Raw genomic sequence first — 69,162 nt, 5'->3', positions numbered from 1 at the left:
GTTTGCCTGCAGATTCAGCGCCGAGTTGATGGAGATGCTCCGCCTAGCAGCATGTATCTCTCCACGCAAGCAGTTCACCTCGTTCAATGTCGACCAAGCTCGTGGAGTTGGCCCACAAGTTTTACATGATTGACTTTCCTGACATCGACCTAATGCTTCTCGATCAGCAGCTGGTCCACTTCGACAGGGAGATAGAGAAGGACGAGCTATTGAAGACTGTCGGCGCGCTCCCTGAACTATCGGTCATGCTGGTGCAGACTGGCCGGGCGATGGCCGGCTACCACCTTGTATACCGATTGCTGCGGCTGATACTGAGTTTGTCGGTGGCGACAGCCACGGCTGAGCGTTTCTTTAGCGTCCTGAAAATCATCAAGACGCGTTTGTGCACCGCAATGGGCTCCCACTACCTCAATGACGCCATGCTGCTGTATGTCAAGAAGGAGACTGCCACGACGGTGACGAATGATCAAATCATGTCACATTTCTAGGCCATGCGCCGTTGCCGCACACGCGTCGAAAAAAAGCACACGGTTAACACACGGTTAACGCATAGCCTGATTGATTACGTTCTTCCAAAGATTGCTAAATTAGAAGTTAAGTGTGACACAGAAGCTCCTACGGTGCAGTCCCAGCTTCAACATCCTTAGCACTAGGCAGTCTATTGCAGAACACTATCAATAGCTGTTGATTATTAGGGAGAGACTCTGAGAGCCAGACCTTCAAAGCAATATTTTTTTCAACACTGAATGAGCTGGCGAACATGCAATAGTACTACGCACATAAATGGCAATTCCACCTCCTTTAGATCCTCGGTCAAGCCGAAAAAGGTTGTAGTTATCAATCGTAATCTGCAAGTCATTGAGCAGGAGTGAAATGTTTCTGCAAGGCAAAAAATGTCCAAGTCCAGATTTGCCACTTCTAGTTTTAGTTAGCTAAATTTAATCACAAGCCCTCTGATGTTGATGTGTAGAACACATTTTCTACCAGAAATCTACAGAATTATACGAGTGATTTACATTAGGACCAGGGTGAAGCTCAATACCTCCCATTTAAATAAGAAAAGTAGAACGAATAATTTGCACTATTTTCTGTGAAAGGATGAAGAGTGGTGAACCTTGGACGAATAGCAGCAGCTTGCAGATGGCGACATTTTAAAGAGCTGAATGAAGTTTGGAAGGAAAGCTGGTGAAGTAATAGATAGGGTTTAAAGGATCCAATGATGGAGTGTAGAAGTGGCTATGAGCTGTTTCACTTGCAGATTTAGTGGCAAACGGAGCATCAAGTACCGACGAGAAATCACGAGCATAGTCGGTGGTAGAGTTGAGTGTGGCACTTGATATGTCCGGGAGGGACAGTAGTTGGATATACATCAGAAGGAGAACTGCCCTCGTTAAAATATCATAGGTACACACAGTGAAACGCACACGTAAAAAAGTACAGGTTAGCCGAGCACGAGAACATCTTGCCGCACTCGTTACACATGCACGGCTTCTCGCCCGTGTGCTTGAGCTTGTGGAACTTGAGCGACAGCGAGTATTTTATCTTTGTGCCGCTACATCACAGGCGTATAACAGGTCGCCCTTGTCGAAACGTGTGTGCTGTGCCAGGTACTGGGGCTGGGTGTAAAGCGCTGGGGTGCAGGTGACCCCATCTCCTGGACCCTGAAAACTCAGCCGATGACTCGAGGCTTGAGAGGGGTGACCAGGTGAGCAGGAGGATGACGAGGAGGCTGCAGCCACGCCCACAGAAGCCAGGGGGGGTGCGGTAGAGTCGACCGGCGAGTAGCTCGATTTTATACTTAGGCGTCTGGTGCTGATGATGATGGTGGTGTAGCTGCTGTGGCGGCTGGGGTTGTTGTTGCTGTACTTGTAGTGGGCCGTCATGCAACGCCAGTGTTTACGCTCCGCGTGGACAGCCTCCTCCTCCTCTTCCAGCTCCTCCTCCTCTTCCTCCTCTTCCAGCTCCTCCTCGTCCAGCTCTTCCGCGAGGCGGACCGACGACGCCTCCTCCTCCGCGAGGCGGATGAGCTCCGCAATGGGCTCTTCCATCAATCCGAGGTGCATCTGAGGCACTTCAGCTGCTGTTGTTGTTGTAGATCTCCCTCCTTGCTCTGACGATGAAGCTCGTCCAAGGTACTGAGGAATCCGTTCGCGAAGCCCTCTTGCTCGCAAGTGACCGGGCCAGCCCAGAAGGATTCCCTATCATCATCGCCACCACCACCGCCGTGTGTATACAAAAGCCGTTCGAGTTCCGCAAGACCGAAGCGGCAGCCGCCGGCCTCGCCTGAATTGCCCTCCGCTTCGCTCGCGCCAAAGCCGGCGGAGCCCGTGGGTTCGAAGGGGGGGTCAGTGTCGACGGCGTTGCGCAGTCTTCTTTGACCGAGGGAGACATCGCGGCTGTCACGCTGCCTATCCATGGATGGCTGACGGTACATTGCGTCGAGCTGGTGTTAGACCACTCGGAGATCTGGCTGTTAGGGATGTCAGCTTTTATTTGTACCCGAGCTGACACCGACCACCCCAAGCAGAGGAGTTATAGCTTGGTAGCAGGCTACCCCAAAGAAAATCAAACTAATAATCGGCACCAAAACCACCCACACATCCAATCACACCTAATGTTTCTACCGTTTTCCTGAGGCTCACACGGAAGCTTCGCAACTCTGCTTCACAGAGTGCCCCGTGTTCCTCCTCCAGGGGTTTCCACCCATCGCCTGCTAACTGTTCTTTGAACCATGGAAGAGGTCCACAGCCACCCCGGTAACCAGATGGCAACATACTCCACTCTTGGCCAGTGCCAGGCTGCATGCGGCTTGATTCCCTGCTTCTGCCGCTCCTGGCATGCCCTTGCTCCGTCCCAGGTGGGCCCTGGTTTAATCGCCAGGTCGGCCGAGTGAAGATCGCCTGGTCCTCACTCGCGTCGCTGCTTGTGGGTGGGAGCTTGGCCAATCACGTGACATCAGTCTATAAATAGTCTGAGATTCCCTACCCTTGGTTGGCGTGTTCACCTCAAAACCTGTCCCCTACACTGTTCTGACCACGCTGTGGTGGTTCCTGGCTCCACACCACGCCCAAAACCACGAGTTTCTCTCTCCAGCTCACCTGGGCATGTTTCGCGCACTACAGCACAGCGGCTTGTTGCTGTTGTGCGTTGCTGGCGATGGAGGAGTTGCGCGACACTGACTTGGGCGCGGTAGCCCCCGTGGGAGCACGGCCGTGAGTGTGTGCTTCTTGAGTGACGTTGGACTTGGCCGTGGGAAGGCACTCGTCGTTGCAGCGGCCGGAGCGGTGCACGATGGCGGCAAAGGACAGGTGGTAGTGGATGTCGGTGTCCCCCGGGCACTTCAAAGCAACGCTCACGAGCATCTCGCGGGGCACGCATGTGCTCCAATCCATCACCCGCTCAAGCGGGACCACCGCTCCTGCTGAACAGCGAGATGCGAGGCCCTTGACCTGTAACACCGTGACGCAATGAAGAGAACGCGCACGAGCCACGCCGTCCGCATGTTCCCATCCTGGCGATGGAGGAGTTGCGCGACACTGACTTGGGCGTGGTGCCCCCTTGGATGCACGGCCATGGCGTGCTTCTTGAGCGACGTTGGACTTGGCCGTGGGAAGGCACAGTCAGTATATACTGCTGCAGAGTCGGTAGTAACGACTATAGTCAGTAGATACTACTGTAGAGCCAGATATTACTATAGAGTCACTAGATGCTACTCAGACTATTGTATGTAGGGTGTGTAGGTATATATGCGTACGGGGGGGGGGGGTAAACATATTTTGAGGGGGGGGGTTGGGGGAAGGTCGACAAATTTCTGAAACCTTTTTAGATCAACTATTTACTCGCCACTTTCTATTACTTTTTGGACTTCTGCAAGCCTCTTATAATTTTGTTGACAGACAAATGGCATGCCGGGCTTTCACAATAGCTTAGTATTTGTGTGTAAGTAAGTGTTATGTTTTGAAGATAAGTTTTGAAATCTATTTTCCCCCGGGCAACGCTAGTCTTACCTATAAGTCTGTCTGTGTGTGGACGCAACTTGCGACGGTTTTAATTCACAAACTATGGGGTTGACGTTTTGAAAAAGTACCCAGATACCACGCGATAAGCCCCGGGGTGAGCCAACGCTATTCCTATTTCACATCCGTCAACTTTAAAGTTGTTTAAATTAACAAATTATTCCTTTTATAAGGACAGGGTGGTGCCAGAGCACGCATCTGCACATGTGTGAAACACTGAGCCGTGGTTCCCATAACAACACACACATGCGTTCAGTGGGGTGCGATGTCCTCTTCTCCCCCCCCCCCCAAATGTGTGCACTTAGAGGTATAGGGTTGGGAGATACTACTTTACTGTGGAGCAGGCGGGGGTATGGGGTGGGTGGGTGGGTAGCAGCCCAGCCCCATCCTGCAAAGGTGCCAACTCGGCCGGCTGGGCAATCTAGGCAAGGCCGGGGGCTCTCCACGGGACTAGGCCTCACAACGGCACTTAGTATACTTACTAGGTACTGTGGTGCCACGACCGCGGAGCAACTCCGCAAGCGCCGCGATTTCCTCCCGGCCCCCGCACGAAACACACCCGCAAGCAGCGCACCCACGTAGTGTTCTGGCGGGGGGGGGGGGGGGGATTGCCTGGCACGTCACGTTTTAATCCATTGGGCCCCTAGAGGGAGAGTCCCACGGTTTCACGGTGCCAGGAGATTGGCCGACCCTCACAGGACCGGTTACATTGCGGTGCCCCTAAATTGGCTTAAAATTGTATGGGCGCAGAAATAAAAGGTTCCCTGGACCAAACGCGATGAGGTACAACTCGGAGGAGAGAACGGAGGACGGAATGCTGAGCAAGAAGGGCACGAGCCATTCCGGACAAAGGGACAATGGGTGGTCGCCGCCGGCCGCAGCCACCGTCGCCGCACAGCACTCGAGGGGGGGGATGGAGGTTGGCATATTAAGCAGGCAAAAGCGTGGGAGCCCTTCCAGACAAAGGGGGGCAGGTAAAGCGCACGAATTGGCCGTGCGGTACAATGACACCCCGGGCCTTTTGAAGTTGAGGGAATAAAAAAGAGCATCCAGGGACGATTTCAGTTTTCTTCAACCTCCGGGCCGTCGAGACCCACTCCCTGCCATCCTGCCTCCTCGAGCCGCTCGCAGCCTCCGCGTGATGCCAGCGAGTGCTGTGGAGGGGGTGGACGTCGCGCCCCGCCCGCTCGCAGGGAGCGGGGAGGCGGACGTCGGCCCCCACAGAATTGTCAGAGGTGGTACGACCCCCCCCCCATGCCTCGAAGGGAGAGAGGCGCCCCACCCCAAGCGAAGGTAAGATACGTATTCACCAGACAAGGGATTCTGTCGTGGAAATCGTTTGTCCGGAACCTCGCGTACGCTAAAGATATTTAGCGGCTGGACGGACGCGCAAGCGTTACAACGGCTGACTATGCATTTGGATGGGCGGGCAGCCGATTTTTGTAGAAGCGCTACCCGCAAGCACAGTGGGGAGAACTAATACGCCGACTCGACCAACGCTTCGGCGCGCGCAATGAGGAGGAGGAGGCGGCATTAGATGCGCGCCGCCGCCAGCCCGGCAAGGACCGCCGCAACTACGCCGAGGACGTGAGCTCGCTAACGCAGAGCAACTCTGCTGCCAGCGCTGCTATCCCCTCGCACCCCCCCCCCCCCCCCACTCGAACGCACGCACACCCCTACTAAACACACACACGTGTGTGGAGGTGCAATACACACACACACGTGTGTGTATATGTGTGGAGGTGCAACACACGTGGAGGACAAGGAGGAGGGGGGGGAGTGGAGGCGGTGGACGTCGCACCCCGCCTGCTCGCAGGGAGGTGGACGTCGACCCCCACAATACTATTATAGAGTCAATATATGCTATTATAGAGTCTGTAAATAGGACTGTTAAGTCGGATACTGCTATAGAGTTAGTAGGTAAGACTATAGTCGGTAGATACTACTGAACATCTTGTAGTTACCACTATCGAGTAAATAGATAACGGCTGCCGACCGACCAGGGAATACATTTTTCGAGCACCCTCTTGCGTGACGTATGCAACCTTTTTGGGCACAAAGAAGGTGCGCACCTCTCCGTACCACCCACCAACCGATGGTATGGTGGAGCGTCTCCACAGGACGCTCACCTCTATGTTGTGCCACCAAGTTGACGATTCGTAGCTCGACTGGGATCTGCAAATCCCTGGGGTCCTGACAGCATACCGGATGGCACCTCACGCGGCGACCGGATTTTCGCCATTATTCTTAATGTACGGCAAGGATGCGGTCCCCGCCTGCCGATGTTCGCTTGCATGTTGACCTGCCGTCGCCAAAACTCAAACTCGCAGACCACCGGCGTTTCAACATGCGTAAATTGACTTGAGCACGAGGAGGCCGCCATTGAAAACTCTGCCTCTCGGCAACGGGCCAACTTACGACCCCAAGACGTCCACGCATGCTTGGACCACGGGGGACGAGGCCTGGCTCCATTGTCCCCAGGTGCCTTTAAATCCACGTCGCCCAAACTGCTAAAATCATGGAAGGGTCCCGTCGAAATCCTTTGAGGTTGTCCGCCCCCCAGTGCGTCAAGGTCTGGTGGGACAGGCGATGTTGGTTCGTGCATCGCTCGCGGTTGAAGCCCTTCATCCCTACGCCACCCACACACCGCGGGGGCCCCAACGTGCGACGTTGTCCGGCGAGCCGGGTGATGCCTCCGTGGTGCCTAACCCTCAGTTGCAGCCGTCTTGTCACTCCTGCAGGTGATCCGGGGGGGGGTAACGGGCCCGTGCCAGTCCACACCGGCCGTCCCTACCGCCGAGTGCTCACACGGCTCACCAGACGTGCCTTGCCGACAGACCCGTCCCACCTGTGCCGCCAAGGAAGCCCTCCCGTCCCCTATGGCGGGCCAGTGACACGCACAAGCGCTAGAACTCTATGGTTTTCATGACATCAACTTGTTCATTTCCCCTCGCACACACACACACTCACGCACCGTATTACCCACTTACCTTGCGCTGCCGGTCACTTATGTCGTAGCCTTGTCCTTACCTGTCGCCGGTCGTGCGGGGTACTCCTCCTCCGTTGAATTGACGGTTGCGTTGCGAGCGATCGTGTGTGTGTGTGGCCATACGCCACCCTATGTGTATATATGTATATAGTGTGTATTTGTACAGGGGGTTTGGGGTATTTATGTAGGGTTGTTGCGTCATTTTATGAGGCACACGCGTTCTCTTTTTTGGTGTTTATATTTTTGTTATTCGTTAGAATTGTTGCAGCCGGGACGGCTGCGTGCTACGGAGGGGGGATGGGGGTGATATAGAGGCATTAATCGGCACTTCCCATGCTATTAGCGGGTAGCTCCCCCTTCTCGTCAACAGGGGGTGGAATTGTAATCACGCCAGTGTCGAGGATCATGGCCCAAGGGGCCAACGCCAATACCTGGGAAACAGATCCTGGGACACAATCCCCAAACCCCGGGAGGGGGGACTGGGGGATGATGTCACCTTCCAGAAGGTTCTGGAAGGGAGGCGTAGCTAGCGCGGAGCAAGCCTGTATATAAGCCGGACCTCTGAAGGGTCCGGCTCGGTCATCTCCAAGCCGAAGACCGAAGACGGAGCTGAAGCTTGGACCCTGGACCCCAAGCTCCGCTGTCCTTCTAAGGGCCGGAGCTCAGCGAGGCCAGCGGTCATGACCCGGAGACCTTGGCAAGGTCGGGTCAGCGTAGCATCCCCTAGGGCCCCTAGCCGGAGGGCTAAGAATTAGAGTGGTCTCAGTGTTAGGCGGCAGTATAGCCCAGAGGCCATACCTCCTCGGGAACCGGGTGAAAAAGGCCGTTTCCCCCTTTGTGTTAGGGACCCGGTATTCAGAGCAGTTAAATAAATATCGTGTTGCCTCACAGAAGTTCTCCTTGTTATTGACCCACTACACTACTATAGAGTCGGCAGATACTACAAGAGAGTCAGTAGACACTACTACAGTCAGAAGATACCACTATGGTCAGTAAATACTGCTGCAGTAAGTAGATACTACTCTACAAGTTAGCAGATACTACTACGGTCAGTAGATGCTACAGTAGAGTTAGTAGTTACTCCTATAGTTAGTGGATACTACTATCGTCGGTAGATGCTCCTCATCCTGCTCCTCATCATCCTGCTCCTCCTCATCCTGCTCCTCCTCATCCTGCTCCTGCTCATCCTCATCCTGCTCACCCTCATCCTGCTCATCCTTATCCTGCTCATCCTGCTCCTCCTCATCCTGCTCTTCCGCAAGGCCGCCGTGGGACGCGGTCTGTGGGAAGCTGCCCCCCCCCCGGACCCCTGCGATTCAGAGCCGGGCTAAGTTTCAGTTCAGTTTTAGTTCAGTTTATTTTGACACGTAGGCTTTCGCGACCAATATTATTCATAATAAAGGTGTTTGGGTTAGATCGCGTTATTTATAAATGTGTTGTAACCCTCCACCACCTGACACGGCCAATCAGCAAAAAAGTGTCACGTTGACAAAATACATAATTCACTACTTTACAGTGTAAATGTTGTGGATTCTGTAAATGTTGTGGATTCACTCAACACACCGGTGGGCTAAAGTAGTGAATTTTTTGTCTTTTGTCAACGTGACACTTTTTTGCTGATTTGCCGTGTCGGGTGGTGGAGGGTTACGACACATTTATAAATAACGCGATCTAACCCAAAAACCTTTATTATGAACAGTTTATTTTGGTATAGCACTGTGAGCCATCCGGCTCTTGACGAAGGGCGCTCGCCATTGGGTTGCGTGGAGTTGCGACACCCACACACGCTCGTGTCAACTCCGTATCGGTGACCTACCTCATTACAAACCAACTCAGACCTTATTGGTCACCCCGTGCCCCTTATAAATCTCAACGTTCATCCTGCACACAGTCCCATCACAAGGGAGAAACACAAACAAATAGACCCAAACATGTATTTTTTTGTGTCGTATTGAAACGGCTGTACGCCGTATGGACCTTAAAAACTCAATTTCCCTGTACAAGAATACGGGGTAAACCGTGTGTGTTGACACCTCCACACACACACGTGCGTGTTACACCTCCACACATATACACACACACACACACGTGTGGGTTGACACCTCCACACATATACACACACACACACGTGTGGGTTGACACCTCCACACACACACGTGCGTGTTACACCTCCACACATATACACACACACACGTGTGTGTTGACACCTCCACACACACACGTGTGTGTTACACCTCCACACATATACACACACACGTGTGGGTTGACACCTCCACACACACGCGTGTATGTTGCACCTCCACACACACACACACGCGTGCGTGTGTGTGGAGGTGTAACACACACACGCGTGTGTGTTACACCTCCACACATACACACACGCGTGTGGGTTGACACCTCCACACACACACACACGCGTGTGTGTTACACCACACACACACACGCGTGTGTGTTACACCACACACACACACGTGTATGTTGCACCTCCACACACACACACGCGTGTGTGTTACACCTCCACACACACACACGTGTTGAGGGTTAGCAGTGACACGTGCGGTGTGCAGGGAGATCTGGAACCGCTGCTGTCGACCAGACGGACTCGAGGCCGTTCGTCAGCAATGAGTGTGGGTGTGTACACATATAGAATTAGGCGACGTTTCGGGCAATGGTCCTTCTTCAGAGCACATAAATCATTTGGTAATTTCTCGAACGTCACATTATATATTTTTAATGTTCGCCTTCTACGGCCACACACAGCGTCATTGACACGGGACGTGTTAGGTTGGTGTTCTTGATGATGTTAATTGCTCCTTGTGCACTACTGCCAACGCGACTAGAGGCAGCATCAGCGGGCGATGTTTCAGAGACGACGTGGACCCACCGCTGCCACCGCTGCCGCTGTCCCTGGGCATCCCCTGCGGACCGGGTTGCTCGTTCCTTGCGCGGGCGTTGTGACACGCCCCCGCTCTGCAGGCTGGTCCAGATGTCTCGTGACCCCCCCTCCCCCACCCCCATTTTATTCTCTCAAAAAAGTCATATATATTTTTAAAAGGTTTATTTAAAACAGAAATGAATATGCAATGGGAGAAACTAATGGTGGGGGGGGGAGGGTGGTCAATTAATTGGGGGTGGAGGAGGGGGGGGGGGTCACAACACATCTGGATCACCCTACGCAACCACGAGTGGATGACGAACCTCCTGACCCTGCGTGCTCACAATGAGACAGGGGCCGACTCACACAGTGGGTGGGGGGAGGGGGGGGCACTACGGGGCGGGCGTTGGGGCTCGTTTAAGCTTGAAATGAACTCGCCACCACGGGCACAGCGCTGAATCTGTGGTCGTGAATGCCCGCCACCTTGAAATGTTCTGACATGGCCCCCCACCCCACCGACCACTTCCCCACACCACCACCACCGAACTAACGCTCCGCCCGCCGGAACGCACCGCCCCCCACCCCCCCTCCGGTCTGCGTGCGGCCAAGGGCCACGCGCGACCTCACCCGTGCCCTCCCGCTGTGCCCAGCACCCCGCCTCGGACTGCTCAAATAATTCGCTGCTAGAAATGCCGTAAAACGTTTTAACAAAAAAAACACACAAAGCTGCAATAAAAAATTCTCGACGGCGATAAGAGAGAATATAAACCCGAGGAGGCATTCATTTGCCGCGCGATGTCACGGCTGGGTTTGCCACGCGGGGTGGTGCCCCCCTCCCCCTCTCTCTCTCTGCATGCACAGATTTACTTTTAAACCGTCTGATGATGGAGTTCTGCCGGCTGGTTGAGACATTGTCTGCGTGCTGCGCTGATGGAACCGCGCGGGAAAACCGCACGCGTCCGACCAGCCGCGTGTGTGTGGGGCCCAACTCCCTTGATAGGGCGAACGATCGACGAGGCACACACAAAGACAAATACAGGCAGTCCCCCGGTTAACGGGAGGGTTAGGTTCCCGAGAACGATCCGTAACCCGAATTTTCCGTATGTCGGAAAGTGAACAATTCTCGCCCCCCCCCCCGAAATCAAGATAAAATCCCAGTCGGAAATAATTGTACATTCCTACCTGATTAGTAGGTTCGCTTTCTCTCAGTTCTGTATCGAGCTATCGTCCGTTATCTATCACGACTTGTATCGTATCGCTGTACATATGCTCTGCACTTCCTACGATTCTTGTATTCAATCGAACATCTACCCGTAACACTAACCCATAATTAAACTAATGAGAACATATACTGTATCCAATTGTTGATGAATACGACTAAACTTTTTTGTTTTAAACATTGTTAACAGAATGTTCGTTTACCGTGCATTAGGCAAGGCCTAGACTTGTGCGAGACCATGAGCAATTGAAGTGTAATTGTGTTTTAAATAAAGTACATACAGCAAATAACTCGTGAAATAAACTTAACATGAAGAATTCGAGCGGTTCTATTGCTAGCTCCAAGCATAGAAAACTGATTTACGTAATGCTACAAAAGGAAAATAATTACTTAACGCTACAAAAAAAAATGACAATTCCCTGAATCCTCGTGAAGCTCGCTCGGTGTTGATGGAGCAAAGCACAAGGTGGGCAGCCGCCTTCGGGCCGTCCATAAATGACGTCACTCGATTTTTGGACGATTTTTGACCCCCCCCCTCAAATATGACGTCACAAAGCTCTGCTTCCCCATCCCCCCCAAAACCATATTTCCATTTTGAAAATAAAACATGCTTGAAATCGCTTTAAACTATTGTCATTGTAGTGCGTATTTAATGTGGCGCTGCACTCTGATGTTGGAGTGTTGTTATAACAATTAGTGTTGCTATAACAATTCTATATTTATTTAAAGTTGCGCATTTTGATGTGACGTCACATTTCTCAAACACCCCCCCCTCCCTCGTCACACATCGTCACAAATGTCTGAACCCCCCCCCGCCCCCTAGGTGCGTGACGTCATTTATGGACGGCCCTTTACGCCTCGCTTCGCGGCATTCATCCACAACCTCGCCGCTCTGTACTGCTTGCGCTTACGTAACTAACGCGAGGATTTCCGCATGTCGAATTTTTTTTAAAACATTATTCATGAAAGCATTTCCGTGAAGTCGGATTGCCGTAAGTCTTCCGCAACACGGGGACTTACTGCATCCCCCGCTGAGCCTTAACAGGCTGTGGGGGCAAGTGCTATGAGCGACAACCTAAGCAGGCCCGTACGGCACACGAGGGGGTGGGTGACCAGCACAATCCTCGGCCGTCTTTGTCTCCCTAGTAACGATGTTTACACATCGAACCAGGTACCCATTTGAGGCTGAGTCAACCTAGGTGAGGCCCAGAACCGATTTAAATAATCGTCACTGGTGTTGGCCGTGAGCGGGAATCGATCTCGGGTTCGCCGGATTCGAAGCGCTACACTACCGCTACCCACACACACACACGACACACACTACCTACCACTACCCACACACACACACGATACACACTACCTACCACTACCCACACACACGACACACACTACCTACCACTACCCACACACACGACACACACACTACCTACCACTACCCACACACACACTACACTACCTACCGCTACCCACACACACTACCTACCGCTACCCACACACACTACCTACCGCTACCCACACACACACACTACCTACCATTACCCACACACACTACCTACCGCTACCCACACACACACACGACACACACACTACCTACCGCTACACACACACACTACCTACCGCTACCCACACACACACACGACACACACACTACCTACCGCTACCCACACACACACACACTACCTACCGCTACCCACACACACACACGACACACACACTACCTACCGCTACCCACACACACACTACCTACCACTACCCACACACACTACCTACCACTACCCACACACACACACGACACACACTACCTACCACTACACACACACACGACACACACTACCTACCGCTACCCACACACACGACACACACACTACCTACCGCTACACACACACACGACACACACACACACGACACACACTACCTACCACTACCCACACACACACACGACACACACTACCTACCACTACCCACACACACACACACTACCTACCGCTACCCACACACACACACTACCTACCGCTACACACACACGACACACACTACCTACCACTACCCACACACACACACGACACACACTACCTACCGCTACACACACACACACACGACACACACACTACCTACCGCTACCCACACACACACTACCTACCACTACCCACACACACACGACACACACTACCTACCGCTACCCACACACACACTACCTACCGCTACCCACACACACACACAACCTACCACTACCCACACACACATGACACACACTACCTACCGCTACCCACACACACACGACACACACACTAGCTACCGCTACCCACACACGACACTCACTACGGCTAATAGAAAATCTCGTGAACAAATGACCAGGAATGGAACCTGAATAGTGCTTGGATGAATGGGCAACCATGACAAATGCAGAGTTGCTATGGGTTGCTGTTGTTGCTGTTGTTGCTGCGGCTGCAGGGTTATGTGCAGTCGGCACAACGAAAGGTAGTGCAGCAGAACCAGTTGTTGTGCTGTACTCGTACGTTCTCACATTCTACGCTCCCCGCCTTCAACACCAACCTGCCGCTCCCTCGCGGGATGGCGGACGGTCAAATAACGGCTTGGGGTGGGCCCTCATCCAGCAGTTGATCGACTCAACGCCTGTACACGCACTACTATAAAATGCACTATGGAATACAAACATCACCATCATCACCATCATCATCGTCGTCGTCGTAGTCGTCATCGGCCGATCTCTAGTGGCCTCCACTCCCGTCTCCCTACATCTCCCCGGCCGTCACGTGCAGCGGGGGCCGCCCACGGCCTCCCAGGAGGGACCCCGACTTGGGCCCCAGTCTGGGCCCCGGGTAGGGACGCCCGCGCTCCCCGTGTCCCCCAGCAGCGCCCGGCGCCGTCCGGTTCCTGGGCCCCGTGCCTCCGGGGGCCCCGTGCCTCCTGCTCATCTCCTCCTCCTCTCTCTCCTTGCGCTGGATCTGGTCGAGTCTCCTCCTGGGGCCAGAGGCCACTGGGCCAGGGACCTTCTCGGATGCCGCGACTCCGATCGCGGCCTCCGCCGCGACTCCGATCGCGGCCTCCGCCGCGACTCCGATCGCGGCCTCGGGCTGGGCCGGGCAGCTGGGAGCGGCCAGGGCGATGGGCGGGATGGGAGGCCCTGGGGAGGCCCCATAGGGGTCGTCCGTGGGGGCGACGACTCTGGCCGCGTCGGCGTCCATCAGTGACCTGGACAGCACTGAGAGGTGGGAGGAGACGGTAGGAGGAGCAAGGAGGAGGCGGGAGGGAGGAGGAAGAGGAGGTGCATGGGTTGACTCTGGGTTCCCTGTTTTTTTTTTGCCATGGGACGAAATCCCAGAGGAAGCCCATGCAGAACAGGGAGGGGACATACAAACTCCGCACACTCGCTCACTCTGTAGAGCACGCGGAGAGCACGCAAACTCCACGCAGAGAGGCGCCGTAGTCGGAGATTCGAACCCCCAGCCTCTTCCTGCCGTGAGGGGCGAGTGCGACCACCGCGCCGCCCAAACCTCGCGTGGCCGTCTTTACCTCCTTGTGGGCGGTAGGTGGCGGGCGCGGAGGTGGCAGGAGAGGAGGGGCCGCAGCTGGGGTAGAGGATGAGGGCGAACGACAGCAGGAACACCTGCGCGGGCGGCACAACGTGGGCGGCAGCGCAACGTGGGGTCATGGCGGCGAGTCGTGGCGGGGGGCCGTGGTAGGGGTCGTGGCGGGGGTCGTCGCAAGGGTCGTGGCGGGGGTCGTGGTAGGGGTCATGGCAGGGGCCGTGGCAGGGGTCATGGCAGGGGTCGTGGCGGGGGTCGTGGCAGGGATCGTGGTAGGGGTCGTGCAGCGGTCATTGTGGGGGTCATGGCGGGGGTCGTGGCAGGGGTCATGGCAGGGGTCGTGGTAGGGGTCATGGCGGTGGTCGTGATGGCAACGCTGTGGTTGGCAGAACCGTGGGGGGAGGATCTAATTTAGATTGACCATTCCCCTCATAGTGTTTATAACCACCGCAGCAGCCAAATGGGGGCTCTGGACGGGTGCGAGAGGCTGGTAACCCCTCCACCTTCAATTAATTACCACAAAACCACGTCTAAAATATCTAATTAATAAGCTTGTGCCGGAGGCCCCGGGGGGACAGGCAACTATGACGTCTCCTGGCCAAACCCCATTTAGCGGAGCCAGGAGACTTAATCTTTATCCTCGGGGCTCCTCCAGAAACAAAAAACACTAAGGGTGGCCACGTGGAACGTTCGAACGCTCACTGTGGAGGAGAGGCTGCCACTCCTCTGTCGGGAGCTGGACCGGTACCGCCAGGATCTCTGTGGTATTCAGGAGGTCCGGTGGACCGGCTCTGGCTCCTGCCACCATGCGGGTGGACAGTCCTCTACTCGGGGCAGGAGACTACCAATAAACAGAGAGTGGCTCTTCTTTTGAACAAAGGAATGAAGGCGGTGTGGGAGCGTGGCGGTGAGGTGTGGGAAGCGGTAAGCCTTACACTACTTTGGGCTCGCTTTCCCATCAACCAGAGGCGAGGAATGGTGGTCGTGGTTACTCATGCCCCCACCGAAGACGAACATCCGTGGAGGGATGCAGGCAAGGCCGATAAGTAAAATGGCTTCTATGACCTCCTATCACAGGTGCTGGCTAAAGTGGCCCCTCGGGATAGAGTCATCCTGTTGGGTGACTTCAATGCCCTAGTTGGTCATGATACTGGCACTTGATCTGAAGTGATTGGAAGGCATGGGCCAGATCAGCTCAAAAACAATGGTAGGAGACTGCTAGATTTTTGTGCAGCTCATGGGCTTGTAATTACCAACACGCTGTTCCGGCATCGGCGCATCCACGCAACATCATGGATGCATGCCGGGTCCAAGCAAGAACATCTGCTGGACTACGTAGTGACGAAAAAGCAGATGCGGGCCCATGTCCTTGACACCAGGACCTACCGTGGAGCTGATCTGACCACTAACCATCGACTTGTCATCTGTAAGATGCGCCTGCCATTTTTCCACTCCGATGGTGGGTGTACACCCAGGACCCCATTCAAACCCAACGTGACCTCGTCTCAGCTAGCTGATAAAAGTTGCAAGCGAGAATTTAATCATCGCTTGAGGCTGGGGTTGGCATCGTCCCCCACTCCTCCAGCTGTCGAGGGGAAATGGGCGAGGTTTAGGACTGTGGCTCATGCAGCTGCAATGGCTGCTTCGGGTACATGGTCCAGACCTCCCCAGAGACCCTGGCTGACAGAGGAGGAGTTCAGGCTGGCTGAGAAAAAGCGACAAGCCCACTCTCATCGTCTACAGCATCCCACGTCAGAGAATGAGGAGGCTTACCGCAGCCTTCACTCGTAGGTTTGGAGAGCCGTGAGACGCTGCAAGGATGGGTGGTGGTCGCGGGTTGCTGAGGAGATGGAGTCTGCCTCAATGGCCCGCGATCACAAATCACTATATAACTCCATCAAAAAAGTAACCTGCAGCGCCACACCTATTACCATCATTAGGGGAAAAAACGGTGATCCAATCTCGACCCCCAGGAACAGGTTTGCAGATTTGCTGAGCATTTCTGTGAAGTCCTGGGGGAGGGGAAATCCCTCGGCATGGAAAAAATCGTGGGACAACGTGGGGATGACCCTGCTGATGCTGCGGTGCCTCAAATATTGGAAGAGGAAGTCACCCCCTGTGAGTGGCTGGCTGAGGTGCCATCTGTTGAGGAAGTACTAAAGGCAATCCAGAGTCTGAGACCAGGAAAGGCACGCTGAGGGAGGGTGGCATTTGTGCACAGACTGCCCTACATGACATCATAACAACAGTCTGGACCACTGGACGGGTTCCGCAGGATTGGAAGGATGCCCTGGTGGTCCCCCTCTTAAAGAAGGGGGACCACACAGACTGTAACAACTACAGGGGCATCTCACTCCTCAGTGTGCCGGGAAAGGTCCTGGGCAAGGATTATTTAACATCGCCTTGCCAGCCACGCTGAGGAAAGCCTTGCGGAGCCCCAATGCAGTTTCAGGAAAGGGCGGTCCTGCACTGATGCCATATTTTCTGTCCGTCTGCTACAGCAGAGGTGTAGGGAATTCCAACAAGTCCAACAAATCTGCTTTATTGACCTGGTCAAGGCCTATGATACCATCAGTAGACCTGAGCTCAAGGTTATTCTTTGTGCTTTCGGAGTCCCTGACCCTCTGCTCACAATCATTAAGGACGTTTGTTTTGTTGTAGTACGGAGTTAGACTGATGGCCTTAATCTAAGTTTTTGTGGTTGTTGTTGTTGTTTGACTTGCATCCCACTGGGATTTTTTGCACAGTGTTGGTGTACAGTGCTTTTTTCAGGAATATTTTTGCTGTTTTTTTCCATGGATTTTCTGTTTGCACAGTCACATAGTCACTTTAAGATGTTTTTCTTGTTCGTGTTTTAGTTTTTTTGTTTGTTGTGGTTGCACCCGATTCAAGAGCCGAATGGCTCACAGGGCTACACCAAAATAAACTGAACTGAACTGAACCTGCATGATGGTGAGCGGGCCCGGGTAAAACTACGTGTCTGGGAGTCGGAGCCATTCCCTGTTCACCTTGGGGTGCAACAGGGATGTCCTCTGGCTCCCACATTATTTAACATCTTTTTCGACCACGTAATTCGTGAAGCCTTTGATGGATGTACCGGAGGAATTTCCATCTTGTACAGATACAATGGGAGGCTGATCGATGCCCGGGTGCGGTCCAGGGATGGCTCCCTATTGGTCAACCACATTATGTATGCCGATGATCTGGTAACTGTCGCTCACTCAGAGGAGGAGTTGCAGGCGCTGCTGCTGAACCTGGAGCGTGCCACTAAGAGGTGGGGCCTTACCATCAGCCCCACCAAAACTAAGCACCTGCCTGGGTATTTTGTGCCATCGGACACTCCACCTCCCACAACTCCCAATTCGTGATGGGGCAGTTGTGGAGAGAGTGGAGAGTTTCCCATACCTGAGCTTCAGGTCTTCTCGGCCACGGTCATTCCCACCCTTCTCTACGCTTGCGAAACGTGGACCCCCATAATGGAACATCTTCGCCGGTTATAAACATTTAGGCTGGCCTTCCTACAATCCATCCTGGGATAAACCAGGCTGGATTGTGTGAGGAGCTCACTGGACAAAGTCCCATCGGTGAGCTCCTCCGGCAGGCAAGGCTGCATTGGCTGGGTCATGTAGCCCGCATGCCCAGTCACCGCAGGCCTAAACAGCTTTTGTTCGGCTGGATGGAGGGGGCTAAATTGACGCAGCACGGTCTAGAGAAGAGATGGAGTGATGTGGTACAGGAAGACGTGGAGCTGAGTGGACTTGCCGATGACTGATACCAGCGGTGTCAAGATCGGCCTCTGTGGAGGAGGCTCGTGAAGGACGCTACTGAGCAATTGGAGGCGGTCGCCCTCCAACAACAACGGAGGGTGGAGGAGCGACGCTCACAACAACGGGAGCGCCGGGTGGCTAAAGCACAGCAGGTTGGCACAGTCAGTCATCTCAGTCAGTCGACCCGTGGCACCTGGGTCTACCCTGTGACCTCCTGCCAGTGGGCGTTCGACACTTCACGTGGCCTCAAGGTGTACATGGCCTGGCACAAGCGTCGTGGTGACGTCACCGCCACTTAGTGGCGAATGGCGGTTGTTGTTGTTGTGGCATAGTGAGTGTGTGGCATGGCGTGTGTATATAAGGAACGAAACAGGTGGACTTGTCCACAAATCTGGCTATCGCCTGATGAAGCTGGTTGTAATTACTGGCGAAACGTCGTACTCAGATTGTAAATGTTGTGGCTTGGCTCTCCAACACACCGGTTAGTGCGGTACTAGTAACGAATTGGCACGTTCTGTTTACGTGACAAAATTACTAATCAGCTGTGTCAGGTGGTGGCAGGTTTAACTACACGTTTATATATTTACGCGATCTAACCCAAAACAATTCTATTATGGAAGTGTAGCGGTTAGCGCTACGCTGCGCTAAGAACCCAGCGACCCGAGTCCAACTCCCGCTCACGACCAACATCGGTGACGATTATCTGAACCGCTTGTGGGCCTCCCCTAGGTCGACTCAGCCTCAAAACAGTACCCGGTGTGGTGTGTAAACATCGCCACTAGGGAGACAAAGGCGGCCGGGCGTGGTGCTGCCCAGCCACCCCCTCGTGTGCCAAAGTACCGGCCTTCATAGGTGCCGCTCGTTGACAGCACTTGCCCCAACAGTCTGTCAAGGCTACGCGGGGGATCTTTGTCCGTGCGTGTGAACCCACCATGACGCAGGTGCCAGTCTGCGCTGCCTTGGCCGAGCCTTGCTTCATTAGGGACTGCAGATGCCTCAGCTGCGTCAACAGGGACCTGGGAAAGACGCACACCACACGTGCTCGTGCGCGCGTGCGTGCGCGTACACGTGCGTGCGCGTACACGTGCGTGCAAGCGTGTACACGTGCGTGCATATACACTTGTGTGTGTGCGCGAGTGTACACGTGCGTGCGTATGCGCGTACACATGCAGTCACATGCGTTTAACACGTGGGGTTTAGCGATCGATGGTACGATGCGCCGGCTATGTATTTCTTTGGGTGGGATCGCGCACGTGGAATGCAGTGCGTGTCGTACGCCCTCCTCCACCCGACGCAGCACACCCATTGGCATTGTACACACGAACACCCAAGCGCGAATCGCTCTCCGTAACGGACGCTTTTCCTCTGACGAATTCTGAGCGCGTCCCTGGTGTGCAGGGGTTTGGCTTCACTCTGGCCACATCGGCTGCCCTGCTGCTGCTGCTGCTGCTGCCCTGGTGGTGCTGCTGCCCTGCTGCTGCTGCTGCACTGGAGCTTCTGCCCTGGTGCTGCCCTGGTGCTGCTGCCCTGGTGCTGCTGCCCTGCTGCTGCTGCTGCCCTGCTGCTGCTGCTGCTGCCCTGCTGCTGCTGCTGCTGCACTGGAGCTTCTGCCCTGGTGCTGCCCTGCTGCTGCTGCCCTGCTGCTGCTGCCCTGCTGCTGCTGCCCTGCTGCTGCTGCCCTGCTGCTGCTGCCCTGCTGCTGCTGCTGCCCTGCTGCTGCTGCACTGGTGCTGCACTGGTGCTGCTGCCCTCGTCCTGTCCTGGTGCTGCTGCCCTGCTGCTGCTGCTGCACTGGAGCTTCTGCCCTGGTGCTGCCCTGCTGCTGCTGCCCTGCTGCTGCCCTGCTGCTGCTACCCTGGTGCTGCCCTGGTGCTGCCCTGCTGCTGCCCTGGTGCAACTCACAGATTCTGCTTCTCCAGCTGCTGCATCTTCCGCTGGAGCTCATGGTTGTGAACGGTGCATGTAGACACCCTGCACAAGTGCACACACATACACAGCATACACACACACATACAGCATATACACAGCATACACACACAGCATAAACACACATACAGCATATACACAGCATACACACACAGCATACACACACATGCAGCATATACACAGCATACACATACACACACACATACAGCATATACACAGCATACACACATACACACACACATACAGCATATACACAGCATACACACATACACACACACATACAGCATATACACAGCATACACACATACACATACACACACACATACAGCATATACACAGCATACACACATACACACATACACATACAGCATATACACAGCATACACACACATACACACACACATACAGCATATACACAGCATACACACACATACACACATACAGCATATACACAGCATACACACACACATACAGCATATACACAGCATACACACACATACACACATACAGCATATACACAGCATACACACACATACACAGCATACACACAGCATACACACACATACACACATAGCATACACACACATACACACACATACAGCATATACACAGCATACACACACATACACACACATACAGCATACACACAGCATACACACACATACACACACATACAGCATACACACAGCTACACACACATACAGCATATACACAGCATACACACACATACACACACAGCATAGACACAGCATACACACACATACACACACAGCATACACACAGCATACACACACATACACACACAGCATACACACAGCATACACACACATACACACACAGCATACACACAGCATACACACACATACAGCATATACACAGCATACACACACGTACACACACATACAGCATACACACAGCATACACACACATACAGCATACACATACAGCATACACACACATACACACAGCATACAGCATACACATACACATAGCATACAGCATACACACACACACATACACACACACAGCATACACACACACACACATACACACACACAGCATGCACACACACATACACAGCCTACACACACACACATACAGCATATACACAGCATACACACACATACACACACATACAGCATACACACAGCATACACACATACACACACAGCATACACACAGCATACACACACATACACACACATACAGCATATACACAGCATACATACACGTACACACACAAACAGCATACACACAGCATACACACACATACAGCATACACATACAGCATACACACACACATACACACAGCATACAGCATACACACACACATACACACACAGCATGCACACACACATACAGCATACACACATACACAGCACACACACAGCATACACACACACACAGCATACACACACACACACATACAGCATACACACACACACAGCATACACACATACAGCATACACACACACAGCATACACACACACAGCATACACACACATACAGCATACACACACACGTATAGCATACACACACATACAGCATACAGCATACACACACGTACAGCATACACACACACGTACAGCATACACGCACACCATACACACACGTACAGCATACACCAGAGGTTTTTCTTGGGTTAGATCGCGTAAATGTAAATGTGTCGTTAAACCCGCCACCACCCGACACAGCCAATTAGTAGGGTTTGTCACGTACAGCATACACACGTATAAAGATGCCCACACACGTACACACACACGTACACACACACGTACAACAACAACCGCCATTCACCACTAAGTGGCGGTGACGTCACCACGACGCTTGTGCCAGGCTATGTGCACCCTGAGGCCACGTGAAGTGTCAAACGCCCGCTGGCAGGTCACGGGGCAGACCCAGGTGCCACGGGTCGACTGACTGAGATGACTGGCTGATGCACCACCTGTGCCCACTACTGTGCCAACCTGCTGTGCTTTAGCCACCCGGCGCTCCGCTCGTTGTTCTGAGCGTCGCTCCTCCGCCCTCCGTTGTTGTTGGAGGGCGACTACCTCCAACTGCCCAGTAGCGTCCTTCACGAGCCTCCTCCACAGAGGCCGTTCTTGACACCGCTGGTACCAGTCATCGGCAAGTCCACTCAGCTCCACGTCCTCCTGTACCACATCACTCCATCTCTTCTCTAGCCCGTGCCGCGCCTGCTTAGCCCCCTCAATCCAGCCGAACAAAAGCTGTTTCGGCATGCGGTGGCTGGGCATGCGGGCTACATGACCCAGCCATCGCAGCCTTCCCCGCCGGAGGAGCTCACCGATGGGACCTTGCCCAGATCTTTCAAGGATTTGTGAGCTCCTCACACAATCCAGTCTGGTTAAACCCAGGATGGATCGTAGGCAGGCCAGCCTAAATGTTTCTAACCGGCGAAGATGTTCCATTAGGGGGGTCCACGTTTCGCAAGCGTAGAGAAGGGAGGGAATGACTGTGGCCGAGAAGACCTGAAGCTTCGTGCGGAGCGACAGACCAGGTAGCTTCCACACAGCGTTACGCAACCGATGAAAAGATATTGCCGCTCGACTGATTCGGAGTGAGACCTCTGCAGTTAAACTGGAGCCAGTCATAAGCACACTGCCCAGGTATGGGAAACTCTCCACTCTCTCCACAACTGCCCCATCACTGATTGGGAGTTGTGGGGGTGGAGTGTCCGATGGTACAAAATACCCAGGCATGTGCTTAGTTTTGGTGGGGCTGATGGTAAGGCCCCATCTCTTAGTGGCACGCTCCAGTCTCAGCAGCAGCGTCTCCAACTCCTCCTCTGAATGAGCAGCTATTACCAAATCATCAGCATACATAACGTACACACACACTAACACACACGTACACACACACGTACACACACACGTACACACACACGTGCGCGCGTGTCAGCCCCCCCCCCCCCCCGTCACGGACACGCCCCTCTCGTGCTCATGACCCGAACTCTGTGGTCTCTTTCCCAAGGGCACGGCCCCCTCACCGTCCAGCCTGGGGGCTCCGTCACAAAGCCACGGCCTGTCTCCCTGGGGGCATGGCCCTCTCACTCTCTGGGGGGGGGGGGGGCATGGGCACGCTGCCCATGCCCCCCCCCATGCCCCACTCCCCGCTGCCCCCCACCCTGCTGCCCCCCGCTGCCCCCCCGTCACCTGCTCTCGAGGCCGTCCACGTACTCCTTCTTGCGCCGCCTGCTCTCCTGTGCCGACTGTTTGTTCCGGATCTTGCGCCGCACGCGCTTCAGCACCCGCTCCTCCACCTGCGGTACGCCGTGGGTGAGAGGGGGGAGGGGGGGCGCGGCAGCCGCAGGCATAGCGAGAGGGATACTTGATGTGGTGTGCCCGGCGGTCAGAACCAAGGCCCGCACTCGTTACGCGCAGAGTGCTCGCCACAAGCGAACGACAATGCCTCGCCGCCGATCCCGCCACGGAGAATAAACCCATCGCGCGTGCCACTCTGCTCGGCCTCACGGGGAGCGGCGGCTTCCGGCTGCTGGGCCATCGAACAAAGGCGGCGGTCGCCGCCTCGCGCGGCGCTTTCAGGTGCGCTTCTGCGGCCGTCTGGAACGCTCTTCCCTTCCCGGAGTCAGGAAGGCGCTGGAGCTGTACACTTTTAAATCATCGTCTAGATTGACAAACTCATTTCTTTGGAACTGCTTTTTGTTGTGTTTAGTTTGCTGTCCTTCCCCCCGCACCTCCGATTAGCGCGGTGCGAATGAAGTTCAACGTACAAGCAGTGGTCGCGAAAGTAGCTACACGTGTAGTAGCTACGGGCCCCGCGCTTTCAAGGGCCCCGCGCTAAACGCTTTCAAGCTTTCAATTCGCGGTTCAGTGATTCTGCACTTGCTCTATCACTATAGTAATATACCGCCTTCAACTTTTACGAACGACCGGGTGTTTAAGGTGAGCGATTTGTCGTATTCTCTGGCTGTTTAGCAAGTGAAAAAATGCAATTACTTTACTGTGCAAGTTACAAATTTGTGTTTAAAAATTTACGTGTTATTTTATTTATTTAAGGCCTCTTTATACAGTGAGGGAAAAAAGTATTTGATCCCCTGCTGATTTTGTACGTTTGCCCACTGACAAAGAAATGATCAGTCTATAATTTTAATGGTAGGTTTATTTGAACAGTGAGAGACAGAATAACAACAACAAAATCCAGAAAAACGCATGTCAAAAATATTATAAATGTATTTGCATTTTAATGAGGGAAATAAGTATTTGACCCCTCTGCAAAACATGACTTAGTACTTGGTGGCAAAACCCTTGTTGGCAATCACAGAGGTCAGACGTTTCTTGTAGTTGGCCACCAGGTTTGCACACATCTCAGGAGGGATTTTGTCCCACTCCTCTTTGCAGATCTTCTCCAAGTCATTAAGGTTTCGAGCCTGACGTTTGGCAACTCGAACCTTCAACTCTCTCCACAGATTTTCTATGGGATTAAGATCTGGAGACTGGCTAGGCCACTCCAGAACCTTAATGTGCTTCTTCTTGAGCCACTCCTTTGTTGCCATGGCCGTGTGTTTTGGGTCATTGTCATGCTGGAATACCCATCCACGACCCATTTTCAATGCCCTGGCAGAGGGAAGGAGGTTCTCACCCAAAATTTGACGGTACATGGCCCCGTCCATCGTCCCTTTGATGCGGTGAAGTTGTCCTGTCCCCTTAGCAGAAAAACACCCCCAAAGCATAATGTTTCCACCTCCATGTTTGACGGTGGAGATGGTGTTCTTGGAGTCATAGGCAGCATTCCTTCTCCTCCAAACACGGCGAGTTGAGTTGATGCCAAAGAGCTCTATTTTGGTCTCATCTGACCACAACACTTTCACCCAGTTGTCCTCTGAATCATTCAGATGTTCAATGGCAAACTTCAGACAGGCATGTATATGTGCTTTCTTGAGCAGGGGGACCTTGCGGGCGCTGCAGGATTTCAGTAGTGTGTTACCAATTGTTTTCTTGGTGACTATGGTCCCAGCTGCCTTGAGATCATTGACAAGATCCTCTCGTGTAGTTCTGGGCTGATTCCTCACCGTTCTCATGATCATTGCAACTCCACGAGGTGAGATCTTGCATGGAGCCCCAGGCCAAGGGAGATTGACAGTTCTTTTGTGTTTCTTCCATTTGCGAATAATCGCACCAACTGTTGTCACCTTCTCACCAAGCTGCTTGGCAATGGTCTTGTAGCCCATTCCAGCCTTGTGTAGGTCTACAATCTTGTCCCTGACATCCTTGGAGAGCTCTTTGGTCTTGGCCATGGTGGAGAGTTTGGAATCTGATTGATTGCTTCTGTGGACAGGTGTCTTTTATACACGTAACAAGCTGAGATTGGAAGCACTCCCTTTAAGAGTGTGCTCCTAATCTCAGCTTGTTACCTGTATAAAAGACACCTGGGAGCCAGAAATCTTTGTGATTGAGAGGGGGTCAAATACTTATTTCCCTCATTAAAATGCAAATGAATTTATAAAATGTTTTACATGCGTTTTTCTGGATTTTGTTGTTGTTATTCTGTCTCTCACTGTTCAAATAAACCTACCATTAAAATTATAGACTGATCATTTCTTTGTCAGTGAGCAAACGTACAAAATCAGCAGGGGATCAAATACTTTTTTCCCTCACTGTAACATCACATGCTGCAGGCCCCGCACTAGCTTAATCCCGGCACTGCGTACAAGTGCGTTACGTCTCTCGTGCCCTGTCTCACGCGGAACTGTCGGAGCAGCGATCAGCGTGCCGCGCTACGAACCCGGCAAAGGCCCGAGTCCCATGTCCGCTCACAACCACAGCGAACGCCTGAACCGGTCTTGGGACCTCCCCTAGGTCGACTCGGCCTTAACACGAGTACCTGTTGCGGTGTCTAAAACATCCACCCTGGCGTGGTGCTGGCCACCACACCCGGTCGTGTGCCGCGCCGGCCTTTAGAGGCGCTCGGTAAGAGCACTTGCCCCCAAGAGCCTGCTACAGGTGACACGGGGGGGGGGAATCTGTGTCTTTGTACTGCGAGTGCGCACGTACACGCTGCGCGAGTGTGTCAGCTCACAGTGTCCCTGGTGGATGATGGGAACCGGGGGCGAAGCTCGCGGTGGGAGGGGGCGCAAGGTCAAGGGGGCCGAGGGGGTCGTGGGGGTCGAGGGGGTCGGGGTCGAGGGGGTCGTGCTCACCTTGGTGAGAGGCAGGTGCGCGGGCATCGGCATCCCCTCCTGCATCAGCAGCTTGCGCTCCTCGTCCGTGAGCGCCACCTCCATGGGTCTGCTGCACGCACGAACACACACACACACGAACACACACGCACGAAACACACACACACGAACACACACACACGAACACACACACACACGAACACACGCACGAACACACACGCACGAACACACTCACACGAACACACGCAACGTGCAGCATGCACGAACACGAACACACACACACGAACACACACACACGAACACACACACACGAACACACGCGTAACAGAGACAAAGGTCCCCCGTGTAGCCCTAACAGGCCGTTGGGGGCGGGCGCCGTTAGCCAGTAGCACCGACGAAGTCCGGCACGTCGCACCTATGAGTGGGTCTCCCTAATGCCGATATTTACTACACACCGCGCCAGGTACTCATTTGAGGCCGAGTTGACCTAGGGGAGGCCCAAGACCGGTTCAGATAATCCTCACCGGTTTTGGTGGCCGTGAGCGGGAATCATCAAAGTCAGGCCGCCGCCAACCGCGACATTACGATTTTATTTTTTTTACGATCAGAGGAAACAAGAAGATGCTCGGTGTAGTCGGCACTTTGCTTCGGTCGTCATTATTTTAATGCTTTGCCTTATGTAACCCCCCCCCCCCCCTTTTAAATGAGAGATTTCACAACAGATTTCACGCTCTGCTCTCCTTACCCCTTCCCTCTCTCTCTACCCCCTCTCTCTCTCTACCCCCTCTCTCTCTAACCCCCTTCTCTCTCTACCCCCCTCTCTCTCTACCCCCCTCTCTCTCTACACCTCTCTCTCTCTCTCTACCCCCCTCTCTCTCTACCCCCTCTCTCTCTCTACCCCCCTCTCTCTCTACCCCCTCTCTCTCTCTACCCCCTCTGTCTCTACCCCCTCTCTCTCTACCCCCCTCTCTCTCTCTACCCCCCCCCTCTCTCTCTACCCCCTCTCTCTCTCTACCCCCTCTCTCTCTACCCCCTCTCTCTCTCCTACCCCCTCTCTCTCTCTACCCCCCCCCCCCTCTCTCTCTACCCCCTCTCTCTCTACCCCCCTCTCTCTCTACCCCCTCTCTCTCTACCCCTCTCTACCCCCTCTCTCTACCCCCCTCTCTCTACCCCCTCTCTCTCTACCCCCTCTCTCTCTCTACCCCCTCTCTCTCTCTACCCCCCCTCTCTCTCTCTACCCCCCTCTCTCTCTACCCCCTCTCTCTACCCCCTCTCTCCCTACCCCTCTCTCTCTCTCTCTACCCCCTGCACCACCCCCTCCCCCGCCCCGCTGGTGTACCACGTCGTGCTCGCTGTGGCCGGCGCCCGTGAGTCGGTGCAGCAGCTGGCGCGAGGAGCGCAGGGCGGCGGTGAGGGCCGGGAGGGCACGCACCACGCTGGGGGCCGCCACCATGCCCGGCTCGTCCCAGCCGTCTGGGGTGGGTGAGGGGTGGGTGAGGGGTAGGTGAGGGTGAGGGGTAGGTGAGGGGTGGGTGAGGGTGAGGGGTAGGTGAGGGTAAGGGGTGGGTGAGGGGTGGGTGAGGGGCGGGTGAGGGTGAGGGGTGGGTGAGGGGTGAGGGGTGGGTGAGGGTGAGGGGCGCGTGGCGGTGACGTTGGGTGGTGATGCTGCTGCTGCCGCCGTGCGATCCCAATTGAGCGATTTGCAAGTGGAGAACCCCGGGAGGACTAGCCAGGCAGAACCACAGGGGGAGAGAGAACACGGGAATCGAACCCAGCCTCGAGAGGCATCGCCGCGCCGCCACTGCCCCCCGAGACTCCGGTAAGGATTCCCGAGCGTCGTCGCTCTCACCGAAATCGATGGCCACGTCGTCCGAGCTCGAGAGCGAGCGGCTCCCGCCGGAGCCGCCGCCGGAGCCTCCTCCGGAGCTGGAGCCGCCGGGGCTGGGGGCCTCCGGGGGGAAGGAGGCCCAGGGCCTCGCCGCGCACGGCCCCGCGTGGGACGCGGCTCCCCGCACGCCCGCGTACGGGCTCGTGGGGCCGCCCCCCTCCGAGACGCCGCTGTCGCTGGCCGAGGGCGACGCGAGCGGAACGGGCGACGGCGGCGAGGAGAGCGAGGCGGGCGAGGGGAACGGGGTGGAAGAGCAGAGCGAGGAGGGCGAGCGGAACGGGGTGCCGGGCGCGCGCAGCATCTGCAGCGCGGCGTCGTCCATCACGAAGCTCTGCAGGAGGTCGTCCTGCGCGTCCTCTGTCAGGGCCTGCGCGCGGCAGCGGCGGCGGGCGACACGGTGCGGGAGCGGCGGGTAAGCCACGGCGGTGGGCGCAAGCGCGCGCGGCACGGCGGGGCTCCCGGAGCTCCGCGTACCGACCACTCGTCTGTACGTCCTCGTCTCCAGGAACTCTCGCTATATCTCCGATCTGTATCTACCCGCGTCTCGGACAGCCGTCACGTCTCTCGGCGGGTCACGGCACGGCGGGCCTCTCCCAAGGGCCCTCCGCGCAGACCACAGCTGTCCCGCAGAGGCCTACGCCTGAAGAACCTCCGGTCGTGCAGCATCGCAGGGGAGCGGTGGAGGCAACACTCGTGGTCTACGTCCCACGATGGCCTGTGTCCCACGCGTGTCCCACACGTGGCCACACCCCAATGGGTAAAGTTCACCAAATATCCAGGAGGCTCAACCAGAACAGATGGTGAGCTTGCAGCCCCTCCCTCCAACTGTGTCGGCCCTGCCCACATCATTGACATGGCCCCGCCCAGTCAATTCACGAACCCGGCCCACTCCCTCGCACACACAAGCGTGGCCTCCTCCACCTTTATCTTGACGTTGGCCCCACTGCTCACAAGTCCCGCCCACTGCTCACAAGTCCCGCCCACTGCTCACAAGTCCCACCCACTGCTCACAAGTCCCACCCACTGCTCACAAGTCCCGCCCACTGCTCACAAGTCCCGCCCACTGCTCACAAGTCCCACGCACTGCTCACAAGTCCCGCCCACTGCTCACAAGTCCCACGCACTGCTCACAAGTCCCGCCCACTGCTCACAAGTCCCACCCACTGCTCACAAGTCCCACCCACTGCTCACAAGTCACACCCACTGCTCACAAGTCCCACGCACTGCTCACAAGTCCCACGCACTGCTTACAAGTCCCGCCCACTGCTCACAAGTCCCACCCACTGCTCACAAGTCCCACGCACTGCTCACAAGTCCCACGCACTGCTCACAAGTCCCACGCACTGCTCACAAGTCTCACCCACTGCTCACAAGTCCCACCCACTCCTTCCTGTGAAACCCCGCCCACTGCTCACAAGTCCCACCCACTGCTCACAAGTCCCACCCACTCCTTCCTGTGAAACCCCACCCACTGCTCACAAGTCCCACCCACTGCTCACAAGTCCCGCCCACTCCTTCCTGTGAAACCCCGCCCACTGCTCAGGTAGCACCGACCTCTCTGCCTGCATCATGAGTCGAGCGCGAAGACAAAAACTTCTCAAACTGCCGGCAAAGTCTCGATTCATAAAAAAAGCTTCCGGCAAAGTCGGGGGTTTGGTGGGGTGGATTGGTGGGGGGTAGGTGGGGGGGGGGTTGGTGGGGGGGGCGGGTTAGTGGGGAGGGGGTTGGTGGGGAGGGGGTTGGTGGGGAGGGGGTTGGTGGGCGGGGGAGATGGACACAGGGATGGCCATTATGAACCCGCCAGGACCGCCCTGGCTAAGCCAGGACTTTTGCCGCCTTCACCCCCGCGTGGCGGAGCCGCGTGGAGGGACCCTACCAGGACATCCTCCAGGCCCCACGGCTCGGACTCGCTCGCCTTGCCCTGCTGCGTCAGCAGGCCGCCCAGCGGCCCGGGGAAGAAGGCCGACGACCGAGGGGCGCACGGGGCCCCCATCTGGGCAGCTCTCGGGCCTCCCAGCGGGCCGCCCATGGGCCCCACCGCTGGGCACGGACGCTCCAGCAGAAGGTCCAGAAGCTCGTCCCCCACCTCGAACTCCGACTCGGACATCTACAGAGCGCGCGCGGAGCCACGACACCGGCGTCAGCGGCGTCGCCTCCATCCGCATCATCGGCACCATCGGCGACGCAGTTTCGTGTCCACGAGCATCGCGAGCCGCGACGTCGTTATCCACATCGGGGCCATCGCAATCAACTCCGTCATCGGCGCCGTGATCTCAATCAATACCGTCATCAGTCACCATCCCATCGTCATCATCATCAGCAGCACCGTCGTGTAGCTCGCCGCCACCGCTCTCGCCCATTCTCAGTCCGCTGCTGGATTAAAGTCTCCTTCCCTGCCACCCCCCCCCCCCCCCAAACACTCTGCCGCTGCATCTCCTCTTTAGTTGTCTCTTGTGAGTGTGTTCCTCAACCCAACCCTAACCCTGAACCCAACTCTAACGCCGCGGTGGCGAGGAGATGTTCACTCCCTCGCCTGGTACACAAGAGGTCGTGGGTTCGAACTCGACGCTGCCGCCTGCGGTATATTTGGAGTCTGCGTGTCTCTTGCCGTGTGGATTTTTTTTTATCTGGGACCTCCGGTTTTCCCCCACCGCATTTCGAATGAGCATCACGCGTTTTAGAGCGTTTGGCTTCTGCAGATTTACACGTGATAAGCCACTCAGTTTGGGCTGTCATTTGTGGCCGTGTCCCTAACACAACTCACTCCCTCACCCTGGGAGCGATGTGGGGGGGGAGGGGTGGGGGGGGTTGGGTCTCTTACGATGGGGAAGGAGGGGTCCCAATCTCAGCGGGGACCCTGAGATAAAGGGGACTCGGGAGGGGACACGGGGACTCGGGAGGGGACACGGGTCCGCGTTTACACCCCCAATAAAACCCACAGCGCTCGCTCGCGCTGAGTCAACAGCACAGAGTCGGGTCCCTGCGACCCTACAGGGTGTGTGTGTAAGGGGGGGGGGCAGGGCAAGGCCATGCACAAAATCGTTTATTAATTCGTCGAGTTGTCCAAGCATCACAATATAGGACCGCAGAGCTTGGGAAATTGTTTGTGGGCTGGTGTCTTGGTTGCCTTGAACAACCAAAAACTCGTCTGTGGCTCTCCCTATTTGTTATTTATTTAGGACACGGGGCAAGGCGGGAGGCAGTACGGGGCAAGGCGAGGGGCAGTAGGGGGCAAGGCGAGGGGCAGTAGGGGGCAAGGCGGGAGGCAATACGGGGCAAGGCGAGGGGCAGTAGGGGGCAAGGCGGGAGGCAGTAGGGGGCAAGGCGGGAGGCCTTTTCTGGTCGATGCCCCTTGGTTGTTTCGGGCCCCGGGCTGCGTGTGGGTGGATGATGATGCTGTGACGTGTGGCGCGTGTGTTATGCTGTACGTCTGTTGTGTTTGTGTGTGTGTTGTTGTTGTTTGTGTGTGTGTGTTTGTGTGCGGGGTTTACTGGTGCAGTGTGTAAAAGACATCGCCACTGGGGAGACAAAGGCGGTCGAGCGCGGTGCTGGCCACCCCCCCCCCCCCCCTGTGTGCCGTGCCGACCTTTCAAAAGGTGCAACTCGCTAACAGCACTCGTCCCAACATTCTGTCGAGCCCATACGAGGGGGGGGGGGGGGGGGTGGGGGGCCTTCATGTTTAGTGCCCTCTGGGTCTGTGCCGTGTGCGGTTGTTGCCTTTGCTGTGGTGCTGCTCACTGCCTGTCGGTTCCTCCACTGCTCGCGTGATTGTCGGCGGTCTGGTTCGGAGTCGTAACAACAACAACAATGACGACCTCTGCCTATGTCTGGGGGGGGGGGGGGGAGGTTTACGATGTCCCCTGTTGTGTAAACTCCCCCCGTGTGTACCTGTGTGTGTGCGTGTTAGTGCGTGCGTGTGTGTGCGTGTTAGTGCGTGCGTGCGTGTGCTCAGTGAGATCTCAACTGGCGACCTCTCACCTCGTGCTCCCGGCGGCCGAGATTGAGTCCCTTCAGCAAATAGAAACTGACGTGGGCCCATACCCCCCCCACCACTCCCCCGCCCCCCTACACCACACGGGGAGCCCTGAAACACCAGGACCCCGTGTGGCTCACACAGCCCCCCCCCCCCCAAAACATCAGGGACCCCGTGTGGCTCACACAGGGGCCCCCCAAACACCAAGGACCCCGTGTGGCTCACACAGCCCCCCCCCAAAACATCAGGGACCCCGTGTGGCTCACACAGGGGCCCCCCAAACACCAAGGACCCCGTGTGGCTCACACAGCCCCCCCCCAAAACATCAGGGACCCCGTGTGGCTCACACAGGGGACCCCCCCCAAACACCAGGGACCCCGTGTGGCTCACACAGCCCCCCCCCCCAAAACGCCAGGGACCCCGTGTATCACACAGGGGACCCCCCAAACATCAGGGACCCCGTGTGGCTCACACAGCCCCCCCCCAAACACCAGGGACCCCGTGTGGCTCACACAGGGGCCCCCCAAACATCAGGGACCCCGTATGGCTCACACAGCCCCCCCAAACATCAGGGACCCCGTGTGTCTCACACAGGAGACCCCCAAACACCAGGGACCTCGTGTGTCTCACACAGGCCCCCACCAAAACACCAGGTACCCCGTGTATCACACAGGGGGCCCCCCAAACACCAGGACTCCGTGTGTCTCACACAGGGGCCCCCCAAACACCAGGACTCCGTGTGTCTCACACAGGGGCCCCCCAAACACCAGGACTCCGTATGTCTCACACAGGGGGCCCCCCAAACACCAGGGACCCCGTGTGTCTCACACAGGGGATCCCCCAAACACCAGGGACCCCGTGTGGCTCACACAGCCCCCCCAAAACACCAGGGACCCCGTGTCTCACACAGGGGACCCCCCCATAAATCACAAATCCTGTCTGACACAGGAATCCCATAAACCAGGGAGCCTATCCCCTCTTCCCCTATCTCTCCAACACGGTGGGGGGGGGGGGGAGGTCTGACTAAAGGGGGTCCCTGACCCTTTTACTCCCACACAGGGGTTCCCCATAAACCAGGGGTCCCCCGTCTCTTCTACCCAGCCTCGTGTGTATCCCGCGGGGCTCTGGATAAACAGGGGACCATGTACCCCCTCAATCCGGGCAATCTCATTCGTGGGGTCTGGCTGTAGGGGGGGGGGGGGTCTCTTTGTGCGTTAGTTCTAGGGTATGGGGGGGGTGGGTGCATGGGGGTTATTTGTGGGTAAATGTCAACAGCGGAGGGGCGGGGGGCGGGGGGCAGGGGGAAGAATCCTAAGGGGGGGCGAGGGGGGGGCGAGGGGGGGGGCTTCAGTGCCCTAGCCAGGAGACGTCGTACAAGCCCCTAGTCACAAGCTCAACGTGTGATTGTCTCCGTGGTTTGTGGTCATTTTTATTGAAAGTTTGGAGGGGTCACCAGCCCCTAGCGCCCGTTCAGAGGCCCCGTTGGCCAACGTGGAGGCTGTTGGTGACGGCCACAGCAGCACCTACCACCAGCAACCACCACCACCACCACAGGGCAGCCACAACCACAGCGGCACCTACCACCAGCAACCACCACCACCACAGGCCAGCCACAACCACAGCGGCACCTACCACCAGCAACCACCACCACAGGCCAGCCACAACCACAGCGGCACCTACCACCAGCAACCACCACCACAGGCCAGCCACAACCACAGCGGCACCTACCACCAGCAACCACCACCACCACAGGTCAGCCACAACCACAGCGGCACCTACCACCAGCAACCACCACCACAGGCCAGCCACAACCACAGCGGCACCTACCACCAGCAATCACCACCACCACAGGCCAGCCACAACCACAGCGGCACCTACCACCAGCAACCACCACCACAGGGCAGCCACAACCACAGTGGCACCTACCACCAGCAACCACCACCACAGAGCAGCCACAACCACAGGGCAGCCACAACCACAGCGGCACCTACCACCACCACAGCGGCACCTACCACCAGCAACCACCAGCAACCACCACCACAGCGGCACCTACCACCACCACCACAGCGGCACCTACTACCACCACCATCACCACAGCGGCACCTACCACCAGCAACCACCACCACAGCGGCACCTACCGCCGGCAACCACCACCACCACAGCGGCACCTACCACCAGCAACCACCACCACAGCGGCACCTACCACCAGCAACCACCACCACCACCACAGCGGCACCTACCACCAGCAACCACCACCACAGCGGCACCTACCGCCGGCAACCACCACCACCACAGCGGCACCTACCACCAGCAACCACCACCACAACCACAGCGGCACCTACCGCCGGCAACCACCACCACCACCACAGCGGCACCTACCACCAGCAACCACCACAACCACCACCACAGGGTTACCCACGGGCAGCCGCAACTACAGCGGTTACAGGCCGGCAACAGCCCCCCCATCACACACTCAAGGCACACACTCAGACACACACACAAAACAAAGATCCTCCGTATAGCCTTAGCACTGTTTGAGCAAGTGCTGTTAGCGATTAGCAGAACCTATGAAGGCCGGCACGGCACACGAGGGGGTGGGTGGCCAGCACCACGCGCGGCCGCCTTTGTCTCCCCGGTGGGGATGTTTACGCACCGCGCCGGGTTTCCCGAGAGGAGGAGGCCCAGAACCAGTTTCAGATATTAGTCGCTGATGTTGGCCGTAAGCGGGAATGGAACTCGGGTCGCTGGGCTCGAAGCGCAGTGCTGCTAACCACTGCGCCACCACTCCCCGGGCACTCGGAGACTCTTTACACGCGCGGGGGTGAACTCTGTAAACAGGTCTTGGAAGTCGCCTCGACCTGGCTCCCGGTTCGTAGTGAACTTGGAAGCGAAGTGACACGTGGCGAGGCATTACCGTGAGGTAACGGGTGGTAACCAATTGGGTAAACGTCGGGTAACCGTGTGGTAATCATTCGGTTACAATGGGGGTAAGCATGGGGTTAACCTGTGCTAACAAGGAATAAGCATGTGGTTAACAAGGGCGTAACGATGGGGTAATTGGGGTTAGCATGGGATTAAATCAGTTACCGTGGTGAATTACCAAACGCAATCACAACAACATCTGGCTCAACCAAAACCACCTGTAACCACAACCTTAATCACAACCAAACTAGCTAATTAGTCACACCACCTCAACCACCACCACCTCAACCACCACCACCTCAACCACCACCTCAACAACCACCACCACCTCAACCACCTCCACCTCAACCACCACCACCTCAACCACCACCTCAACAACAACCACCACCTCAACCACCACCACCTCAACCACCATCATCTCAACCACCACCACCTCAACCACCACCATCTCAACCACCACCTCAACCACCACCTCAACCACCACCACCTCAACCACCACCTCAACAACCACCACCACCTCAACCACCACCAAACGGAGACACTGAGGGAGACCACGGAGACACCGAGGGAGACAACAGAGACACTTTGGGAGACAACAGAGACACGGACGGAGAAAGGGAGGGAGACAACGGGGACACGGAGCGAGACAACGGGGACACGGAGGGAGACAACGGGGACACGGAGGGAGACAACGGAGACACCGTGGGAGACAACGGAGACACGGAGGGAGACAGTGAGGGAGACAACGGGGACACCATGGTAGACAACGAGGACACCGTGGGAGACAACGGAGACGCGGAGGGAAACAACGGAGACACCGTGGGAGACAACGTGGAGACGTGGAGACAACAGGGACACCGAGGGAGACAACGGGGACACGGAGGGAGACAACGGAGACACGGAGGGAGACAACGGGGACACGGAGGGAGACAACGGAGACACCGTGGGAGACAACGTGGAGACAATGGAGACACCGTGGGACACAACGTGGAGACAACGTGGAGACAACAGGGACACCGAGGGAGACAACGGGGACACCGAGGGAGACAACGAGGACACGGAGGGAGACCACGGGGACACGGAGGGAGACAACGTGGAGACAACGGGGACACAGGCGCGCCCTACCGTGGTGGTTGTTGTTGTCGATGTGTGGGGCTGAGCGAGGCGCACGTGGACTCTGACCCCTCGAGCGCCGAGGATGGAGACAGCGGCGGCGACTTGGGGACTCGCGGCGCCTCGCCCCGGTGGGAGCCGCCGTGCCGGGTGGAGGAGGACGTGGAGCAGGAGCAGGAGCTGGAGCAGGAGCCGGAGCCGGAGCAGGAGCAGGAGCTGGAGCAGGAGCAGGAGCCGGAGCAGGAGCCGGAGCAGGAGCCGGAGCAGGAGCAGGAGCCGGAGCAGGAGCCGGAGCAGGAGCAGGAGCCGGAGCAGGAGCCGGAGCAGGAGCAGGAGCCGGAGCAGGAGCCGGAGCAGGAGCAGGAGCCGGAGCAGGAGCTGGAGCAGGAGCCGGAGCAGGAGCAGGAGCCGGAGCAGGAGCCGGAGCAGGAGCCGCCGCTGGGCTCCTCGCCACCCGAGGGACTGCCCTGGCCTCACCACTCGGTGCTCGCCTCACCCGGCTCCCCCGGCGTGCGGCGTTCGCTCGCTGCTCGCACCTGGGGCGAAGGGGGACAGACGGAGCTGGTGCCCTGCAGGTGCTGTCGGGGGCTCAGTGGTCATGGGCGGGGGGGGGGGGTCAGAGGGGGGGGTCAGAGGGGAGGGGGGGAGTTGTTTCACCTTTGGACCCAGAGGTTCCAACTCAACACGCGTGTCGTCGTCACTCACTGGCGCAGCTCCTGTCAATCATTGCCAGGGTGGGCGTGGCCTCTGAGCCACCCACAACCCGCCCCCCTTGCATCTGACCACCAGCTGCTGGTGATGTGGCCAGCGGTGGATCAAGGCGGTGGCACGTGCTGCTGCTGACGGTGAGGCCCCCGGTGTGTCCCAGGCGAGGGTTGCCAGCACGCACGGCTGCCAGGGCCAGATGGTCCGTGGTGGCCTATGGGTCACTGGACAACGAGGCATGGCACGCGGATTCTACCCTGGCCATGCTACCATTGTAACACCTGGTGGTGCTTTCGCAACCAATATCCATAACATGGGGGTGGGGGGTGGGGGGGAGGGTTAGATCACGTAAATATAAATGTGTGGGATATAGGAATAGGTTTTACCCTTTTAACTGGCACAAAAACTGACACCTTTATTCAAGGCATCATGTTTGCAATAACCACAACACAATGCAAACAAAAAAGACAACTCTGATAATGATATGTACTGTCCTTGAATTTGATTGGTCCACACCCGAGACAGCTTTTCTTAGAGCCTAGTCTCCATTGGTGTTGGACCAGAAAATATGTGTCGTTAAACCCAACACCGCCAGTTAGTGAGGAGTTTGTCGCGTAAACAAAAGGTGCCGATTCGTTACGACTTCAGCACACCGGTTGTGTCGGAGAGTAAAGCCACGACATTTACCATTGGAGGACCGTGACGTTCCGCTGGCGATTACAACAACAACAACCACCAGCCTCGTCAGGCGATAGCCAGTATTGTGTGAACGTGCCTCTGTTTATGTCTCTAAAATCTTTCAAACAAACCCCTATATTATGGATACTATATTACGATTTTTATTTTATTTTAGCAGGTATAGCCCCGCGGAATTGTGCAGCTCTTTTTACAGAAGCGACCTGGCCACAAATGATGGCTCAACAATGTGGCTTATCATCACGTGGACATGTATAGCAGTAGTCAAATTCTCTAAGCGCGTGATGTTCATTCTAAATGTGGAGGGAAAAAACCGGAGGACCGGGAGGAAAAATCCACGTGACCACGGGGAGAGAGAGAGACCGCAAACTACAAATAAACGGTACAGGCGTCAGGTTCAGGATCCAATCCACGACCTCCTGTATACCAGGTGAGGTAGTTAACATCTCCTAGCCACCGTAATGATGATAAGAGAAAGATAGAGAGAGAGACACGCAAACTCCAAATATACAGCAGGCGTCAGGGTTGGTATCGAACCCACAACCTCCGAGGTTTCAGTTCAGTTTCATGTATTAGGTATAACCCTGTGAGCCATGCGGCCCTTGACTCGGGTGTAACCGCAACAAAACAAAAACATGAACAAGAAAACATCTTAAAGTGACTACGCGCAACAGAAAACCCCAGGGGAAAAAACAGCAAAGTCTTCCAGAAAAAACACCGCATTTCAACGCTGTGTGCAAAAATCCCAGTGGGATGCAAGTCAAACAATAACAACCATTAGACAATTTAGATTAAAGTTATCAGGCTAACTCTGTACTACAACAAACAAATATGGCAAAATGAAAACGTTTTCAAAATCACCAAAATAAAGCTATAAAAGCAATGTAATAGTGATCATAGGAAATGTGATTCAAATTTAACAATAAACGATCTACATAACATGTACGACCAAACTTTGCAGCCATAGCTGGCTGCATGAGTCACTCCATAACAGCAGGAGTATCAGTAGCAGTATCAATTTTTTTCAATGCACCTTTAAAGGTCAGCACACTATTATCAAAACTCAAGATTATACTTTGCAGCGGTCATCCAGAACAATACATTTGATTTCAGGCCATTCTGAATAGCAGTGGCAGCTAGGGGTGTACAGCTCCTCAAGAGCAGTTTTGAGTGAAGATCTCACAGGTAGTGATCCAAGTTGCAGTTTATTGGCGATAGCATTCCAGACCCTGGGGGCATCAATAGCAAAGGCCCTTCCTCCAGTATTTGTACGGCAATAAGGAATGTGAAGCTGGTAAATGAGCGAAGACCTGAGGTCACAATTGTTCTTCGAAACAGAGAGGAGATCCAGCAGGTAGTCTGCTGATTTTTTTGTAAGTACATCGTGAATAAATAAGATCTGATGCACAAGCCGTCGATCATTAAGATAAGTTAAGTTTGACCCAATGTAGAGATCGCAGTGGTGAGTCCTATATGGGCAGTTCAATGCAAATCTTAAGGCTGAGTGATAAATTGAGTCAAACTTGTTCAGTATAGTACTGAGGGCTGATTTATACACGCTATCACAGTAATCAAGTAGAGGCAGTATGGTAGCTTTTATCAATTGCAAGCGGAAGATAGGGGGGAAGCAGTGCTTGTGTCGATACAGAAAACCAATTTTTTATTTTGTCTTTTTACCAATATAATCAATGTGACCTTGAAAATTCAGTTTTGAATCAAAGATGACCCCAAGATACTTATAGATCTTGACTTGCTCTATTTGATGATTATTTAAGGAATATAATTGGGGAAAAATAACTTCCTGCTTTAGTCCTGGTGAGAAGCATAGCACCTTGGTTTTGGAGGTATTCAGGTCTAGTTTAAGAGCAACTAGCTGATGTAGTTTGTTGAAATCACCCTGGAGCTTAGCAATCACCTCATCCGGAGAGCGGCCAGCAGTAATCAGTATCGTGTCATCTGAAAACAGATTTACCCTGGAATGATCCAGGTCAGTGCCCAAGTCATTGACATTAAGAGAGAACAAGTGGGGGCCGAGGATGGAACCCTGTGGAACCCCTTTTGTTATCTTAACACTGTTTGACCTCCAACCATCTATGAATACAGTTTGGGTGCGAGAAGAGAGGTAAATTTTTAACCATTCTACTGCGTGTTTGGAGAAACGGAGGCAACTTAGTTTACTAAGCAGGGTGTTGTGGTCGACTGTATCAAAGGCTTTGGACAAGTCAAGAAAAAGACTGGCGCAGCACTGCTGATTATCAAGGCTACTGCAAATGTGATTCAGAGAGTCTACTGCAGCAGATGTGGTGCTGTATTTTTTTCGTAACCCAGATTGGTTTCGATGCAATAGATTGTCGGACAGGAAACTGCTAATTTGGTAGTTCAATAATTTACCAAAAATTTGTATCAACGGGGACAAAATTTAGATAGGTCGGTAGTTATTTGGGCCCCCTTTGTGAAGTGGACGGACATAGGAATGTTTCCATTCTAGAGGAACTGATGCTTCTTTGATAGACAGGTTGAAAATATGGGCGATAGGTTTGTATATTAGGTGACCAACAGTTAGCAGAGCAAAGACGGGAATACTTTCCGCTCCGGTAGAGGAGGACCCTTTGAGGTAGGACAGTTGTTTCAGAACATTACTTTCGTGGATAGGCTGAAAACTAAATAGTTGTTTAATGTTTGGACAGGGGTGTAGGAAATTGCATGAGCAGGGGTGACTCCCAATACATTATCAAAAAGGTCACCAGCTTCAGAAAAATTAAGGTTAAAATTGTCGACTATTTTTTGGGGCTCTGAAAAATAGTCCCCATTTCGGGGGACAGGCGAGGTAGTTAACATCTCCTAGCCACCGTGACGATGATGAGAGAGAGACACACCGCAAACTACAAATAAACTATATTCTTAGCTCTTTCGGTGAAGTCACGTTGAAGGGAAACAATAAAATAATAAAATATACATAAAACAATAAAAATTCTCACGACGTTTCGACCACATGTTCCAGTTCACTGGCTAGGCGGTGTTAAGAGGATCATGGCCACTTCCCCTGTGGGCGTTGCTTGTTGCAAGAGCCGCAACAAATTGCAACCACAACAAAGCAGCATTCGCTACAACCACAACCACCAGCAATCACGACAACAACCACAACCAATCAGCAATCGTAATAGCTTTTTACCCTTTTATCTGGCACAAAAACTGATACCTTTATACAAGGAATCATGTTTGCAATAAACACAACACAAGCAGTCAAAATGCAAACAAAAAAGACAACTCTGATAATAATATGCACTGTCCTTGAATTTGATTGGTCCACACCCGAGACAGCTTTTCTTAGAGCCCAGTCTCCACTGGTGTTGGACCAGATGATGCCAAAAGGCGTACAACTCAAAAACAGCACACTATCAGAGTATTGACAGCTCGGGGTAAGCATTTACATTGAGACCTCCTTTTATCTGGCTCTAAGAAAAGCCGTCTAGGGTGTGGACCAATCAAATTCAAGGACAGTACATATCATTATCAGAGTTGTCTTTTTTGTTTGCATTTTGACTGCTTGTGTTGTGGTTATTGCAAACATGATCCCTTGTATAAAGGTGTCAGTTTTTGTGCCAGATAAAAGGGTGAAAACCTATTACTATATCTTGCGACTGGCAAAGGAGGTCTCATAATGTAAATGCTCACCCCGAGCTCTCAATACTCTGATGGTGCGCTGTTTTTGAGTTGTACGCCTTTTGGCATCATCTGGTCCAACACCAGTGGAGACTAAGGGCTCTAAGAAAAGCCGTCTCGGGTGTGGACTAATCAAATTCTAGAACAGTGCCAATATCATTATCAGAGTTGTCTTTTTTGTTTGCATTTTGACTGCTTGTGTTGTGGTTATTGCAAACATGATCCCTTGTATAAAGGTGTCAGTTTTTGTGCCAGATAAAAGGGTAAAAACCTATTACTACATCTTGTTACTGGCAAAGGAGGTCTCATAATGTAAACAATCAGCAATCACTACAACAACCACAACCAAACAGCAATCACTACAACAACAACCACAACCAATCAGCAATCACAACAACAACCACAACCAATCAGCAATCACAACAACAACAACCACAACCAATCAGCAATCACAACAACAACAACCACAACCAATCAGCAATCACAACAACAACAACCAATCAGCAATCACAACAACCATAACCACAACCAAACAGCAATCACAACAACCACAACCAATCAGCAACCACTACAACAATCACAGCCAATCAGCAATCACGACTACAACAACCACAACCAAACAGCAATCACAACAACAACCACAACCAACGAGCAATCACTACAACAACCACAACCAATCAGCAATCACAACAACAACCACAACCAATCAGCAATCACCACAACAAAAACCACAACCAAACAGCAATCACTACAACAATCACAACCAATCAGCAATCACTACAATAACCACAACCAAACAGCAATCACTACAACAACCACAACCAATCAGCAATCACTACAACAACCACAATCAAACAGCAATCACTACAACAACCACAACCAATCAGCAATCACTACAATAACAATCACAACCAATCAGCAATCACTACAACAACCACAGCCAATCAGCAATCACCACAACAACCACAACCAATCAGCAATCACTACAACAACAATCACAACCAATCAGCAATCACTACAACAACAATCACAGCCAATCAGCAATCACCACAACAACAAGCGCCATTCGCAACTTAGCGGCGGTGACGGCACCACGACGCTCGTTCCAGCCCCATCTTGCTGCGAAGCGTTAAGCGGCCACCGACTGTGCTGCTTTACACAACCACCGCTTCTCTGGGTGACTACAGGCAGCCTCGACAAACAAAGATCCCCCGTGTAGCCTCGACAGACTGTTGGGGCAAGTGCTGACAGCGAGCAGCACCTGTGAAGGTCGGCACGGCACACGAGGGGGTCGGGTGGCCGGCACCACGCCCGGCCGCCTTTGTCTCCCCAGCGGCGATGTTTTACTACACATCGCACCGGGTTCTCATTTGAGGCTGAGTCGACCTAGGGGAGGCCGAGGACCGGTTAAGATAATCGTCACCGCGGTGTTGGCCGTGAGCGGGAAATCGAACTCGGGTGGCCGGGTCCGTAGCGCTGACCGCTACACCACCGCTCCTCACACACCCAGCCAGCCTCACCCACACTGACACAGGCAGACAAAGACCCACCTCCCACGTGTAGCCTTGAACAGGCTGTTTGGGGCAAGTGCTGCGTAAGGCTGAACGATCTGGGGAAAATATCTAATTGAGATTTTTCTGACAGATATTGCGATTATAATGTTTAAGTCAAGCTTCACTTCAATATTCACTGTGTAATAGATTTAAAACATGTGTAGTGAGTCCAACTGAGTTGCAGACGTTCTTTAGAGGCAACACAAAAGAGTAACTTCCCATTCACCAGATACAGCCTAGGGTGGCGGCCACCCAGCTAACTACCCTATACGGAGGGTCTGACCCGCACTCAGATCCCGGCCACGTGTTGATGCCTGTAGAGCTTACAGCTTGTAGGACGTAGAGCTTCCAGCTTGTAGAATGCAGCGACCCCGGTCCCTCTCAGGGACCCACCTTATATCCCCCCCTGGGTCGGGACTGCTCCGCCCTCAGCCCCGCCCGCCTTCTCGAGCGTTCTAGCTCTCTCCCGATCCCCCTCGAGAGCTCTCCCCGGACACGTGATCACCCCCTAGCCCCCCCACCTGGGGGCCTCTCTGTGGACACTCCGGATCACGTGTCTACGGGGTCAACCAGAGTGCCATGGCCCGGGGCAACCCTGTCCCTGGGCTGACACTCTCCCACTCCCCCTTGTGGGAGCCCGCACCGCGCGCTGTGCGTGGTGCCCGCGCTATCCCAGCACACACCAAGCCCCGCTAGGGCTGGTACTACACCCACCTACGGGGTGCACGCGATGACGGTGCATCGCGTGCCACGGCCCTCTCGGGCCGGCACCATACAGTGACATCCCCGATGTCACTACATCACCCTCCCCCCCCTTCGTAGCATTCAGCCGTCCCGGCTGTCAACCCCCCCTTCAACCGAACAAATTATTGAAATGCAATGACAGTGTGCTTCAACAATAACAGAACAGGATAAATACCCCAACCCACCTGTACACAAATTACACTATCTACAAATGTACAAACCAACAGGGAGAAGGGTGTAAACCAACGAACCCATAACAACAACACCCCATCAACAAGCAATATAAAAAAACGCGTAAATCCTCGGGATCCCTCTTACCATCACACCTCCCGCCTTCACCATGTAACGATGCTCGTGAGCTCAATGGCGGCCAGGATCAGCCAACGACCGCCACGAAACAGCGAGCGCGACAAGCAACTGACAGCGTGGGGCGTGTGCGAGGGAATCACGAAAAACGAGTCTTTGAGCGAGTGCTTGATACCGGGCCCCCCCAGGGGAGGTGGGCTTGCTCGCCCTGGAGGTCCCGGGGGTAATGTGTAAATGTTCCACCAAACCCAGCTCCTCACGGAGAGCAGTAGGCCGGGTTGATGAATCCTCCGCGCTCGAAGCCTGCGAAGCCGGCACGCACGGCCGTGCAGGGGACGTCAGTCGCACAGCACCTTGGAGCGGAACAAAATCGCTTCGCCCGAGACTAACCACCACGGACACACACCCTGGGGTCGCCAGACACACTCGACACTCGGCCCCAGCGATGTGGAGATGAAATGAATTCACGAGGCGCGATAACCGGTTCCAGGCGAGAAGGATGATCCACACCCCGGGATCATCGTGTGCAAGGCTCAGCACTCGCATTCCCGACGAGGCCCCCTTCCGGACGTGCCGGTGAGGCATGAGGCAACACCGTACCTTCCTGGGTGACCGTGGTGTCCAACCCAGCATCAAGAACCTGAATAAAAGGTTCCTGGTCATCTGACACCAACATATGAGCGACAACAGCGTACCCCGTAACACCCAAATCGAGCGACTTCCTCAAGCGAAGGGGAGCAAACATCTGCACCGTAGCGTTGCCCGCACACAACCGGGTAGGGGGAGGCAAAAATGCCACGCGACGTCCGGATGGCAATTCCAAACAGCTGCAGTCAATGCAAATTTCCAATGGCATCCTACCAAGGTAATCGTTCCAAGTAAACATGGAACAGCCAATGACGTGGAGAGAAGAATGTGTCCCGATAATTTAACGTCAGCGATGCGCACCTCGGCCGTTATCCGACCGATGATGCTCAGTGAGCCGCCATCAGCGGCGAAACACGGCACATCGACAGGGTCTAGGACCCGACACTTAGGGGGCAACATATTGAAAATTATCTCCGAAATGATAGTTGCCAATGCACCCGTGTCGACTAGCATCCTTATTTCCACACCCTCAATGGACCCAAGCACGGTAGATGAACCCGTGGCAGCAGCCACCACTCGATGGGCCAGCTCCGACCACTGACCCGGTCGGAGCTGACGATCCTCAATATCACGCGTAGGACTCCCCCGTACCGACGCGCGATCGGTCCGCGAACCAAAACGCCTAGATGGGTGAGGTGAGGCTAGGGGTCGGGTGTGGAGTGCGTCGCGACTCGCCTCGGGGTGTATGGAAACGTAGGATGGCGGTGATGCTGGGAGGCGCCGCCGTGGTACGTGGCAGCCCGATGACACGTGTGCCGGCAGGCCGCAATTGTAGCAGATAACACGGCCGCCTCCGGAACGAGACAACGACCTTGACCGCCGCTGCTCGTCCCTCCGCCGCGCGCCATTGCCACACCGGTCGCCTTCATCCCGAGTCAACGCACACGCCAAAAGGGGCTCCATTCCATCAGGTGGCCCCGGCCCCATGCAGGACACAGCACACGTCACCTGTGCCCTGTCCCGTTGTAAAAGTAGCTGGGCTCGGATGCACCCAGCGACCTTGAGAGAGGAGATGTCATCTTCGGCTGGAAGGATGACGTGAAGGGTTTCCGCCAAGGCCAGCAATCTCTCGAGGACCAACGCAACGATGCCATCGTGGTCCATCTCCGGGAATGCGGCTTTCGCCAGTGCCAAAAGTGCGCTATGGAAGGCGAGGACCGACTCATTCTCCCCCTTCCATCGCGTGGCGAATTTGTGGCGCGCTTCCGTTGGTGGTTTGTAAATAGACGCCAACCAGTCGAAAGCCTGTGTGAGGGTGGACCTCTCCGACGGCGGGATGGCGAGAAACGCTGCAAGGACGTCGTCGTCAAGGGTGGCAGGTAGCACCCGCAGCAGCGCCTCTGTCTCCGTCCACCCCGCCAAGCCGGCGTTCGTGAGGAACCGCCGCTTAAAGGCCACCCAGTCGCCACCGGTAGCTGCAACCTCTCCAGCGAAGGGAGACTGACGCTAGAGAGCCGGGATGTCCCTGGGCGCCGACGGTGCATCCTCAATTTTTGGCGGGCTGCGCGCTCCGCTCCGGCAACAAAATGGCGGCAAAATGCGCGGGCTGCGCCGCCGAGTTTCCCGCCAGCTGCGAAATGGCGGCGGAGTCGTCGTCCCCGGGCGGCATCGCCGCTCCCTCCTTCCCCGGCGAGACCCTGGGACAGAACTCCGCGAGGAGCGAAGTCGCAGCATGGAGGAGCTCCGCGAGGCGATCGTGCGCCTCCCGGAGGGTCGCCTCTGCCGACGGCAAAGCGTCGAGCGCCCGAAAGGCACCCCGCATCCTCCAAAGCTGTAGGCAGCACGAGTTCTTCGTCCCCCGACGTCCTGGTACGTGGTCTGGGATGTGTAGACTGAATCTACAGCTAGCTGTATAAACTAGCGTGTTGGCCACTTCCGACACCAGTTGTAGTGAGTCCAACTGAGTCGCAGACGTTGTTCTTTAGAGGCAACACATTTACTCGTAACATCAACACGTAACACAAAGGGGTAACTGCCCCTTCACCAGATACAGCCTAGGGTGGTGGCCACCAAGCTAACTACCTTATACGGAGGAGTTACAACAGAAGGGTCTGACCCGCACTCGGGTTAATGCCTGTAGAGCTTCCAGCTTGTAGGACGTAGAGCTTCAGGACATAGAGCTTCAGCTTGTAGAATGCAGCGACGCCGGTCCTTCTCAGGGACCCACCTTATATCCCCTTGGGTCGGGGCTGCTCTGCCTTTGGCCCCGCCTGCCTTCTCAAGCTTTCTAGCTCTCTTCCAATCCCCCTCGAGAGCTCTCCCCAGACACGTGATCACCCCCTAGCCCCCCCACCTGGGGGCCTCTCTGTGGACACTCCGGAACACGTGTCTACGGGGTCAACCAGAGTGCCATGGCCCGGGGCAACCCTGCCCCTGGGCTGACACTCGCCCACTCCCCCTTGTGGAAACCCGCATTGCACGCTATGCGCGGTGCCCGCGCAATCCCAGCGCACACTAGGGCTGGTACTACACCCCCCTACGGGATGTACGCAATGACGGTACATCGCGTGCCACGGCCCTCTCAGGCCGGCACCATACAGTCACATCCCCGATGTCACTACACATGTGTAGTGACTGTGATTGTCACTGTGTGGTGCCGGGCTTACGAAGCCACGGCAGATAATGTGCTGACATTATGTGTGGCCCGCTTACGGGGCATAGTACCAGCCCTGGCGGGGCTTGGGTGAGCGTTGGTCAGCGCGGAGGCACCGCGAGCAGTGTGCGGTGAGGACTCCCGGTGAGGGAGCGAGAGGGAGTGTCAGCCAGCCAGGGTTACGTTGGAGCATGATACGCTTGTTGACCTGCCGACACGTGACCGGATGATATTGGAGGGGGGCCACCAGTGGACGGGGGCCGCTGGGCGGTCACGTGGTCTAAAAGAGCTCTCAGGAGCCTTCGAGAAAGAGCTCGAGAGATCTGGAAGGTGGGCGGGGCTAAGGGCGGAGCCAGCCCCAGCCCAGGGGAATATAATGGGGTCTCCATGACGAGCTCAGGGTTATTCGTGTGCTGGTGTGAAGAAGATCCACGTCGGGGAGAAGAAGCCTTTAGCCACGCGGTCCGGCAGCCAGCTTGTGGCGAACCGTGTCTAGTACTGCCGTAGCGTGGTTAGATGGGCATTCGACACCCGAGTGTAGATTGTGTGATGTTGTGTTAAAGTTACGTAATAAAGTGTTGCTCCCAAGATAACGTCTGCGACTCAGTTGGACTCAGTACACATGTGATGGAGCATTACCACGTGATACCATCCAAATATGAACTGCTCTATAAATTCTAATGCAAGGACGAGAACTTAAAAGGTATGAATTGCTTCCAACATGTATTTATTAAAATGTTTTAATTGAAATAGAACAATCAATCAAAGAACAATTGTTAAGTTAAATAAAGAAAGTTATAATAATAAAAAATAAAACAATCGCAAAAAATCGCAGCCATTGTTTCAAATTTCGATTTGAAATCGATTAATCGTTCAGCCCTAGACTGCTGAGAGCTAGCACCACCTGTGAAGGCCGGTGGCACGGCTCGCAAGTGGGGGGTGTGGCCTGCACCACGCATGGCCGCCTTTGTCTCCCCGGTGCTCTGACGTTTACAGCCCACGCGGGGTCACTCATTTGAGGCTGAGTCAACCTAGCGGAGTCCCAGGCCCACTTCAGATAATCTCCACCGGTGTTGGCTGTGAGCGGGAATCGAACTCGGGTGGCGGGGTATCGTAGCGCGGTGCCCTAACCACTGCGCCACCACTCCCCACCGCCGAACACAACAATAACCGGCGTTCACCACTAAGTGGCGGTGACGTCACCACAGCGCCTGTGCCAAGCTAGGTCCACTTTGAGGCCACGTGAAGTGTCAAAAGCCCGCTTGCGGGAGGTCACGGGGCACACCCAGGTGGTGCCATGGGTCGACTGACTGAGATGACGACTGGCAGATGCACCACCAGCTGTACGATCACCACAACAATCACAACCACCAGCAATCACCACAACAACCACAACCACCAGCAATCACCACAACAATCACAACCACCAGCTGTGATCACCACAACAATCACAACCACCAGCTGTGCGATCACCACAACAATCACAACCACCAGCTGTGCGATCACCACAACAAGCACAACCACCAGCCGTGCGATCACCACAACAATCACAACCACCAGCTGTACGATCACCACAACAATCACAACCACCAGCTGTGTGATCACCACAACAATCACAACCACCAGCTGTGTGATCACCACAACCACAACCACCAGCAATCACCACAACAATCACAACCACCAGCTGTGCGATCACCACAACAAGCACTACTATCACAACAACAACGATCACTACACAACCACTACTATCACAACAACCACAACAATCACCACCACTACTATCACAACAACAACGATCACTACACAACCACTATCACAACAACAATCACTACACAACCAATACTATTACAACGATCACTACACAACCACTACTATCACAACAACAACGATCACTACACAAGTACTATCACAACAACAACAACGATCACCACACAACCACTACTATCACAACAACAACGATCACCACACAACCACTACTATCACAACAACAACGATCACTACACAACCACTACTATCACAACAACAACGATCACTACACAACCACTACTATCACAACAACCACAATCACAACCACTACTATCACAACAACAACAACAACAACGATCACTACACAACCACTATCACAACAACAACAACGATCACTACACAACCACTATCACAACAACAATCACTACACAACCACTACTATCACAACAACAACGATCACTACACAACTACTACTATCACAACAACAACAACGATCATTACACAACCACTACTATCACAACAACAACAACAACGACCACCACACAACCACTACTATCACAACAACAACAACAACGATCACTACACAACCACTACTATCACAACAACAACAACGATCACTACACAACCACTACTATCACAACAACAACAACGATCATTACACAACCAATACTATCACAACAACAACAACGATCACTAAACTACTACTATCACAACAACAACGATCACTACACAACTACTATCACAACAACAACAACGATCACTACACAACCACTACTATCACAACAGCAACGATCACTACACAACTACTATCACAACAACAACGATCACTACACAACCACTACTATCACAACAACAACGATCACTACACAACCACTACTATCACAACAACAACGACCACTACACAACCACTACTATCACAACAACAACAACAACAACGATCACTACACAACTACTATCACAACAACAACGATCACTACACAACTACAATCACAACAACAACGATCACTACACAACCACTACTATCACAACAACAACAACGACCACTACACAACCACTACTATCACAACAACAACAACGATCACTACACAACCACTACTATCAACAACAACAATCACCACCACTACTATCACAACAACAATCACTACACAACAACAAGGATCACCACCACTACTATCACTACACAACAACAAGGATCACCACCACTACTATCACAACAACAACAATCACTACACAACAACAAGGATCACCACCACTACTCCCAACCACACCCCCACTCCTCCCTGTGCAGAAGTCGCCCGCGGGGGGTGGGGGGGCACCTGTGTGGAGGGGTGGGCGCGGACGGGGGGGTAAGGGGGAGAAGGGCGGGGTGATGGGCGGGTTGAGGGTTCGGTGGGATGAGGGGAGGGAGTATGGAGATAGGGGGGGACGAGAGGGGGGGGACGAGAGGGGGGGACGAGAGGGGGGGGACGAGAGGGGGGGGGGACGAGAGGGGGGGGACGAGAGGGGGGGACAAGGGGGGGACGAGAGGGGGGGGACGAGAGGGGGGGGGACGAGAGGGGGGGGGACGAGAGGGGGGACGAGAGGGGGGGGACGAGAGGGGGGGAACAAGGGGGGGACGAGAGGGGGGGGACGAGAGGGGGGGGGACGAGAGGGGGGGGGACGAGAGGGGGGGGGACGAGAGGGGGGGACGAGAGGGGGGGGGACGAGAGGGGGGGGGACGAGAGGGGGGGGGACGAGAGGGGGGGGACGAGAGGGGGGGGACGAGAGGGTGGGGGGACGAGAGGGGGGGGGACGAGAGGGGGGGGAGGACGAGAGGGGGGGGACGAGAGGGGGACGAGAGGGGAGGGGGGGGCGAGAGGGGGGGGGACGAGAGGGGGGGACGAGAAGGAGGGGGACGAGAGGGGGGGGGACGAGAGGGGGGGACGAGAGGGGGGGGACGAGAGGGGGGGGAGGATTGAGGGGGGATGAGAGGGTGGGGGGAGATGAGAGGGTGGGGGGGGGGAGATGAGAGGGTGGGGGGGTGAGAGGGTGTGAGGGGGGTGAGAGGGGGTTGTGGGGGGCGGTGAGAGGGTGTGGGTGGGGGGGTGAGAGGGTGGGGGGGTGAGAGGGTGGGGGACGAGAGGAGGGGGGACGAGAGGGGGGGGGACGAGAGGGGGGGGGACGAGAGGGGGGGGACAAGGGGGGGGACGAGAGGGGGGGGGACGAGAGGGGGGGGACGAGAGGGGGGGGGACGAGAGGGGGGGGGACGAGAGGGGGGGAACAAGGGGGGGACGAGAGGGGGGGGACGAGAGGGGGGGGACGAGAGGGGGGGGGGACGAGAGGGGGGGGACGAGAGGGGGGGGACGAGAGGGGGGGGGACGAGAGGGGGGGACGAGAGGGGGGGGACGAGAGGGTGGGGGGACGAGAGGGGGGGGGACGAGAGGGGGGGGAGGACGAGAGGGGGGGGACGAGAGGGGGACGAGAGGGGAGAGGGGGACGAGAGGGGAGGGGGGGGCGAGAGGGGGGGGGACGAGAGGGGGGGGACGAGAAGGAGGGGGACGAGAGGGGGGGGACGAGAGGGGGGGACGAGAGGGGGGGGAGGATTGAGGGGGGATGAGAGGGTGGGGGGAGATGAGAGGGTGGGGGGGGTGAGAGGGTGTGAGGGGGGTGAGAGGGGGTTGTGGGGGGCGGTGAGAGGGTGTGGGTGGGGGGGTGAGAGGGTGGGGGGGTGAGAGGGTGGGGGGGTGAGAGGGTGGGGGGGGTGAGAGGGTGGGGGACGAGAGGGGGGGGGACGAGAGGGGGGGGGACGAGAGGGTGGGGGGACCAGAGGGGGGGGACGAGAGGGGGGGGGACGAGAGGGGGGGGGACGAGAGGGGGGGGGACGAGAGGGGGGGGGACGAGAGGGGGACGAGAGGGGAGGGGGAAACGAGAGGGGGGGGGGACGAGAGGGGGGGGACGAGAGGGTGGGGACGATTGAGGGGGGATGAGAGGGTGGGGCGAGATGAGAGGGTGGGGGGGGGGGGCGGTGAGAGGGTGGGGGGGGATGAGAGGGGGTTGTGGGGGGTGAGAGGGGGTTGTGGGGGGCGGTGAGAGGGTGTGGGTGGGGGGAAGTGAGAGGGTGGGGGGGTGAGAGGGTGGGGGGCGGTGAGAGGGTGGGGGGCGGTGAGAGGGTGGGGGGCGGTGAGAGGGTGGGGGGCGGTGAGAGGGTGGGGGGCGGTGAGAGGGTGTGTGGGGGTGGCTGTGAGTGTTGTGTTCCGCAAGGAGCCGCTCTCTCTCTCTCTGTCTCCCTCGCTCCCAGCAGTGTTCTCCCGTCACTACTCACTCACCACAGACGCCTCCGCCATGGATCTGCTGTGGCAGAAGGTGTTGTGGCTCTGCTCAATGTTCCTCCTCACCGCCACCTTCGTTCTGCTGCCGCTGGCCTACTTCAGGAACCACGCTCAGCCGGCAGGTACCGAGTCCCATCGTCTGTCTCTCCCGTCTCTTTCCCCTCTCCTCTCTCTCTCCCATCGCTCGCCGCTCCAGCTCTCTCGCACGGCCCTCCCTCCCCCATCTCCATCACCGCTCTGCCCTGTGTCTCTCCCACCCACTCTCTCTCCACTCTCCCCACTCTTTCCACTCTCTCGCCTCTCTCTCCATTCTCTCCCCACTCTCTCTCTCTCTCTCGCTCCCCTCTCTCACCTCTCTCCCCACTCTCTCGCCTCTCTCTCCCCACTCTCTCTCCATTCTCTCCCCACTCTCTCGCCACTCTCTCCACTCTCCCCACTCTCTCTCCACTCTCCCCACTCTCTCCATTCTCTCCCCACTCTCTCCCTCTCTCTCTCTCTCCCCACTCTCTCGCCTCTCTCTCGCTCCCCGCTCCCCTCCCTCGTCACCCCCCGCCAAGGCGGCTCGGGTTGCGGTCACTCAGCGAGTTGAAGGAGCGGTGGCGCCGCAGTTAGCGCACCTTGAGCTCCCATAAATAACGAACATCGGCAGCGAGTGACATCTGAAGCGGTCCTGGGGCCTCCCCTCCCCCCCCCCATGACTGCTACGGCGTGGAGAGGTCCTCATGCAGCAGTGGATTGAGAATGGGCTGTGCATTAATCTTGTTATTGTCGCTGCTGCTGAATAGGAGTTGAGCGGAAATGGACGCGCCGTGATTGTGAACATCCGGATTGCAGCTCAGCTGCGCGACACGTGATGGGTTACTGAATGAGTTAGTGAATGGGTGCGTGTGTGAATGAGTTAGTGAATGGGTGCATGTGTGAATGAGTTAGTGAATGGGTGCATGTGTGAATGAGTTAGTGAATGGGTGCATGTGTGAATGAGTTGGTGAATGCGTGAATGAGCGACAGAATCAGTGAATATGCCAATGAGTCAATGAATGAGTTAATATATTATTCAGCGAATGAATGAGTTCACGAATGAGTATGCGAATGAGTTACTGTATAAATTCGTGCATGTGCGAATGGGTGACCCCGCTGACCCCTGCCCCCCATGTGACCCCCGCCCCCCATGTTACCCCACTGACCCCCGTGTGACCCCACTGACCCCCGTGTGGCCCCACTGACCCCAGTCCCCCATGTGACCCCAGTCCCCCATGTGACCCCCGCCCCCCATGTTACCCCACTGACCCCCATGTTACCTCACTGACCCCCGTGTGACCCCACTGACCCCCGTGTGACTCCACTGACCCCAGTCCCCCATGTTACCCCACTGACCCCCGTGTGACCCCACTGACCCCCGTGTGACCCCACTGACCTCAGTCCCCCTTGTGACCCCCACCCCCCATGTTACCCCACTGACCCCCGTGTGACCCCACTGACCACCGTCCCTCATGTGACCCCGCTGACCCCCGTGTGACCCCACTGACCCCGGTCCCCCATGTGACCCCGCTGACCCCCGTGTGACCCAGCTGACCCCGGTCCCCCATGTGACCCCGCTGTCCCCCGTCCCCCATGTGACCCCACTGACCCCAGTCCCCCACGTGACCCCAGTCCCCCATGTGACCCCCGCCCCCCATGTTACCCCACTGACCCCCATGTTACCTCACTGACCCCCGTGTGACCCCACTGACCCCCGTGTGACTCCACTGACCCCAGTCCCCCATGTTACCCCACTGACCCCCGTGTGACCCCACTGACCCCCGTGTGACCCCACTGACCTCAGTCCCCCGTGTGACCCCGTTGACCCCGTGTGACCCCACTGACCCCGGTCCCCCATGTGACCACGCTGACCCCCGTGTGACCCCACTGACCCCGGTCCCCCATGTGACCCCGCTGTCCCCCGTCCCCCATGTGACCCCACAGATCCCCGTCCCCCATGTGACCCCGCTGACCCCCGTGTGACCTCACTGACCCCCGTGTGACCCCGCTGACCCCCCCCGTCCCCCGTGTGACCCCGATGGCCCCAGGTCCCCTAGGCCAGTGCGTCCTGGGCATGCTGCAGTGCGCGGCGGCCGGCGTCTTCCTCAGCACGTGCCTCCTCGACCTCGTGCCCGACTACCTCGCCTCCATAGCCAGCAGCCTCGCCCAGTGGGGGGGCCAGGTGAGGGGGCGAGGAGGGGCGGGAGGGGGGCTAGCGGGCACCAGAGGTTGGGAACGCCGCACCGGTTGGAAACTGGAAATCCGAACGGGACTGCGTCGTTCCGGAAGGAACCAGGCGGGCCAGTGTCCTGCCTGTCTGCCTGCCTCTCTGTCTCGTTGTGTAAATCGACCGGAGACCCATCGTGTGACAAAGAGACTCAGAGACCACAGTCCCAAGCAGCGGGCAGTGGCGGCAGGTACGGGACTTTGCGGTTACGTAGAGTTCCACAGGGACCCATAGAGTTGCATAGAGACTCGTCTAGCTGCAGGTGACCGTCCATCACGCTCTGCTACGTGGGATTGGGAAGAAAACAGACACACACAATCGTGTAAAAGAGTTCCACCAATATACATAACGAATATACTGTATACACAACACTGGATGTCTCCTTCTCGTCACGGTCTCCGTGCTGCACATAGACACGACTCCTTCACGGTCTCCGTGCTGCACTAGGACACGACTCCTTCACGGTCTCTGTGCTGCACATAGACACGACTCCTTCCTTCACGGTCTCTGTGCTGCACTTAGACACGACTCCTTCCTTCACGGTCTCTGTGCTGCACATAGACACGACTTCTTCACGGTCTCCGTGCTGCACGTAGACACGACCCCTTCACGGTCTCTGTGCTGCACATAGACACGACTCCTTCACGGTCTCTGTGCTGCACATAGACACGACTCCTTCCTTCATGGTCTCCGTGCTGCACATAGACACGACTCCTTCCTTCACGGCCTCCGTGCTACACGTAGACACGACCCCTTCACGGTCTCTGTGCTGCACATAGACACGACTCCTTCCTTCACGGTCTCTGTGCTGCACATAGACACGACTCCTTCACACTCTCTGTGCTGCACATAGACACGACTCCTTCCTTCACGGTCTCCGTGCTGCACGTAGACACGACTCCTTCCTTCACGGTCTCCGTGCTGCACATAGACACGACTCCTTCCTTCACGGCCTCCGTACTGCACATGGACACAACTCCTTCCTTCACGGCCTCCGTACTGCACATAGACACGACTCCTCACGGTCTCTGTGCTGCACATAGACACGACTCCTTCCTTCACGGTCTCTGTGCTGCACATAGACACGACTCCTTCCTTCACGGCCTCCGTACTGCACATAGACACGACTCCTTCCTTCACGGTCTCTGTGCTGCACATAGACACGACTCCTTCCTTCAGGGTCTCTGTGCTGCACATAGACACGACTCCTTCACGGTCTCTGTGCTGCACGTAGACACGACTCCTTCACGTCACGGTCTCCGTGCTGCACATAGACACGACTCCTTCCTTCACGGCCTCCGTGCTGCACATAGACACGACTCCTTCCTTCACGGCCTCCGTACTGCACATAGACACGACTCCTTCCTTCACGGTCTCTGTGCTGCACATAGACACGACTCCTTCACGGTCTCCGTGCTGCACATCGACACGACTCCTTCCTTCACTGTCTCCGTGCTGCACATAGACACGACCCCTTCCTCTTCAACGGCTCCTCGGGACACCGACGGCTTTCGGGGAGTGAACTTGTTCAGCATGAGCGACACTCTGCAGCGGTTTCAACATTCAGTGTCTCGTCAGCAGCAGAGTCGGGCTCGCTTGAAACCAACGCTGGCGAACTGCCAGGTGTTTATAGCCATGGGCTGGTTTCAACATCCAGGGTCTCATCAGCAGAGCCGGGCTCGCTTGAAGCTAACGCTGGCGAACTGGCACGTGTTTTTCCTGGCGAACTGCCAGGTGTTGAAAGGTGATTCTCGTGATGAACCTGTGCTGTGCAATTATATAAAAGTTAGTGTCGAACCAGGACCCATATCCAACAGATAAGGGAGAGAGGGGGGCCCTTGGCTGTAAACGCCTGGCAGTCCACCGGCGGTGAATGATAAACAAGTGAGCCTCACTTCTGCTGACGAGACGCTGAATGTGGAGACCGATCCAGAGCGATGCTTGCACTGAACCAGTGGCCGCCGAACTGGAGCGCTCCCCCCACCCCCCCGAAGGCCGTTGGGGTCCCGACTAGCCGTGCAAGAGGACACAGAGTCCACGTGTTTTTGCTTTTGTGTAGATAGATGGGGATGCGAAGGAGACACTGTCCACTTATCTCGACTGTTAAGTGGGATAGAGGTGAGTCAGGTAAAGGTTCGGGTGTGGTCAGTGAACGAGTATTCAGACGATAGGAGGTGAAGTAGATGGGGGTGGAAAGTGAGAATGGGCGAAGGTGTGGGTGGGTGGGTGAGTGGGATAGTGAGTGAATTGGTGAGACATTTAGTGGGTGGGTGAGTAGCCAGGTGAGGTTGTGTGATAACAGGTGAGTGCCTGGGTGAGAGATTGGGTTAGGGGATTAGTGAGAAAGTCAAACAGTGTGAGCGAGCGGATGAGTGTATGGGTGATACAGTGAGTGGGGTGTTAGAATTTGTGGGCGAGAGCGGGCTGCTCATGATTTGTGTCTTCTGCTTCAGAGTTTTTTTTCCCTGGAATTCAAATCGAATCTCCGACAAGAAGTGCGGTCGGCCCTCACTTCCTCATCTCCCGCCCGTGCACATTCCAGTTTCAGTGTTACCGTGACATCAGCACCACCTGACCTCCTCCCCCTCCATTCTCACGGTGACATCACCACCTCGTGACAATCCCTTCCCCCCTCCCCCCATGGCAACATCATCACCACCGCGTGACTTTTAACCTCGTCTCACTCACCCACGCACTCACCCACGCACTCTTGCAAATTACATTCATCCTGGTCGCTTTGGGTTCTCACCTAGGTGAAATAAAATCAACTTTGACTTGACTCCCAGAAGGCCGTTTGGTTGACAGGAAGTACATACACGCTTGTATTCCATGATGTTACTCTACGCGTTTTATTTACAATGCAGGGAGTGAACTCAGACGTTCATAGACCGACATCACAGCCGTGCTGATTGTGTTCGGTGTGTTGTTCTTGCGGTTGTTGTGGTGGTGGCGTGCTTGTGACGGCTGCAGACCTCCTTCCCTCTGGACATGTTCATCATGGCCGCGGGCTTCCTGCTCGTGCTGCTGCTCGAACAGCTGGTGCTCTCCTGCTGTTCCCACGGTGACTCCGAGGCACCCGACTACAGCGAGCGCCAAGCCCTGCTGGACCCGCGGGCCTCGCACTCGGGGGGAGCTCTCAACCACGGCCACGGCCACGGCCACGGCCACGGCCACGGCGGCACGACCAGCGGCTGGGTGAGGGTCGTGACCTTCGCCTGCGCCCTCTCCATCCACTCGGCATTCGAGGGTCTGGCGTGCGGCCTACAGCTGAGTGCCACACAGCTCGCCCGGCTCTGCGGCTCGCTCTTCCTGCACAAGGCCCTGGTGGCCCTAGGCCTGGGCCTCGAGCTGTGGGGACCCGGAAAGACCGTGTCGCACCCGGCCGGTTGGCTGCTGGCCGCGATCTTCTCGCTGGCCTCGCCGCTCGGCATACTGGGCGGCGCACTTGTGACGCGCGGCGACCCCGTGGTGCCCGGCGGGAACACGATGGCGCGCAGCATCCTGGAGGGCATCTCCGCGGGCACCTTCGTGTTCGTCACCTTCGTCGAGATTCTGCCCCAAGGCCTGCAGGCTCCCGGGCCTCCAATGCTCAAGGTGGGGGCCCGCAAAGTCTTCGTGGCTTTCGCTCCAGCTCCGGGAGCCTTGGCCTGGCCGGGTCGGCTGGGTGTGCGTGCGTGCGTGGTTAGCGGCCAACACTGGTGACTATCATCCGAACTGGTACTGGGCCTCCCCTAGGTCGACTCAACCCTAAATGTTTACCCGGTAGAGTATGCAACGATCGGAACCAGGGAGAGTAAGACGTCCAGGTGTGGTGCTGGCCACCCACACCCTCGTGTGCTGTGCCGTCATAATTAGTGCTCGCTAACAGCACTTGCCCCAACAGCATGTTAAGGCTGTATAGAGATCTCTGTCTTTATATCGCTAGCTGTCGTAATCGGTTCGTCAGTCAGTCAGGCAATATTTGCCTGACTAACTGCGTATTTTTGTGGTTGTTTGGATGTCTATTTGGTTCTGGCTGTTTGTGAACCGGCCTTAGTCCACCTGTCAGTCTTTCTGTCTGTCTCTCTTCTTGTCCTTCTGTTGGTTAAATCAGTCTGCATATCCGTCTCTTGGTGAGTCTGACTGTGTGTGTGTCTATCTATCTGTTGGTCTGACCATCCATATGCCAGTTTCCCTTGCTTGTTTGTCTCTCTCTTGTTCTGTCTGCCTCTCTGTGAAGGGTACGTGCGTGCATACGCTCATCCTGTCTGTTGATGCCTCTGTCTGCCTGTTAATCTGTAGATCTGTCCGCCCGCCTGCCTCTCATTCCTATCTGTGTAAAGCGCCGGAGTAAGTGACTACGGCTACAAGGCAGAGCCGCGGACTCGCGAACAGCCTTGGTCTGGCTCGATGAGTTCCCTCAACCTGCCCCCTCCTCCAAGCCTGGGTGGCGGCATTGGTGGCTACGCCACGCGCGGCTGCCTGCGATCCGTCACTGTGGGGTGCAGCAGCGAGGGTTGATGAATCGCACACAGATGGGATGTGAAACTCCCTTCTCGTGGGCATTGAGGAGGAGCCGCACCCTGGGTGGCGTGGAGACTAATGCCACGTGAATAATTAACATGTTATTAATTTTATGAGACCTCCTTTGCCAGAAACAAGATATAGGAATAGGTTTTACCCTTTTAACTGGCACAAAAAAAACTGACACCTTTATTCAAGGCATCATGTTTGCAATAACCACAACACAAGCAGTCAAAATGCAAACAAAAAAGACATCTCTGATAATAATATGCACTGTCCTTGAATTTGATTGGTCCACACCCGAGACAGCTTTTCTTAGAGCCTAGTCTCCATTGGTGTTGGACCAGAAGACGCCAAAAGGCGTACAACTCAAAAACAGCGCACTATCAGAGTATTGAGGGCTCGGGGTGAGCATTAACATTATGAGACCTCCTTTGCCAGAAACAAGATATAGGAATAGGTTTTACCCTTTTAACTGGCACAAAAACTGACACCTTTATTCAAGGCATCATGTTTGCAATAACCACAACACAAGCAGTCAAAATGCAAACAAAAAAGACAACTCTGATAATAATATGCACTGTCCTTGAATTTGATTGGTCCACACCCGAGACAGCTTTTCTTAGAGCCTAGTCTCCATTGGTGTTGGACCAGAAGACGCCAAAAGGCGTACAACTCAAAAACAGCGCACTAGGCTCTAAGAAAAGCTCTCTCGGGTGTGGACCAATCAAATTCAAGGACAGTGCATATTATTATCAGAGTTGTCTTTTTTGTTTGCATTTTGACTGCTTGTGTTGTGGTTATTGTAAACATGATGCCTTGAATAAAGGTGTCAGTTTTTGTGCCAGTTAAAAGGGTAAAACCTATTCCTATGTTATTAATTGGCTGAAAACATCTTAAAATACTCAATTTAACAACATGACCCACTTATGATTCAGTGTGGTTCTTCTGTATAAATAAGCAAATGATTACAATATTATTGTTGCTGTGTCTGCCCTTGCCTCCCCCACACTCCTTGGCTCCCCACAGATGCTGTCCCTGCTGCTTGGATTCTCCGTGGTCACCGCGACTCTGTTCATTGAGCCCTGAACTTAGCCCGCGACCTCAAGTGATGTCGCAGTGTTGGGTCGCGTGCCCCTGTGCGGCGATGACGGCGGTAATGGCGGTGGCGACGGTGGCAGCCATGGCGTTTGGTAGTGCAAATCGCATCTCAGGGCGCCGCGGTAGAATTTGCGACGCACATGCGGCATTCGCGCCCTGAGGCCCCCGCGGGGGGATAATCACAACCACTTCAAGCCGGAATGCCTCCGCTCCCACACCACCCGCACCACCGGCATCACCGCACCACTCGTAGCAACCACACCACCCACACCCCCGCACCCCCCGCACCACCCGCACCTCCCGCACCACCCGCACCTCCCGCACCCCCCGCACCCCCCGCACCTCCCGCACCCCCCGCACCTCCCGCACCACCTGCACCTCCCGCAGCAGCCGCAGCACCCGGACCACCCGGGGTCCGCTCATCGTTCTCGTAGAGAGCGGACGACTCGGTGGCGCGATGACGAGTCGCGGGGAGGCAGCCACCGCAGTGGGCCACCGGCGCTAACAACAATTGCCCAAGTTCTGTGGCCCTATATTGGGATGTTTTTCCGCCAACTCCACCAATGAGTGTCCATACATGTGGCAGGAAACCGGAGTGTCCGGAGATTACCCACACGCGTACGGGGACAGTAACACTCAAATCCCAGTAGGGTTGGCAGTGCAGCCACTTGCTGGACTGCCTTCACACCCTGGCATAGCCTGGAGATGGTGACCTCAGTGCACATGGGCAGAGAGGGAGTTTCACGAGGCTGTGTGGGATCAACCAACCATCGCTCCCTCGCAATAGCCACTACCGCCACCCGGCTATGGTTGACCCGGGTCAGACCGGTGCGATCTACGCGTGCAGAAGCTGCCTGTTTACACAACCCCACCATTTTCGCTTGCCCCGGCTGGTGATCAACGGTAATCTGAAAAGGCCCGACGGTGCGGAAGATCCCCAGGCTTCGATCTCCCTTGAAACGCACGAAGCCACAACCCCTGAACCGTATCCGCTGTACAAATCATGGCAGCAGCAGCTGATGTGGACACTGGGTGATGATGATGATGCACACATGGAAAATTACAAACTCTCCGGGCAGTGTGCAGAGACTGTGGTCATCACCCAGAACAGAACCACGGGACTTGTAAAGACGCAGGAGGAGGAGGTGGTGGTGGTGGCATCGTCAGAGCAGCGATGGTGATTCACCACGTACGGAGAAGAAAAGAGATCTATAGATTCACGTAGAGATCCATAGGCTCGCATATAAACCCACAGACTAGCACAGAGATCTATATAGGCACATTGAGACCCATAGACTCGCATAGAAACCCACAGAATCATACAGAAATCTATAGATTCACATAGAGACATATAGACTCGCATAGAAACCCACATACACAGAAATCTATATTTGTAGTGAGTCCAACTGAGTCGCAGACATTCTTTAGAGGCAACACATTTATTGTAACACATTTATACAAAGGGGTAACTGCCCCTTTACCAGATACAGCCTAGGGTGGTGACCACCCAGCTAACTACCCTATACGTAGAAGTTACATCTACGAAGGGTCAGACCCTCGTGTTGATGCCTTGTAGGACGTAGAGCTTCCAGCTTGTAGGACGAAGTGACCCCGGGCCCTCTCAAGGACCCAGCTTATATCCTCCCGGGTCGGGGCCGGCTCCGCCCTCGGCCCCGCCCACCTTCTCGAGCGTTCTAGCTCTCTCTCGAGAGCTCTCCCTGGACACGTGATCACCCCATAGCCCCCCCCTCCCATCTGGAACCTTCTCTGTGGACACTCCGGATCACGTGTCTGCAGGGTCAACCAGAGTGCCATGGCCCGGGGCAACCCTGTCCCTGGGCTGACACTTTCCTGCTCCCCCTTGTGAGAGCCCGCACCGCACGCTATGCGTGGTGCTCACGCTATCTCAGCGCTCACCAAGCCCCGCTAGGGCTGGTTACTACACCCGCCTGCAGGCTGTCCGTGACGTAAGTACAGTAAAACCTTGGATTGCGAGTAACTTGGCCTGCGAGTGTTTTTCAAGACGAGCTAAATTTTTAAATAAATATTATTTTTTATAAACGAGCGAGGGTCTTGCAATACGAGTAGTACGTATAGACACTTTGTACTGCCGAGCGTCACGTGATCACAACTGATATACGTTGTGCTTTGATATACGAGTGCTTTGGATTGCAAACACGTTTCCGGAAGGAATTATGCTCGCAATCCAAGGTTTTGCTGTACATCGCACACCACGGCCCTCCCGGGCCGGCACCATGCAGTGACATCCCCGATGTCACTGCATGGTGAATATGTAGTGACATCCCCGATGTCACTACATATTCACATGCAGAACCATAGCATCAGCGATATTTCGATTCACGCTGAGACCCATAGGCTCACCGTGAGATCTATAGACTCAAATAGAGACCCATAGGCTCAATTAGAGACCCTTAAGCTCAAATATATATTAACATCCAAAACCATGGACTCGCACAGAGATCTATAGACATGCATAGAGACCCATAGACTCAATTAGAGACCCTTAAGCTCAAATATATATAGATTAATATCCAAAACTATGGACTCGCACAGAGATCTATAGACTCGCATAGAGACCCATAGACTCGCACATAAATCTATATCGTCACATATATAACCATAACCTCAGCGATATTTCGATTCACACTGAGACCCATAGACTCTATAGAATCGCATACACTCAATTAGAGACCCTTAAGCTCAGAGATCTATAAATAAATCATAGGCCCTTAGGCCCAGATATTTATATACAGACCCGTCGACTCACACAGAGATCTGTATAAAGGAGGCATCACAGCAGTGATGATTCACCACTCCGCTACTCCTGACGCAGTCATCAACCACCTCGATGTAAACTCATGGCTGCTGCTGCTGCTATACATCAACATCAGCCACACGAAAAATGAGAAGATTATCAACGATTATGCATTTCACGAGCGATGTTCGGATATCGCGATCCCGGGATCACGCTTGCGGTTTGTTTGTATGCGGTGAGCGTGCGGAGAGTGTTTACTGCTGTACTTGAATACCTGGTACTCGCACAGCCTCGGCGGGTACCTCTGTCTCTTGCCTGCAAGCGGTGGTATATCACGCTGGTGAGGTCTCGTATCGGCGTTTATAAGTCATGGTTGACGAGTTCATATCAAGGTTCATAGGTGAGGGTTTGAGTGGAGATCTTATGTAAAGGTTTATAAGTCAGGGTTGAAATTCATATCAAGGTTTATAGGTAAGAGTTCGAGTTGAGGGCCGATAACCAGGTTTGTCGGCCAGATGGTGGCCCGGGGCGTGCCCGAGAGAGCCATCCTGGACCCTGCTCAGGTCGCCGTGAGGCGTGATTGCCGTTACGCGCGCTGATGCGTTTTGCACAGGTGTCCTGCCCCTGGCCAGTGCCTCGAACTTTACATTCGACTCTCCTCGCTTCTCCCCCCCCCACCCGCTCTACCTCCCACCTCACCCCTCCCCCGCTCACCTCACCCCACCGTCCTCATTGCACGAGGCTGCTGGCCATAGAGGAAAGGAAGTCAAGCACGAGGTCGAGGAGACACGTGGCGAGGAAGCCCCGCCTTCTGTCGTCACAATGGAGCGGCCGGTGCTGTGACATGTGGCGTACATTTCGATTGTATTTCTTTTTGACGGCAGCTTCACGAATGGCGTGGTGTCCAGGTGGGCCACGCACTCAGGATATGAGCTCGGGGCAAATTAACCATTAGTTTGTTGTCCTTCCCCAAACCTCCGATTAGCACGCTTGGCTACGTACGGCGCGAAAGAAGTTCGAAATAGATTGCGGGTAAGCGAGTCGTTATAAAGCGACGTGGTGGTCGTTTATTTTTAAATAAACACATCAGAGAGCAACATCACCTCATCCCCCTTTCACGTGGGCCCGTGTGTGTGTGTGTGAGCAGAGCCTCATGCATTGGGCAAAAATCACCACCAGTTCCGGAGGAACTACAATGTGAAGAATGTCGTGAAGTCACCACTCGATCGATGAATATCGGTCTGGCTGTCGGTCGGTCGGTCGGCTGGTCCACGTGGTTTTTTTTTCCTGCTCAAATCGGCTGTATGGGTTGACAGGGTACGCGACACCGTATGGGTTGACAAGGTACGTGGCACTGTATGGGTTGACAAGGTACGTGACACCGTATGGGTTGACAAGGTACGCGACACCGTATGGGTTGACAAGGTACGTGACACTGTATGGGTTGACAAGGTACGTGACACCGTATGGGTTGACAAGGTACGTGACACTGTATGGGTTGACAGGGTACGCGACACCGTATGGGTTGACAAGGTACGTGACACTATGGATTGACAAGGTACGTGGCACTGTATGGGTTGACAAGGTACGTGACACTGTATGGGTTGACAAGGTACGTGACACTATGGGTTGACAAGGTACGTGACACCGTATGGGTTGACAAGGTACGTGGCACTGTATGGGTTGACAAGGTACGTGACACTATGGGTTGACAAGGTACGTGGCACTGTATGGGTTAACAAGGTACGCGACACCGTATGGGTTGACAAGGTACGTGGCACTGTATGGGTTGACAAGGTACGTGACACCGTATGGGTTGACAAGGTACGTGACACTGTATGGGTTGACAGGGTACGCGAAACCGTATGGGTTGACAAGGTACGTGACACTATGGGTTGACAAGGTATGTGGCACTGTATGGGTTGACAAGGTACGTGACACTGTATGGGTTGACAAGGTACGTGCCACTATGGGTTGACAAGGTACGTGGCACTGTATGGGTTGACAAGGTACGTGACACCGTATGGGTTGACAAGGTATGCGACACCGTATGGGTTGACAAGGTACGTGGCACTGTATGGGTTGACAAGGTACGTGACACTGTATGGGTTAACAAGGTACGTGACACTATGGGTTGACAAGGTACGTGACACCGTATGGGTTGACAAGGTACGTGGCACTGTATGGGTTGACAAGGTACGTGACACTGTATGGGTTGACAAGGTACGTGACACCGTATGGGTTGACAAGGTACGTGACACTGTATGGGTTGGCAAGGTACGTGGCACTGTATGGGTTGACAAGATACGTGACACTGTATGGGTTGACAAGGTACGTGACACTGTGTGGGTTGACAAGGTACGTGGCACTGTATGGGTTGACAAGGTACGTGACACCGTATGGGTTGACAGGGTACGTGACACTGTATGGGTTGACAAGGTACGCGACACCGTATGGGTTGACAAGGTACGTGGCACTGTATGGGTTGACAAGGTACGTGACACTGTATGGGTTGACAGGGTACGCGACACCGTATGGGTTGACAAGGTACGTGACACTATGGGTTGACAAGGTACGTGGCACTGTATGGGTTGACAAGGTACGTGACACTGTATGGGTTGACAAGGTACGTGACACTGTGTGGGTTGACAAGGTACGTGACACCGTATGGGTTGACAAGGTACGTGACACTATGGGTTGACAAGGTATGTGACACTATATGGGTTGACAAGGTACGTGACACCGTATGGGTTGACAAGGTACGTGACACCGTATGGGTTGACAAGGTACGTGACACTATGGGTTGACAAGGTACGTGGCACTGTATGGGTTCACAAGGTACGTGACACTATATGGGTTGACAAGGTACGTGACACTGTATGGGTTGGCAAGGTACGTGGCACTGTATGGGTTGGCAAGGTACGTGGCACTGTATGGGTTGAAAAGGTACGTGACACTGTATGGGTTGACAAGGTACGTGACACCGTATGGGTTGACAAGGTACGTGACACTGTATGGGTTGGCAAGGTACGTGGCACTGTATGGGTTGACAAGATACGTGACACTATATGGGTTGACAAGGTACGTGACACTGTGTGGGTTGACAAGGTACGTGACACCGTATGGGTTGCCAAGGTAGGTGACACTATGGGTTGACAAGGTACGTGACACTGTATGGGTTGACAGGGTACGCGACACAGTATGGTTGACAAGGTACGTGACACTATGGGTTGACAAGGTACGTGGTACTGTATGGGTTGACAAGGTACGTGACACTGTGTGGGTTGACAAGGCACGTGACACCGTATGGGTTGACAAGGTACGTGGCACTGTATGGGTTGACAAGATACGTGACACTGTATGGGTTGACAAGGTACGTGACACTGTGTGGGTTGACAAGGTACGTGACACCGTATGGGTTGCCAAGGTAGGTGACACTATGGGTTGACAAGGTACGTGACACTGTATGGGTTGACAGGGTACGCGACACAGTATGGTTGACAAGGTACGTGACACTATGGGTTGACAAGGTACGTGGTACTGTATGGGTTGACAAGGTACGTGACACTGTATGGGTTGACAAGGTACGTGACACTGTGTGGGTTGACAAGGCACGTGACACCGTATGGGTTAACAAGGTACGTGACACTATGGGTTGACAAGGAACGTGACACCGTATGGGTTGACAAGGTACGTGACACTATGGGTTGACAAGGTACGTGACACCGTATGGGTTGACAAGGTACGTGACACCGTATGGGTTGAGAAGGTACGTGACACTGTATGGGTTGACAAGGTACGTGACACCATATGGGTTGACAAGGTACGTGACACTGTATGGGTTGGCAAGGTACGTGGCACTGTATGGGTTGGCAAGGTACGTGGCACTGTATGGGTTGACAAGGTACGTGACACTGTGTGGGTTGACAAGGTACGTGACACCGTAATGGTTGACAAGGTACGTGGCACTATGGGTTGACAAGGTACGTGACACTGTATGGGTTGACAGGGTACGCGACACCGTATGGGTTGACAAGGTACGTGGCACTGTATGGGTTGACAAGGTACGTGACACTGTATGGGTTGACAAGGTACGTGACACTGTATGGGTTGACAGGGTACACGACACCGTATGGGTTGACAAGGTACGTGACACTATGGGTTGACAAGGTACGTGGCACTGTATGGGTTGACAAGGTACGTGACACTGTATGGGTTGACAAGGTACGTGACACTGTGTGGGTTGACAAGGTACGTGACACCGTATGGGTTGACAAGGTACGTGACACTATGGGTTGACAAGCTACGTGACACCGTATGGGTTGACAAGGTATGTGACACTATGGGTTGACAAGGTACGTGACACTATGGGTTGACAAGGTACGTGACACCGTATGGGTTGACAAGGTACGTGACACTGTATGGGTTGGCAAGGTACGTGGCACTGTATGGGTTGGCAAGGTACGTGGCACTGTATGGGTTGACAAGGTACGTGACACTGTATGGGTTGACAAGATACGTGACACTGTATGGGTTGACAAGGTACGTGACACTGTATGGGTTGACAAGGTACGTGACACTGTATGGGTTGACAAGACACGTGACACTGTATGGGTTGACAAGGTACGTGACACTATGGGTTGACAAGGTACGTGGCACTGTATGGGTTGACAAGGTACGTGACACTGTATGGGTTGACAAGGTACGTGACACTGTGTGGGTTGACAAGGTACGTGACACCGTATGGGTTGACAAGGTACGTGACACTATGGGTTGACAAGGTACGTGACACCGTATGGGTTGACAAGGTACGTGACACCGTATGGGTTCACAAGGTAAGTGACACCGTATGGGTTGACAAGGTACGTGACACTGTATGGGTTGACAAGGTACGTGAAACCATATGGGTTGACAAGGTACGTGACACTGTATGGGTTGACAAGGTACGTGACACCGTATGGGTTGACAAGGTACGTGACACTATGGGTTGACAAGGTACGTGACACCGTATGGGTTGACAAGGTACGTGACACCGTATGGGTTGACAAGGTACGTGACACTATGGGTTGACAAGGTACGTGACACCGTATGGGTTGACAAGGTACGTGACACTGTATGGGTTGACAAGGTACGTGACACCATATGGGTTGACAAGGTACGTGACACCATATGGGTTGACAAGGTACGTGACACTGTATGGGTTGACAAAGTACGTGACACTGTATGGGTTGGCAAGGTACGTGGCACTGTATGGGTTGACAAGGTACGTGACACTGTATGGGTTGACAAGGTACGTGACACCGTATGGGTTGACAAGGTACGTGACACTGTATGGGTTGACAAGGTACGTGACACTGTATGGGTTGACAAGGTACGTGACACTGTATGGGTTGACAAGGTACGTGACACTGTATGGTTTGACAGGGTACGTGACACCGTATGGGTTGACAAGGTACGTGACACTGTATGGGTTGACAAGGTACGTGACACCGTATGGGTTGACAAGGTACGTGACACCGTATGGGTTGGCAAGGTACGTGGCACTGTATGGGTTGGCAAGGTACGTGGCACTGTATGGGTTGACAAGGTACGTGACACCGTATGGGTTGACAAGGTACGTGACACTGTATGGTTTGACAGGGTACGTGACACTGTATGGGTTGACAAGGTACGTGACACTATGGGTTGACAAGGTACGTGACACTGTATGGGTTGACAAGGTACGTGACACCGTATGGGTTGACAGGGTACGTGACACTGTGTGGGTTGACAAGGTACGTGACACCGTATGGGTTGACAAGGTACGTGACACTGTATGGGTTGACAGGGTACGCGACACGGTATGGGTTGACAAGGTACGTGACACTATGGGTTGACAAGATACGTGGCACTGTATGGGTTGACAAGGTACGTGACACTGTATGGGTTGACAAGGTACGTGACAATATGGGTTGACAAGGTACGTGACACTGTATGGGTTGACAAGGTACGTGACACCGTATGGGTTGACAAGGTACGTGACACTATGGGTTGACAAGGTACGTGACAACGTATGGGTTGACAAGGTACGTGACACTGTATGGGTTGACAGGGTACGTGACACTGTATGGGTTGACAAGGTACGTGACACCGTATGGGTTGACAAGGTACGTGACACTATATGGGTTGACAAGGTACGTGAC

General features: G+C 55.0%; 3 protein-coding genes across 9 annotated transcripts; 1 reads left to right on the top strand and 2 right to left on the bottom strand.

Moving 5' to 3' along the window:
- Positions 1 to 11,340: 11,340 nt before the first annotated feature.
- LOC116954917 (cyclic AMP-responsive element-binding protein 3-like protein 3) lies at positions 11,341 to 27,150 on the bottom strand. 7 transcript variants are annotated; one of them, XR_012929703.1, is made up of 8 exons: positions 26,519 to 27,150; positions 23,514 to 23,620; positions 20,317 to 20,385; positions 19,346 to 19,430; positions 14,634 to 14,727; positions 13,015 to 14,322; positions 12,843 to 12,901; positions 11,341 to 12,525 (listed from the first exon to the last, which is right to left on the bottom strand). XR_012929703.1 is itself a non-coding variant. In XM_076052638.1 (6 exons), exons 1-6 carry the CDS (start codon positions 26,600 to 26,602, stop codon positions 13,853 to 13,855), a joined length of 909 nt encoding a protein of 302 aa, XP_075908753.1. In that variant the 5' UTR covers positions 26,603 to 27,150; the 3' UTR covers positions 11,341 to 13,852. The 7 variants fall into 7 exon arrangements, 1 of the variants encoding a protein (XP_075908753.1); XR_012929701.1 differs by having other exon boundaries at positions 12,629 to 14,322; XR_012929699.1 differs by having other exon boundaries at positions 11,341 to 12,601; positions 12,652 to 14,322.
- On the bottom strand, positions 26,876 to 52,474 carry LOC142905683 (uncharacterized). Its single transcript, XM_076052593.1, has 6 exons — positions 52,353 to 52,474; positions 36,406 to 36,971; positions 30,262 to 30,492; positions 28,347 to 28,752; positions 27,800 to 27,970; positions 26,876 to 26,928 (listed from the first exon to the last, which is right to left on the bottom strand). Exons 3-6 carry the CDS (start codon positions 30,490 to 30,492, stop codon positions 26,876 to 26,878), a joined length of 861 nt encoding a protein of 286 aa, XP_075908708.1. The 5' UTR covers positions 36,406 to 36,971; positions 52,353 to 52,474.
- LOC116954918 (zinc transporter ZIP1-like) lies at positions 52,368 to 64,077 on the top strand. The gene is made up of 4 exons (XM_032975731.2): positions 52,368 to 52,477; positions 54,422 to 54,555; positions 57,571 to 58,194; positions 60,133 to 64,077. Exons 1-4 carry the CDS (start codon positions 52,369 to 52,371, stop codon positions 60,190 to 60,192), a joined length of 927 nt encoding a protein of 308 aa, XP_032831622.2. The 5' UTR covers position 52,368; the 3' UTR covers positions 60,193 to 64,077.
- The last annotated feature ends 5,085 nt before the right edge of the window (positions 64,078 to 69,162 follow it).

This window comes from Petromyzon marinus, chromosome 57 (genome assembly GCF_048934315.1).
Source record: "Petromyzon marinus isolate PM22_M1 ecotype Great Lakes invasive population chromosome 57, UKy_Petmar_22M1.pri1.0, whole genome shotgun sequence".
Lineage (NCBI taxonomy): Eukaryota > Metazoa > Chordata > Hyperoartia > Petromyzontiformes > Petromyzontidae > Petromyzon > Petromyzon marinus.
The sequence above is the reverse complement of the archived record's forward strand: the minus strand, read 5'-3'. Positions and strand labels throughout refer to the sequence as shown.

Bases quoted from the DNA above. Each gene is read 5' to 3' on its own strand.
- LOC116954917 (XM_076052638.1), bottom strand. From the start codon at position 26,602: ATGGAGGTGGCGCTCACGGACGAGGAGCGCAAGCTGCTGATGCAGGAG. The intron at 19,431-20,316 runs GTGAGTTGCACC...CGTCTTTCCCAG, and splicing joins CAGCTGGAGAAGCAGAATCT to GTCCCTGTTGACGCAGCTGA. The intron at 14,728-19,345 runs GTGGGTTCACAC...CCGCCCGCGCAG, and splicing joins AGACTGGCACCTGCGTCATG to GTGTTCCTGCTGTCGTTCGC.
- LOC142905683 (XM_076052593.1), bottom strand. From the start codon at position 30,492: ATGTCCGAGTCGGAGTTCGAGGTGGGGGACGAGCTTCTGGACCTTCTG. The intron at 27,971-28,346 runs GTGAGAGCGACG...CACCCACCCCAG, and splicing joins CGACGTGGCCATCGATTTCG to ACGGCTGGGACGAGCCGGGC. The intron at 26,929-27,799 runs GTAGAGAGAGAG...TATCGGCATTAG, and splicing joins GGGAGGGGGTGGTGCAGGGG to GGAGACCCACTCATAGGTGC.
- LOC116954918 (XM_032975731.2), top strand. From the start codon at position 52,369: ATGGATCTGCTGTGGCAGAAGGTGTTGTGGCTCTGCTCAATGTTCCTC. The intron at 54,556-57,570 runs GTGAGGGGGCGA...TGACGGCTGCAG, and splicing joins TCGCCCAGTGGGGGGGCCAG to ACCTCCTTCCCTCTGGACAT. The intron at 58,195-60,132 runs GTGGGGGCCCGC...GGCTCCCCACAG, and splicing joins CCGGGCCTCCAATGCTCAAG to ATGCTGTCCCTGCTGCTTGG.